At 47.4% G+C, this 71,799-nt stretch overlaps 1 protein-coding gene across 1 annotated transcript; it reads right to left on the bottom strand.

Annotated features, from left to right (window-relative positions):
- Positions 1 to 32,726: 32,726 nt before the first annotated feature.
- On the bottom strand, positions 32,727 to 39,351 carry LOC131571590 (serine/threonine-protein kinase PAK 1-like; the record flags this gene model as incomplete). The annotated part of the gene is made up of 5 exons (XM_058824370.1): positions 32,727 to 32,852; positions 37,069 to 37,265; positions 37,666 to 37,765; positions 38,465 to 38,582; positions 39,245 to 39,351. Coding segments are annotated over 5 exons (648 nt in total), but the record flags the coding sequence as incomplete, so codon positions are not given.
- Positions 39,352 to 71,799: the final 32,448 nt, after the last annotated feature.

The raw sequence follows: 71,799 nt of genomic DNA, 5'->3' as shown, positions 1-71,799 counted from the left end.
CGTCAGAGCTGTCCGAAAGCTCCCGATCTCCGCCCCGCAGGTCACAGGAGAAGGATCCAGAGGCGCCTTCCGGTTCCGATCCGGACTGCTCTGCTACGAACTGTCTTCGGCAGAAGCTGAGAGATGTAATTCTCAGTGACTGCTGTTTTTTTTTTCCCAGACTCTTCTGGCCATTTTTTTTTTTTTTCTTTCTTCTTTTCCTTTTTTCTTCAGGCTTCTCTCTGCAGGAGCTGTCAGTGCTCTCCTGGGAACTCGTCCTAGATCGGAGCTGCCCTCTCGGCTCTTCAGCTCTTCAGCTCTTCAGCTCTTCAGGGCTGATCCCCCCCCAAAAGGGTTGATGGGGAGTGCCCACGCAGCAAACGCCACTTGTAGATTTCAGTTTTTCTTTTTGCTGATTTATGTCCGGAGATAGCTCAGGGATGGCCTTGAAGAGCCCGGCGCTTCAAAGGACGAGGAGAGACTTCTGATCTTGTCTCGGTCTCGGTGTTTATTAATTGTTTATCTAAAAGATCTTGTTTCACCATACACCCAGTGAAACCTTCCCAGTCCTCATACAGGCGTCGTCTCCTGTGTCGGATCAAAGTCCAGCCACCAGACACTTCTGGCAACATTCCAGGACTCCCGAGCCCCCCAAGGGTGGTCTCGGCCACTCTGCACCTCCATCCTGAGGTGCTGAGATCCCACACATAAGGACCTACACACTCCATATTCTTCAAGATTGTGGTTTATTGAGCAACAGGAAAGCAATCTCAGGATTGCTGCTGATCATGGCAATGGCCACCAAGTGTTGATGTGGGGCAGCAACAGAGAGGACAATAAAGACAGATCATAGTAATGACATCTATCTCTCTATCTTTCTTCCTGTCTATCTATCTATCTATCTATGTAACATTTCCATAATTGAATCTTCCTGGCTCTGGTCCCAGGCAGTTGGAGGTGCAAAGCTCACCTAAAGCAGCATCCCTCTCAGGAGAGGATTAGAGACATGTTCCCTCGACCGATTCTGAGCAGGCAGAGTTGTTTTCATCCTCCAGCCTCTTGTGCCCTGAAGTCCCCAGTTAATTCTTTAAATTTCTGCCTCTCCTAGAGAGGTGGAACAATTCCATGTTTAGGTGGTGTTTGGTGACTCTGCTCATACGTGCCATGCATTACATGACGCATGGTTTCCTTCACTGGCATCCCCAGGGCTGTGTAAGTGCATTCGTTCATGGGGCCTTAGGGGAGTCTCTGTTACTGCTGGTCAGAATTCTCAGTTGACAGAAGAGGGAGAAGAAACACCTTGGTCCTCCTGCATATACTGAGGTGGCCATAGAGGCTCTGTGACCTCCATCAGAGATCTTTGCACGCATCCTCATCTCCTGAATGACCAGGTTTTCTAACAAGAGTGTGGATGTCAGAAAGGCAGGAATGCTGGTGCAGGCCTGAAGAGAACTCCAGAAGTTTCACTCACAAGGAGTGAGCTCACCCAGGAAGCCACCTGCAAAGCCAGGATGGAGCTGTGGGACAGGGCAGGGTGTCAGTCACTACTGAAAGACAAACAGGACATGGCACAAGCAGAGGGAGGCCCTCACCACACCCTTGAGAAATGCCACACCTTCCCTGTCAGCTGCCTGAGAGGCTCTTGCAGCTTCAGTCCCAGATGGCCCCTGATTGTAGGGCCAGGGTCACTTTGGAATCTGTGCCTCCCCTCAAACAGAGAATGACCCAGCAGAGCAGCAGCACAGTGCTTTGGGAACGTGTGAGCCCAGCAGTCTTGGAGTCTTGGCCCACAAAGGTCATATGGGAAGCTGAAACCCATCTTCTCTTGCTTTCTGTGCAGGTGCTTCTAGAGAGAGAGCAGGAGCAGACTGCTTCATCAGAGATGCCATGCCAGACTCAGGGAGAGCTGTTCCCAGCCCGAGAGCAGGAAGAGCAGCTTGGGCAGCAGGTGGAGAAAGGAGAAAGGCCAGGTAAGCCTGACTGGCCAGGGGAAAGAGGGCAGGGCAGGAAGAATGGCATAAACCACAGCTCTTGGGACTGAGGAGGCCAGGAATCCCACAGGCACTGGAAGCACAGAGCCTTGGAATCTGCAGAGATCAGCCCTGGGACAGGAGGTTTGCAATGGAGGCAGAGGTGGGGAGGGAAGCAGAAAGAAGGAGCTGAATCAATGTGATTCTGAGGCTGCAAGAAGAAAAAAGCTGAGCCTGGTGGCAGCTCCCAGTCACTTGCTCTGCATTTGTGTGCACAGAACATCAAGGCAGAGCCACAAGCAGAGCTGCTTGAAGCTCAGAGTGCCATCATGGCACTGAAGAGGAGGAACAAGGAAGACATGGGAAGAATTCAAGAGGAGAATCTCCATCAGCAGAGGGGCGATCAACACAACCAGGTGAGTGAAAGAATGGCAGTCACTCCACTCAAAAGGCGTCCTCTTCCTCCTTGGTTACAGAACATCAAGGAATACCTTCAGGCACAGCTGCAGAAAACTGATGCCAGGATCAAGGCTCTGGAGAAGAGGCTTGAGGAAGACATGAAAATCGTCAGAGAGAAAGCTATCTGCCTCCCTCAGGCTCTAGAAAACCAAGTGAATGAAAGAGGGATGCAGTCACTGCAGTCACCAAACTGGTGGTTTCGGCCCTCCTTGCCTTTCAGTGCAGAGCAGCAGGGAGTGGGGCCATGCCTCTGAGTGCCATCCTGCTGTGGTGTGTATCACAGTCACTCTGAGGGACATTTCCTGGTGTGCTGAATCTCAACTGCTGCCCTGGACAGTGCAACTTGTCCTTTGGCCTTTGGGCCAGCAGTCATCCAAATTGATTTCTGCTGGCCTGTTCCTGCTCCCCTTGTTTCTGGAGGTGTTTCTACAGTGGAACGTGGTGATCCAGATGGAAGACTGAAAGAAGCTGTCTGTATCCCCTGTCAATCTGTTCTTTCCCTTTCCTCACAGTCGATGACTCTGGGCTGACAGGGACAAGCTGTAGTGTCTGACTGCTTTGTTCTGTTTGACTTGAGCTGAAAATGCTGACATCTCACCGGGCAGCCTGCACAGACTTCCAGAGAATGTCTGGCAATGAAGGACCCCAAGGTTGGCATGAGGCACAGGAACAGTGCCCACCACAACTGCTGCAGGTTGAGCACACCTACGCGGGCTCTGGCACTAAAGCTGCTGCCGCAGCAGCATCACCTCAAGGAACGCATACTGTCAAACCTGAGAACTCGAGCTCGGGCAGTTTGTTCATCTCCAATGCTGCCAGCAGCATGGCTGCTCCAAAACAGGAGACTGAGGAGAAGTACCTGGAGATGCTGGGTATGTCTGGGCTGTTTCTTGTCTGAGGGACAGTGTGTTGTGTGCAGGTGTCAGCAGAGCTGTACCAAATGTTCCTCCTGAGTTTGGGCCATTTAGGACTCCCCAGAGGAAGTGCTGTACTCTGAAGGAGCAAGAGAGAGCTCTGGGTGAAATGGACTGGCTAGAGAGCTTTGTCCTTTTGGGAGGGAAATTTTTATTGGGCTTGTTTTGGTTTGGTTTGGTTTTTTTGTTGTTTTGTGGGGTAGTTTTGGTGGAGTTTGTTTTTCTCCATCCTGAAGGAGCCCTTCTGCCTCACATGTCTTGCTGATGTCATTTTTATGACTGTTACTGTTACCATAATGAAAATGCTATCTTTTTGTCAATAAGAACTCCTTTGAAAAGAAGTACATCAGGTTACAGGACCAACAGAGAGCACTAGGTGTTTTCCATGTGCCCCCAAAGAAAAAAAAACTGCTGAAAGGTAGGGAAGATGTCCTTCTCTCCTGGAAATGAATCTCCCCGTGCTTTGTTTCCTGTCAAGAGAACTCTTCAAAGGACTGTACAAAATCAGTCTCTGTGCCTACCATCTGCACTACAAGGCTACCTGTCCTGTTACGAAGATGAAAGAAGAAGCTGTCTTTAGGAGCTGAGGCACTAAACTCCAGCACTCCAGGGACAGGCCCGGTGCCATGCACTTGAGAGGAAAAAGCATCATCTGCCTTCTGGCAGAGCCCTCCTGCATCCTGCAGGTTTTAGGTATTTAGAGCAGAGATCTCCTGTGTGGGCTGGCTTTCACTGCAAGATCTAAATGGCTTCTCCTTTCTCTGCTTCTCTTTTGTTTCTAGAAGTTTTGCAGATGTTTGCAGAGCACTTATCCATGCCACAGGAGGAGAGGTAAATGTCAACAGCCCCTGCAGACTCTGCTGCTCTTGAGGGGCTTTCCCCTCTGGTGTGAGCTGTGGCTGGAGCTTTGGCTAGAGCCGTGCTGAAAAGGCACAAGAAGCACAGACCTGTGCCAGCCTGCAAAATACATTTGGCACTTTGTCCTCCTCAGCTGCCGGAAGGAAGGCACGCAGGGCAGCGCTTCCTTTCAGACAAGGACGCGCTCACTCGCTCTCCATTGCTAAAACAAAGGTGGTGCCTTAGAGCACCTCCCTGCTCTTTGGGGCTACAGCTTCAGAGTCCTGAATTCTCGATTCTGGCTGCCAGCAAATCCATCGGAAAGTTACTGGTAGTTCCTTAGCCACCTGCAGTGCTGCACTTGGGAACTGCACATAGGGAGAGATCTGCAAGGTGCCCTAAAAGCCCTAAGCCCAGCCCATAGCCCAAGATGGATCCACAGAATATTAAGGCATGGATTACTTCTTCTGATTCCTAGAAAGAGTAGCAGAGAGTGTGGTCAGAGGTTTGTGGGTGATAGCTGAGACACCACTGTTACCAAGTGGACAAGGCAAAATTTCAGTGGCTCACGTGTCCTGTAACTGGCCCCCAAGGCAGCAGAGAAACGGGCTGTTGGAATATCAGTTCTTAATTACTGCAGTGCCTAATCACAAGGCAGTTTGGCACAGCTCAGCTGTGCCATTGCAAAAATCATTTGCTCCATGCGCACTGTTGTGCGTTGCCACCAACTGCTCAAGGCGTCTTTGAAAGGCAGGGACCTATGTGAGTCATTGGAGTTTCCTGAAAGGAAGAAACCCCAGGGACAGAAAGCACCTTTTCTACAGCACTGGCAGGGCAAAAATCCCAGCAAGATGAAGACACCACAATCAACAGATGCCTGGGACTCTGGGCCACATTTGCCTGGGATGGCCAGGTCCTGCACATGACAATTGGGGAACAGATGGTCCCACTGTGCTACTTTCTGGGTCTTTCTAGCAACCAGAGGAATCCTCATCAAGCCTGTGAACACTGAGCTTGGAAAGTCATGGATCATTGTTCTTGTTGTTTTCTTTTTTTTTTATTTTTCCTGTGGACAGCATCCATTTGTAACAACAGCCAAGCCAGCATCCATCCTGGCACCACTCATTAACTCAGTCCAGAAGAAGTAAGAGACAAGAACATATCATGTCAAGATGTCATCTCCATAGCCAATTTGAGTAGAATTGTAGAGTAGGATTCTAGAGTAGGATTGTTGAAGAGTTTTGTCGGATAGGGTTATAGAGTAGGATGAATTAAATAAAGTAATTAAATAAAATTTCTGAAACATCAACTCATTTGGAAGATGATTTGGAAAACACCCCTACTGACCCCTTCAGAAAACTCAACATTTCCTCCTGAATTAGCAGTTGTTTTTTACTGGTGCTAAGACATGCTTATGGCTTCATTTGTATGGTTCAGAAGTGGGGAAGGCTCTTCTTCATTCATCCTCCCCAAAGCACACTACCTTTAGAATACCATCCACTGGCTGGTTTTGGCACAGCTGTGGTATTTCTAGTTGAGGCAGAAAAGGCAGTGGCATTTGCAGGAAAAACCAAAGGAGGAATGGGCAGCCCAAACATCCTGTGTGGATTCAGGCCTGCAGCTGTGACTCAAGAGCATTTGGGTTCTTGCCACTTGGATTTGGATCCCTAAATGAAATCTCCTCGGCGTGAGGAAAGACAGGAACCCAACATGACAGGTCATAGGCCAATTTCTAGCTGTCACTGCCTGCAGGAAAAGGCTCCATCCTGCAGGACTCCAGCACTCAGCATCCTCAGCCAAACACAGCAAGTGCTGGCAACTCAGAAACTTGCACCTCTGCCTTGCACTAAAGACAGCACCTCTCACAATGGGCACTTACAGGTACAAAGTATTGTGGTGTGACCCCTCCATGCAGCTGGTGGACTCACCATTTCTGCAAGCCTTTGAAAAAAGACTGGATGTGGCTCTGGGTGCCGTACTTTAGTTGAGGTGTTAAGGCATGGGTTGGACTCGATCATCTTAAAAGCATCTGTCTTCCAAGCCACTGATTCTGTGATTCTGTCACTGAGGGAGCTTTTCCTGCAGCCCTGGAAAGGGCTGTGGGGGCCCTTGGCTGAGGATGGGGTGATCAGGGCTCATGGAAAAGAAGCAAAGGGCTCAAGGCGAAGGCCGAGAGGGCAGAGCTGCCCCACCGCGGCCCAGAGAGAGAGCCTCATGTCCTCCTCCTCAACCTGCGACCTCGGCGCTGTCCTTTTCGGCACCGGCGGCTCCTCTCGCTGCGGGGCTCCAGGCCGTGCTGGGGGCCGGGCCCCTCGTCCTCGGGAAGCGCCGGAGCCTCGGAGGCGAGCGGCTGCTGCTGTGGCCGGCAGGGGAGAGCTGTGGCTGCGGCCCCGAGCACGGCAAGCTGCTGCTACGGCCGGCTCCTGCCGCGGCTCCTGCCTCTGCTCCGGCCTCTGCTCCTGCCCTGTGCGCACAGACACGGCCGAGGGCTGCACGGCAGCTCCGTGCCGCTCCGCAGCGGGCCCGGCCGGGCTGCTGCTCTCTGCGGCCTCTGCCCGCCGCTGCCGGCCCCGCCGCGCTCCCGCTTGCCTCTGCCACGGCCCACACGGGAGGCAGCACACTGCGGCCGGCTCGGAAAAGCCCTGCCCGCAAAGCGCCCGCCACCGCCTCGGCCTCAGGGCACAGGCTGTCGGCGTCCTCGCAGCTGCGAGCCGGCCCGGGCCGCCTGCCGGCCTCGGACACAGCTCCCACCCTTGTCTCCATGGCCGCAGCTGCTCGGCACAGCGGGCTGAGCACAGCCAGCGCCAGCAGCAGCTCCTCACGGGCCCAGGCTCCTGGAGCTCCAAGCCCGCCCAACCCCGAATTCCAGCCCTGAGGGGCTTGGCGTCGCAATGCATCCCCTGGGGACAGCAGAGTCGGCCGCTGAGCTCAGCCCGTGGCGACTCCACCAAGTGACCCATGGAAAATTCACCAAATCCTCATCAGAGACAAGAAAAAACTCCCATGGTGCCTGACAGCCTGAAGCAACTGCCAATTACAGGTAATGCCATCCACGTGGGAAAAGAGCTTTTTTCATTAAAGCAGAGAAAAGTTACCTAAATGGAGGCCAGGAGCCAACAACAAAGTTATTTGGACTCATGCTTCTTCTGTTTGTTAAAAAGACCAAGAAATGGCAATCTTGCTCTTCTGACACAGCCCTCTGTTCATGATGTGGGACAGTGAGTGCTGATGTGCAGGAGCTGATGGAAGGGACAGGGATGAGAATGCAGCAGGCACAGTGCCAACCTGACAGAGGGATGATCTCTGGCACTGGAACTGAAGGAGAGCAGTTTGCAGGCAGGAGAGAAAATGGCTCTTTGTTTCACATCTTCTTTCAGTGCTGCTAAAAATGTAGCCTGGAGGAAGCTGGGAACACCAGAGCATGGAGCCCTTTCCAGGCAGGGCTGCATCTGCTGAAGGGGCAGAGGGAGCCCAGCAGGGATCAGACACAAAGCAGCAGGGGACTGAGGAGCCCCTGTGGTGGCAGTGAGCAGCCTCCGGTTCTGCTCACTGCTGGTGGCATTTTCTATTGAACCACCTCCAAAGACTTCTGCTTTGCTCTGTATTTTTAAGTGTTTTATCCCTTGGAGGGTTTTTTTTTTTGGGGGGGGGGTTTTTTGTTTGCTTGTTTGTTTGCTTTGATTTTTTTTTTTTTTTTTTTGCTCGTCTCCTGTACCTTTATTTCTGCAAATTTTCCTAGCCTGTCAGCAGCAGCCCCTGTTCAGAACTGGCTCTAAAATATCAGCAAAGCAACTGGCAACAACACTAGGTGGAATCATGTGGTTCAGGAATACTTATGCCAGAACCCTGCCAGTGCCTTGTGATTTGTCAGGACCTCCTTTTCTGTGCAAAAACTAGGGATTAGCGGAGGTTTTTTCTCAAGGGCTCCTGAGAAGCACATGTTGTGCTGCGATTCTCATGAGTGTACCCGGTAACTTCATTGCAGCACAACAGAAAGTATGCTCAGGGTAGCAGAGCAGCTGGGAGCTGGTCACTCCCTGCAAAGGGCTGGTGTAGGATGTGGGAACACCACGTTCCAGGATGGGGCAGAAGGGTAATTGTTCTTAAGGCACTGCAGGTGAGGTTTGGGCTCACTCAGAGGGCAGCCAGGGCTAGTGAGCACTGGAAGATCCAGCTGCAGTCCCCATCCATGTCCCTTTCAGTGCTGGCTTTAGAGTGTCTGCAGCCTGGATCCAGAGTGCCCTGGGAGGCTCCTGTGGCTGCCTTTGCACCCAGGCTGAGGATGCCCAGGAGCTCCTGAGGCCGGCAGTGGGGACCAGGGCTGGGGCTTGTGGCCTGGCAGGTGTGGCTCTGGGGGCTGTGACATGCCAGAGCGTGGATCACTGTCACTGTCCCCCGGAGCCCTGGCTAGCTCTGTGATGTTCCAGGGACAGCGGGAAGAATGAAGAACGGGTTAGGTTGGGATTTTGCCTGAGCCAGAACCTCCAGGCCAGCTGCCCAGCAGTAGAGAGCCCTGGAGGACCGAGTGAAGGAGGCAGAAACAGCTCTTCTACAGTGTAAAGTGCAGCTAATTTATCAGGAGAGGCGGAGGAATGGTTAACAGAAAAAATTCCCCAGACAGGAAAAAAAATAAAACAATCCCCAGCGCCCTTCTGCACAGGCTTTTAACATCTTTCAAAACGGGGGGTGGACACCATATAGTAACCAATAAGCGACTCTCGGGGTGTGGATTCAAGGGCTACAACAAATCAGAACAAGGGGAGGAGAGAGGGTTGGGATAGGGATTGGATCTTGGGGTGAGGGACAGGGAACTTTCTGGAACAAAGGGTAGGCTTTGGGCTGATGGATGGGCCCAAGGGGCCAAGTTGTCTTGACAGACAGGGAAAAATCCGGTGAGGAGGGAGGGGATTCCTTGAGGGACACTTGGGTAGGAGGGCATAACACAGGGGAGAAACTAACTGCAAGAAGTCGGGGAACACTTGAACATACCGCAAGCTAACAGAACATTTGACTCGGAAACTAACGTGCTGCAACACAGAAATTCAGGGTTTCAGCAGCCGAGAGGTGGCACGGTTAGAACCCTCAGGAGCTGGTGAAAACCATCTCTGTCCTTCAGGTTCCTGCTGTGTGGGAAGTTGCTGCGAGTTGTGGTGGCTGCACTCCCCCTTTGCTGGCAGGATGATCTGTACCAGGGGAGAGCAGAAAGCTGCCGTGGTGAGCAGAACATGCTCAGAGCATTCCAGTTCAGAGAATGGCACTGCCCCTGAAGGGCAAAAAGCTTGAAAGCATAGAATTCTGTGCAGAACCATTGCAAAAAATTTCTCCTCTAGAACATGCCCATTTTTGTATACTGTAGATGAATACCCTGGGTTTTAGAGAATACATGGGTTTTTTTCTAAGGTTTTTTGGGGGAACTCTCAAGTTTATTTCTATTTGCATTTTACATCCAGCATGTATACAGATTTTTTTTTTCTTTTGTAAATAATTAGGGAAAAAATAACTAAGCATTTTCTAATCTTTTGGGATATTGTCATTAATATCCTTAGAAAGCAAAACTTGTTGAATATGTGTGAAAACATAGAGAGAGGGAAGATAGCATAAAAGTCTTTTAGAACAGGGCGTGTAATAAGGACTGCAGAACTGAGAAATTCCTCCAAGGGCAGAATTAGCAAGATATATCACCAAGAATACCTGCCAAGATACTTCCTTAAATCGAGGGAAATGTGACCTGCAGCCATATGAAGTACAGGCAAAGCAAATGAAAACGTTTGGAAAAGAAGGAATTTTGCCAGCGAGATCAGTCTGTCTGGATAACTGAGGGTTGCCCATCAACATTGCAGGGCATTCCTCAATATTTGCAGTGTCTTTTCTCCCAGTTTCTGTGAAGTGAATAAGCTGCAGTTGTTTAACCATTAATTTAAGCTCATTGAGGAATTACCAAGCACCATGTATGTTTTTTTGTAGCTCAGCAGGACTTGAGTTTCCCAAGTCTTCTACAAAACAGAAGAGAACCACACAGCTCCTTGTGCTAATGTTAATGAAGGGTTTCATGAAAGCAGGTGAATGAGAGCATTGCATTATAGAACTTCCACATTCAAGAAAACAGGAGTCCACTTAGAATAAAACCTATAAGGCTAGCATGACATCAGAACAGGATGAAATGAAATTACTAGACAGGAAGTGATGCATTAGAAATGAAGTGTATCATTTCTGATACATCTGCATGCATTTGCAAGCTAAAACAGAAAAAGAAGGGCAGAGATAACAAGGAACAAAGATTTTAAAATTGCACTGTGCAGAAGAGACACACGAACCACCAGTGTGAACACAGCTGGGAGATTCATCTTGGAGATGGATTAGAGTGGAACCCATTCACTGAACGTTTCTGGTGCACATGAGTGCAAAGACTGAGGAACAAAAGAAGAAAAGTTTAGTTTCTGAAAGCTATTTAGATTCCTGGTAGCATTGTCTAGAGACCTAAAAATCTAAAGCCTCAAAAAATCTGAACCTAAAACATCCCCACATGGATTGATCAGGTATGATGGGCACATCTCTGCTCTTTTCAGAGTCAATGAAATTGACAATGAGTGTCTGGAAATTAGGAATGCCTGCCCAAATTTTATCTCAGTTACTTTAAGAGCACCTTAATAAGGCATTTCAGGAACTGAACTCTGAAGTTCTTCACCCTGCTCTATTTACTTTACATTTGAAAAGAGGCTGGTAGAAGGAGGGATCTGGCTTTAATTTCTCCCCAAATCACCTGTTGCACTCTCAGGTTACAAGTAGATGTAAAATTCAGCTAATCACTCTCTCTATCCATGAATATTCCACTAGTGAACTGACATATAGAAACATCCTTTTTCCCTTGGTACCTTCCTAAATGGTGCCCTGATGAACAGGAGACTTGCATAAATCTCACATAAAATCACCAAAATTGCTGAAATTAACACTCAATTCCACAATAAAAGCTTCTGGGAAAAGGCTTGACAGGATCACTGAAGAAAGTCAAACTTGGGAGAGAAACGTGCATTTTAGCGCTGATCAAGGGGAAAGAAAGAGAAATGCTGTAAAAATTCCAAGTGGAAGGTGAGGAGAAAGACAGGCAGCACAGGAAGCACAAGGCCCCGTCAGATGACCTGTGGAAGGTAACTTTGTGCCCCAGCTCTGTTAGAGGACGTTCCCTGTCATTGGTGCAAGCAGCTGGAGACATAAATACTTGTGGAGAGATTTATTAATAATTGGTTAGCTGAGAAAGGCCACGCTGAAATAATGCCGCTGGTTAAACTGAGAGAGAAAAGCCAGCAGTCAGCAAGCTAAAAGGAAAGGTCAGCAGTGACCTTGCTGCAACATGAGGAGAGGGAGTAGAGATATTCCTGAATATATCCTGAGAATATGTGAAAAGTATCAAAAGTAGAACCATAGGAATGCAGAAGTAGGCGTAGGCGCTGATATGTAACTGACCAATCCTGAGCTCAACTTTTGCAATATGTATGAAGCTCATTATTAACTGTATTTAACCGGCCGTACTGATCAATAAAATTGGGCCTGTGATGATCAAACGGATGTCTGGGTCTCCTTCCGTCGACAAATGGTGGAGAATGCGGGCATAACCGAATCTCTGCCCTTTTTCTCAGATTAAAAGAAAAAGGGATTACGCCACGGTCAAGGAAGTTGGGTTTGGGTCCCGGCAGCAGGGACGGTGCCGGAATTTGAAGCACCCTTTAAGGTTCACAACTGTGACTTAAGCCAATACGTGTCCGCCGGAGCCTGGAGAGCTGCAACAGCGCGCGCTGATTAATAGGTATGAATAGGCAAGCGGCATATGATTTATTCGCCCCATATTTAGAGTGGCGAGGGATAAAAGGGATAGATTTAAAAAAGGAGTTACCAGGGTTATTAGCCTATGGCCATGCTAAGGGTATCTTTTCTAATCCTCATACAGTTCATGAGCTAGCAGAGTGGAAGAAGTTTGGGGAAATATTGTGGGATACAGTGCTAGACGATGATAAGTCAGCAAAGAAATTCGGGAAGTCATGGCGGGTGGTGTATAACACGTTACTGCAGCAGGTCTCTGAGAGAAAGGCAGCAGAAAGGGCAACAGAAGCTCATAAGAGGAATATAGGGTATGGTCGTGAGGATGATCCCCTGGCACCTTCTGTAACTAAGATACTTATGCCTAAGGGTCCCCAGGAAAGTGGTGTGGAGGATTTTCCTATAGGCGCAGTGGAACCGTCTGCACCTTTCCTGTCAGAGGGGGAGGGCGAGTCGGATGGTGGGGGTAAGAGCAAACCAGCTTTGCCTCCGCCACCAGCTTCAGGCGGGTCGGACGGTGGGGGTGGGAGCAAGCCAGCTTCGCCTCCGCCGCCAGCTTTGCCTCCGCCGCTTCCCCTCAATGAGCCGGCTCCGGTTTCACTGTCGGCTCCAGCGGGGGGGCTGATTGCCCCCCGCAGCCCGGCTCAGCTTGAGCCGGCTCCGGTTTCACTTTCAGCTCCAGTGGGGGGGGGGTGCTTCCCCCGCGCGAGCCAGCCTCTGCTTCACTGCCTTCCCCGTGCGAAAACTCGGTGTCTGCACCGAAGCGCCAGCAGCATAGCACCCTTAAAGAGCCAGATCCCATCCCAGGGGCACACCGTGATCCATGGGGGGAGATGGCTAAACAGAGGAGGGAAGCTTGGGCTGCTTTGGCGAAAGAAGTAATGCAAATGGGGGATGGTGAGGCGGTGGAAATAGCTTCTAGTCTTGCATGCCCAGTTACATACACACCACACTATGATGCACAGGGGAACCTTACGCATAATATAGCAGAATATACTCCCTTAGATTGGAAGCTGTTAACTCAGCTGCGTTCTACGGTTAGTCAGTTTGGAGTAAAAAGTGAACCTGTTAAGCAAATGCTAGATTATCTTTTTAATACTCAGGTTTTATGTCCTAATGATTTAAGAGGAATAGTTTGGTTGATATTCACTCAGCATCAGCAGTTGTTGTTTAATGCACATGACCCATTACATGGAGTAACAGTAAAGGAGCTGATGGGCTTAGAGGCGTTTTTACGTACAGAGGCACAGATGATATCGGGAGAAGATAAACTTAGGGAGTCTATGTGGTTAGTGAGTGCTGCAATTGACATGGTTAAAGAGCCAGGAGGGTTACCGGCTTATATGGGCATTAAACAAGGTAGAGAAGAATCATTTGGGAATTTTATCGATAGAGCAGCTATTGCTACAGATCGGGCTGGTGTTGCAGGGCGCTATTGAAGTAGTGTGCCTTGCAAAATAGCAATCCAGCAACCCAAAGAGTGTTAGCTGCTTTAGGGGCAAATTGGGCTATTGAGGAAGCATTAGAGTGAATGGCATTAATGCCAACAGCTTCACAGGCATTTATAGCAGAAGCCTTAAAGGAATTAGGATTAGGGTTACAAAAGAAAGCATAGTCTACTCAAAATCAGGCGTTAGCTGCTCTTGCTCCTCTCCGAAGCGGCTCACTGGCAGTCACGTAAGGAGGCTCGAGACCATTCATCAAGTGTTACCGATGCGGCAATGAGGGACAGACACAAGTTGCCACCGTGACATCGGAGACACCAGCTGCTGCCGTAACATCGCTGCTACCTCCTGTCTGCAACCCGCAACAACAGGGAGCCTCGGCTTGGACTTAACAGCAGCAGTAGACGTCACACTAATGACGAATCGGCCTGAGAGGATACCCACTGGAGTAAAGGGCCCTCTTATATTAAATGGACAAACATGTGGAGCATTATTGCTGGGACGTTCCTCTACAACTATATTGGGATTATTTGTTTTGCCTGGTGTTATCAATGCAGACTTTACAGGGGAAATACAAATCATGGTTTACACCCTTTATCCTCCGATTAAAATTACAAAGGGACAATGCATTGCACAATTGGTACCACTGTCACAAATGACATCAGGAATACAATCATTTACTGGACAAACACGGGATGAAAAAGGTTTTGGCTCTACTGGTGTTACACTTTTAACTGTGGATTTACAAAATAGACCAAAGCAAAAGGTTGAAATTACTTATGGGCATCAAAGCATAACCCTTTATGGATTATTGGATACAGGAGCAGATACCAGCATCATTTTTCCAGAAGCATGGCCACAACATTGGCCTCTATTTTCTCCATCAAACATGCTCACAGGAGTGGAAGGATTTACGTTGGCAAGCAGATTGCTGTCTTTGTCTGTGTGTATTGAGAATCAACAAATATCTGCTGTGTTTTCAATTGTTCAACTGCCTCCTACAGTTTCTTGTTTAATTGGAAGGGACATTTTAACACAATTGGGAGTGGTGTTAACTAATCAGCACCCTTTGGGGTAATTGCCATTGCTTGGACTTTCCCCATTCCACTCACCTGGAAAACGGATACACCGGTGATGGTTAAGCAATGGTCACTAAAAGGGGAGAGTCTTATGCATGCCCATGAATTGGTACAGGAACAATATACAAAAGGGACACCTACGTTTATCCACAAGCCCTTGCATATTCGCTTGTTATTGCTGCAGAGAAAATTCAGGCTACAAAGCCCTGGAAATATTTGGGATGGACTCTGATGGATCAAATAGTAATACCACAAAAATTGGAATTACAATTGGACATTAAAACTCTACATGATGCACAGAAGTTGCAGGGAGACTTACAGTGGCTGAAGCCTATTGTGGGAATACCAAATCATTTACTAGAAGCCCTACGGCCTTTGTTAAGAGGCGTGGACCCTACTACTCCTGTACACCTGACAAAGGAGCATCAGCTTGCCTTGCAGCAAATTAGTAACTGTGTACAGCAAGGGTATGTGTCTCGTCGACAACTCGACCACCCCATTGACCTTACTATCTGGAATAGCCCTTGCCACTTGCTTGGTGCTCTCTCTCAGTTGCAAAAGAAAACGGGGGAGATACGGGTGTTGGAATGGTTATCACCACCACTACAGTATAAGAAAACAATATCTTCAAAAATTGAACAATTGGCTGCATTAATCAAAAAGGGGCGTCTCAGAATTCTTGAAGTGGATGGTAGAGAACCTGCTACTATTAGATTGCCTATGGAAAAAGAAACCTTGGACTGGTACTTGATTAATTCAAAGAATTTACAAGAAGCATTATTGATGTCACCTGCTAAAGTAGAGACTAGTAAATTAGTGCCTAGAGTTTTGCAATGGATGACAGAATGGAACTGGATCACTCGACCTTTGAGAGAAGAACGCCCCATAGAAGGAGCTATTACAGCTTTTACAGATGCAGGAAAGAAATCAAGGCGTGCTGCTGTTACCTGGCAAGAAAAGGGACAATGGAAGCATCAACTCCTCACAGCAGACCCTGCAGATAGCTTACAAACTTTGGAATTGCTAGCAGTAGTATGGGCGGTGTCCAACTTACAGGAGCCTTTAAATGTGGTCACAGACTCTATGTATGTTGCAGGAGTAGTCAAACGAATAGAGGAAGCAGCAATTAAGGAAGTGAATAATAAACGATTGTATGAGTTACTGATACAGTTAAGGAAGGCTTTACGAGAAAGAAATGCAGCATATTCTGTGATTCATATTAGGAGCCATAAGTGGTCTGAAGGTTTAGGAGAAGGGAATGAACGTGCAGATAAATTGGTTACCCTACCCATTGATAATTCTTGTCCTATTGACAAGCACACATTGGCCAGAGAAGCACATGGTAGATATCATCAAAATGCAAGAGGTTTAGCAAAACACTTTGAGCTGAGTTTATCAGAAGCCAAGGCCATTGTCAGAGCATGTCCAACATGTAGTTATCATAATGGTGGGATAGGTCTAGGCATCGGGGTAAATCCTCGAGGTTTAGAAATAAATGAGAAATGGCAAATGGATGTTACACACATAGCCAGATTTGGTAAAGTCAAGCATGTGCACATCACCATAGATACATACAGCCATTACATATGGGCTACGGCTCAGGCAGGAGAGAAAGCTACACATGTTATCAGACACCTGTTAAGTTGTTTTGCTGTTATGGGAGTTCCAAAGAGTATTAAAACCGATAATGGTCCAGCTTATGTAAGTGCTAGGGTTCAGAAATTTTTGAATCAGTGGTCTGTTAAGCATGTGACAGGTATTCCACACTCTCCTACTGGACAGGCAATAGTGGAAAGAGCAAACGGTACCCTTAAGCAGTATATTGAAAAACATCAAGATTTGGCAGATCCACAGGCATGTTTGGCTAAGGTTTTGTATGTGATTAACCATTTATGCATTTTTGGGGAAGATGATACCCCCCCTGCAATGAAACATCATCCGAGGTCAGGTCAGGAAAATACTAAGGAAACAGAGGTCTGGGTTAAGTATAAGAACCCAAGTACAGGACTATGGGAAAAACCTGCAAAAGTATTATATTGGGGTCGGGGGTATCTTTGTGTTTCCTCACCTACAGGGCCTTTGTGGGTGCCTGCTAAGTGGACTAAACCTGTTTTTGATGCAGCCTCTGGTGGATTGCCTCACGGAGGAGGACAGGGAGCGACTGGGGAAGAAACTGCTTCTAGTCCTACAACCACTACTGTTACAATTGAAGGGGTACTCGGAAGCGTTGGACAGAGCACTGACACGTCACTATCGGACAGCCCAGGAGCTGATTGGTTTTATTGACTCATTATCAACTTTTCATTTAACGAATCCAGCGAAACTACATTGCCTTGACTGTTACAATCCACATTGTGCTGCCTGGATAGCTCTACGTTGTGGGGGTTGTGAAAGAACTTTTTGGATAGAACAATCACTATTGTGGGATTTGTGGTGTCATACTTGTGAACATGAGCACACGTGGGGTAAAAGCTGGCAAGATGAATTAAGGAGACAAACAGGGCAAAATGCATATATAGCTTTAAATCTTTATGAGTCTCCTGAACAGAAAATTCTTGCTTATTATGGATGGGAAGTACAATGTATTGTAAATAGAATTAAGGTTCAAAGTAAATCACGTATAGTTTCTATAAGGTGTAGGAAATTAGTGCCTTTAACACAGCATTCAATTGTAGGACCCTTCAAAGGGGATCCTGATAGAGCATTAGATTGCTGCATTGACAAATTGCAAAAATTGAGTTTGCAAGTGGCAGGACCAGTGAGATCAGGAGCAGCAAGATTAAAGACAGATAAGAAAAAGAAGGCAAAAGGGGAAGGGTCCCATTTGAATAAGGGTATCAGTGATTGCTAATTAATTTTCTATGATTAGAACACTTTTACAGTTGTGGGACCCTCGGGAAGATATAGTTGTTGAGGAGGATAACAAACAAGAACTACGATTACGAAATAAGATACACCTTGTGTTAAAGAGAGACCTTGAGCTGTTAGCCTCATATAGTAAAAAGGCAGAAGAGGCTTTGCGATCACCACCATTGAATTGGTTGCTTTGGATTGAAGAACCACAATTTCATACTGGTCCTTACTTATATTCACTTCCTTGTTATGTTTGCAAAAGGGATAATGATAAATGCTATGCATGGGTAGCTTTGCATTGTGTAGATTGTAATCAGGTTTATTGGTATTCACAGAGGTCAGTAGATTATTTATGGTGTAACCCTTGTTCTGGAAGGTAGATTCGAAATTATTTCTGGGTTAGAGCTCTTGAACAAAGTACTGGCCTGCCAGGACGGACAGGATTACAGCTCTTTGAGAGTGCAGAACAAGTGATTATAGCATATCTTAGGTGGAAGTTACAGGAAAACCTTAGAATATTTGAAATTACTAAAGCCTCACGCATCATAGCAGCTCGCTGTAAAGCTGATTTGCCTTCAAACTTACCTCATACTATACCTGTGAGCAAGGATGCTGATTTAGAATTAGATCAGTATATTCAAAAATTAACTCAGCCTTACAATAGACAATCTAACAAACCAGGGAAAAGACAGCGAAGAAAGGAAAAACAAAGCAAGCAGAAGGAAGGAAAAGAGAAGCAAAGCAAGCAAAAAGAAAAATGAGGTTTGTTCTTGTTATACTGCTCAATGCTGTAGCAAGTGAAGCAGTAGGAATAACACACTTTAGTCAACCAAGGGAAAATTTATGGGTGACACTTGCTAATCAAACTAACCAATCATCACTTTGTCTTAGTCTTGGAGGAGTCACTAACCCATTTCGAACATGCCTGGTGGGACTTCCGGTGTGGTCTCCTGGAGAATTTTGCAGTTTGATAAACAACCAAACCTTATGTATGTCTAACATGTCAAACATCACATTGCCGGTGCAACAAGGGTATACTGCAGGTCAGAGTGATGGCTATCGTCAATGCTTACTAATCCAATCACTTAACACCTCTTTGCATTCTCCTCCTGAGGAATTGGATCTTTTTGGAAGTACAAATGCCAGCGTATCTAACACTACAGCTGGTGGATGGTTTAGCTTCAGACTTTTGGGTGCTCAGAATTTAAACCAACCTAAAGAAACATGGGCCACCCAAGATTCATCCCTGAATGTGAGTGAATTCTCTCCACAGCATTACAGTCAATGTAACAGCACAAATATCACAGCACCAATGAAATTACCCACAGGAATATTTTTGACTTGTGGAGACAGGGCGTGGAATGGTATACCAGCTAAACCACAGGGTGGACCCTGTTATTTGGGAAAATTGTCACTGTTTCACCCTAATGTGTCCTTGCTAATGCAGTTGAGTCAAAATTCAAACAGGAAAAAACGTAGCATACATGACTTAGACTGCAGCAAGATAGGAGATCCACGGTTTTGGGGCACATTCAAACAGGTGGTGGTTTCAACTATCTTGCCAGGAGGATCTGCCAATAAAGCTATGAATTTAGCAAAACAATTAGGATGCTGGGCAAGGGATGAGCTGAACAAGACATCACAAATTCTAGACATGTTAACTGCAGATGTGCAAAGTGTTAACCATGCTGTTTTGCAGAATAGAGCTGCTGTAGATTTTTTGCTCTTAGCACAAGGGCATGGATGTGAAGAGTTTGAGGGAATGTGTTGCATGAATCTGTCTGATCATTCGGTGTCCATTCACACAAAGATAAAAGAATTGCAACAGGGACTTCACAAACTTAAGGAAGAAGACGGTTTAGGAATTGACGAATGGCTTAAAGGCTTAGGACTTGGACCGTGGCTGAGGAACCTTGTGATCTATGCTATAGGCCTACTGGGTGTAATCTTACTGTTTTTGCTTATTTTGCCTTGTATCTTTAACTGTATTCAAAACATGGTTAGCCGTACAATAGCAAAAACATGGCAAACTAATCTCCTTGCGCAAGAAGAAAACGGGGGAAATGTGGAGAGATTTATTAATAATTGGTTAGCTGAGAAAGGCCACGCTGAAATAATGCCGCTGGTTAAACTGAGAGAGAAAAGCCAGCAGTCAGCAAGCTAAAAGGAAAGGTCAGCAGTGACCTTGCTGCAACATGAGGAGAGGGAGTAGAGATATTCCTGAATATATCCTGAGAATATGTGAAAAGTATCAAAAGTAGAACCATAGGAATGCAGAAGTAGGTAGGTGCTGATATGTAACTGACCAATCCTGAGCTCAACTTTTGCAATATGTATGAAGCTCATTATTAACTGTATTTAACCGGCCGTACTGATCAATAAAATTGGGCCTGTGATGATCAAACGGATGTCTGGGTCTCCTTCCGTCGACAAATACTGATTGATTTGGGAGCCACAGTCTTGGTAAATGCAGAGGTGGTTCAGTAAGGTGACATGAGGGAGTTCCCTCAGAGCAACTGGGATGCCTGAAAGAAGTGAACAGCTCACCACAGCCCGGCCCGCTCGGCTGCTTTTTCTTCTGACCCTCCTGGGGAGGCTCTGACATTTCCTCTTCCCTGATGGAAGTGCAGCTGCTGCCAAGGGAAAGGTCCCCATACTCACTCAGTGTTCCCTTTGCTTGCCGGATGCCCCATCTGCTGTCGCTGTCCAGGAGAGCTGCTCTGCACGGGAGGAGGAGCCCGAGGGAGAGGCTTTGAAGATGGGGCAGCTGGGATCCCTCTGCTTGGAGCTCTGTTTAAAGATACACGGACTTGCATGTGAACAGGGATTATTATATGGACTTGTACATAAGTAGCCAGCTATTTGTTCAGGCCTATTTCTGTACATATGGTATCAGATTTATGAATGTACTGTGTATCTATGTACGTATAGGTACCTGTATAGATACAGGTTTTCAGTCACATCTTTGTGTGTATATGTATCCAGTTTGTTATGTGTATTGTAATATCTGTGTTTAGATTTCCGTATGTATACGGTTGTGTAGGTATCTATTTCTATTGATGTATTGATGTAGTTTTGGTCTTTTTAAATAGCTATATTGGCATTTCTTTTGGTATATATGTATTTTTATATTTTTTTAGATGTGCATTGATGTATTTCTATATATATAATATTTACATATATATCCAGATATATTGCTGTATATTTGTATTGATGCAGTTGTACAGATATTTAGGTTGGTACTGCTGTTTGTCTATTTATAGATAGGTTTGTTTTATGTATCTGCTTCTTGAATGTAATAGGTAACATTTAATCTGTATTCACATCTGTATATTGTAGTGGTTATTTATGTATTCAGTTCTATTTAAATGTGTCTGGAGTGGTATAGTGGTGGAATTCTATTTGTAGAGTACTTGGTATTACAGGCAAATAGTGATATTTTCGTATTTGTATATGGGCTGTATGTTTGCCATAACATGCAATAAATTAAGTTGTTAATTTTCCCTTGATCTCTGTGTATAATGAGTGATTTAGAGGTTTGCAATAAATTAATTTTTGTTATCAGAAGTTGTTATTTGTATGTTTTTAAATAGTGTGTTGTAACAAATACATAAATTACTTTTTTAAAATTTAACAAAGATCTGTATAGTTCTGTTTTGTCAGCGCTGGTGTAAGAAATGGTCAGCGCTGGTAAGAAATGCCATTTGTCAAGTGAGATGAATGTGTTGTAATTTGTGCTACCCAAAGCCATGGGAAGATGTAAATGCTGGAGGATTTTGGCCATGCAAATCTCCAGCCATGCCCGGCACGTGCCCCACCTGCACTCAGGCTGGGCAAGGGAAGCGCAGATTTGGGCTGGCAGCAGAGCCCCACGTGTGCTCAGAATTCGCTGCAAAGGCCTGCTGGCTGAGAAAAAGATCAGGGATACATTTCATAGATTCTATTTATTACAGTACATATATTAAAATATATATTATGTGGTGTATTGTAGAAATCCTTTAAATCAGAGGGTTTTGGGAAAGCTGCTCCTCAGTGAGGAGGATTTCTAGGCTAGAGGAATATAAAAATAAAAAGAAGGCCATGGACAGTGCCATTGCCAGAGGCCCAGGCTGTTAAACGGAGGAATGGATCGTCCCCTTTGCCGCCTGTAGCTGATACCCCTGTCAGTAATAAGTAGCAACTCCGGGGGCAACGAGATGGGAAACCATCTCTCTAAACCAGAATGGGATGTCGTTTAATAGCTTGAGGCAATTTTACAGGGTCAAGGACATTCGGACATGACAAACGTGAACTAAAAGATAATTAATCTGGGTAAAAGTGAATACTCAAAATACAGACTTGAAGTCTGATTTTACCTTTGATTTCTGGGACCAGATAAAGTGGAAAATTCACAATCTAGTCTCTCTCAAAAAGGAAGAGTCTTTGGTCAAACTTATGCCTGTCTCCAGAGCTTTAATGGAGAGCTTTGTTCAGAATGATTGTAACAGAGACTTTCTCAAACATCAGAACAGAACACCTGGCTCTGAGTCTTTAATTCTGAGTGGTGCTGGACCTTCATCCTTCTCTGGGGGGATCTCAGATTTTGTTCACGGTGTCCTGGCATGTCCAGGGTTTCTCCAGGCAGTGTGGACAGCACCCCGAAGCCCGGAAAAGGGGAATCAGATCAGCTTCCAGCTTTGGTCATGTTCTCTGCTTTTTCCAGGATTCCCTGAGTCACTGACGCTGCAACCAGGAATCATTGCCCCAACTCCTCCGGGAAATCATCCAACCCCAGAATTCCCAGAGAGTGTTTGGGATTTTTCTTGCATTCCAAGAGATTGAGTGGTCATGGGACATGTTGTAGGGAGGCTGGGAATCAAATTGGTCCAGGAGATTAATGTTTGGAGAGGCTTTGCAAAAGAGGAGCTGCTGTTTCTGTGCTCTGCTGCTCTTCTGAAAAAGATGTGGCCGGATCTTATTCTGAAGTTGTGCAGGTGGGGTCAGCCAAGGGGGGGCTCTGGACCCGCTCTGCCTGGCCGAGGGGCTGCAGGGTCGCTCCTGTCACTGCTTGCCCTTCCCAGGAAGTCACCCCCTCGGATCGGGCTCAGGCTGGCAGTTGGCTTTGGAGCTCTGAGGACTCTTTTCATACAGATTCCTCTGCCAAAACTTTCCGGGATTTTCACCACTTTTGGCTCCCAAGCCTCCGGTTACAGCGGGTGGGGGGGCTTTGGATTTGGCTCTGCCTGCAGGGGAGCGGGCAGGGGAGAGGACAGAGGTGGCAGGGGGCAGCCAGGGCTTGAGCAGGGCAGGGATGGCTCTGCCCAGAGAGGTGGATGGGGTGGAGGTGGGAGAGCTCAGGAAAGTTGCTGTGGAGGCAGAGACAGTTCATTCAGAAGCCTTGAAGCCTGTCTCATTGGCTGCTGGGCTCATGGGGGAAGGCATGCTGAGATTGCTCTTGGACCTGAGAGTTTTCCAGCTGTATGCCTGCGGGCAGGGATACAGTGTGGAACCTCTCACAGTCCATTGGAAAGCATCACAAAGTCGGGGTCTACAGCTGGAGAGCAGCCCGATTTGTATGAATCTAAAAAGATCCAATTTAGTGAACCCAGATGTGAGTTAGCAGGCTCTGGCTTTCTTCCTGTCACCAAGAACTTGGAGCTCTCCTCCCCAGCCCTTCCTAGCAGGGTTCCCAGGAAAGTTGCTGCGGCAACACTACTGCCAAGTGACGCCGCCCGGGGGCTATTTACAGACTTCAAACAAGACAGGGCTGCTATGGAAAGTGCCTAGAGCTGTTTATTTTTCAGCATCAGTCTAATTACATGATTATGATAATGGGAAGATGCTAGCAGCTCACAATCCAGGCAGCAGGCCAAAAATCAGAAGGTTACAACTTACTATATAATCTTCTTAACAAATCACACAAAGCAAAACATATTGACACTAGTTCTATCCAATGACCATAAGCACACGTAGCTTTGGTTAAAACAATGCTTGCTTATTTCGAATACAGTACCTGTTTGTAAGCCTTAAAACACAATGCACAGAGCTCCACTATTAAACGTCAACCTTCCTAATATCTTGCTAGATAAACTTTGTGCAGCTTAGAGAGCTATTCAGACAAGCATTAATACACAGGCTTATTGTTCTATTTGCCCTTGCTTTTTCTACAGTTTAAATAATTTTTTCTGCTGACCTATCTCATGACTGTTGCTTTAGCTCTACTCACAATTCTGCTGTATCTGAGGCCTGCCTTTTGCAGCTTTCCCAAAACCCTCTAATTTTATGGATTCCCTCAATTCCCCCTCTCTCTTCACCCAAAAAGAAACCTTACCAATTGTGTCATTTATTACTTGCGTTTTGTGGCCTTACTATAATATTTTTGTTTCTTATCTGCCTAAAGCATGTTTTTGTTGGCACTAAGCATTAAATTGCTGTATTACAACACAGCAATTTAATGCTGTGAAGGTCCAGTCAGTGGAAAGGGCATAAATTATGCCTGACAATAGTTACAAGTCATTGTTCAAAAATCTCTTGTCGATTCCAGGGTCTTAACTCAAAACCTTCCTCCATTTCTATACCTTCATCCACCATCTCCGTGACATTTTGAGCACTGTCTGTGCATACATTTCCTACCTCTCTCTCTTGTGCGATAAAAACTTCTTGGACAGTTTTGTTCATCTCTCGTTGCACACACTGAAGGATGCAAGGTATTACTATTAATATCACTACCAAAACACCCAATACACTGAGACCGATTTTGCAAAGTTCCCTTAGCCAAGGTGCAAAGCTCCATTCTTAGGACAAATTATCCGACCAGGACCCACCATCTTCTTTAATTTCAGTTTTTGTGTGCTTTTGAGGATGGATTCAGAGTGATCAGACAGGTTCATGCAACACAATCCTTCAAATTCCTCACAACCTTGTCCTTGTGCCAGTTAAAAAAAATCAATTGCTGCTCTATTTGGAAGGGTAGAATGTCTAACATTATTAACATCGGTCAACATGTCACTGATTGCTGTGGATGTGCCATTAGTTTGTTTACTCAGCCAATATCCAAACCTATCTAATTGTTTCAATGCCATTGCTGAAGCCAGCTAGGGTAAAAACAAACCTTGGAACTTGGAGCTTTTTGGCAGGGTTCATGGAACAGCTGATTGCTGTGACAACACTACCTGTTCTTCTGGATCAGATACAGGAGTGATGAAAAGGAAAAAAAACACGGTCTAAATCGACAGTAGACCTTCCATTGCAACTACCTAAGTGGTCTTAGATATTATTCAAATATTATTCAAAATTTAGAAAAAATTTGGATTCAAATAAACACTTCCTTGCCTTACCTGTAAGATATGCTCATAACGATGTGAATGCACAATACATAATTCCTTCTCACCATGAGATCAAAAAACTTATAGGAAGAATCTAAAAAAAACTATTATAACTTTACCTGATCAGCCTCCAAGTGTAACAGAGATGCTAACAGCTTGCAGTAAGCTCATGTCTTCAAAATATCTTGCTAATGTGCAAATCAGTGCTTTTGGAAAGCTGATTGCAGATTCTTAAGAAAAGTTAGGAATCCAATGGGAGATAATTTGGGAAAGGCTTTGGGAGAAAATTTGGGACAAAATATGGAAATGCTTGAAAAGGCCCTTGAAGCACAAAGAAACATTTTCTAAAAATCTGTTGGTACTGTACAGTTGGACTCTGATAAAAACGCTTGTGGCTTTGCTTGTGGTAAAGCAGGACACATGAAAAGAGATTGTCCTACAACAACAATCAAACCTAAACCACATTCTATTTGCCCTCAGTGTAGGAAAGGGAAGCATCTTGCTAAGTACTGTCATTCTCAATTGGACATCGATGGCAAAGCTTTGTCGTTAAACTGGAATAAGAGCACGGATTATCACCGCACCTGGACACAAGCAGCGACCTCCTTACAGTCAAGTACCCAGTCAAATGGCATTGGTACCTCAGTCATTTATCCCTCAGTCAACCATCCCTCAAATGGTCCCAGGTCAATACCCTCACATATCAGGTTTGAATTGGCCCCTTCAAAAATTGATACACCTTTTAAATAATTTCTGGTATGAAAGTATTTCTACTGGAATTATCAGGTTTTTTCAGCAAAGACAAGAGCTTTTGATTCTAGGCAGAGCTAGCACCAAAATTTTCAGACTTGCAGTCCTTCCAGCGGTTGTTTCAATAGATTTTAACAATAAACCAATATATTTAAATCTTGCATGTAACGTTCCTATAGCGACTCCACCAAAAACACCTATAGGTATTGCATTTCTTCTACCCATGAGTACAGCCAAGCAAAACAACTTTCCAGAGAATTCAATGCTGTCTGTGCCATTTGGAAGCTAAGGTCCTGAGGTCTTTTGGATGCAATTTTTGGACCGCAAGCAAGCAAAATTGACTTGCTGCCGGACTCACTGTAGTAAAGCAATTTACATTACAGGCATGCCGGATACTGGGGCAGATGTCACTGTAATCTCTCACATGTTTTGTCCCAGAGATTGGGATTTAGTAGCTTGTGCAGGTTCCCTAACAGGGACTGGAGACGCTACCGTGTGTTTGCAAAGTGCATCCATGATTAACATTACAGGTCCTGAAGGAAAGACAGCAATAGTGCGTCCTTTCCTTGTTCAGAAGCTTCTCACTGTCTGGGGGAGAGACGTCCTGTCCCAATGTGGAACAGAACTGGAGGTGGGCCTGCGATGTAAACCACGTCAAAACCTGCCACTTGAAAGCTGAACTGGAAAACTGATCCTCCTATATGGATTGATCAATGGCCTTTAACAGAGAAAATATTAAATAGCCTTAAATGATTGGTAAAGGAGCAATTACAAGAAAGTCACATCACACCCACAAAGAGTCCCTGAAATTCACCAGTATTCGTCATCCACAGGAAGACATTGGACTCCTGGAGGTTGTTTCATGACATGAAGATCAATGTAGTGACTGAAGACATGAGACGTCTTCAACCTGGACTTCCTTCTTTATCAATGATCCCAAAACACTGGCCTCTCATTGTCATTCATTTAAAGGATTGTTTTTTCCACATCCCACTTCATCCCAATGATGCTCCAAGATTTGCCTTTTCAGTTCTAGTCATCAATCAAAGAGAACCCATGCAGAGATAGCACTGGAAAACATTGCCTCTATAAATGAAGAATTCGCCTATAATTTGACAATATTTTTTCACACAAGTTTTGTCTCCAGTTCAACAGAAGTATCCAAGATCCATGATTTCACACTACAGGGATGATTTGCTCATCGCAGCTCCAACAAAGCCAGAGATGGAGCAAGCTTGTTGTAGTGTTGTTACTGAAATCCAAAATGTTGGACTTAAAATTTCCATAGCCAAAATTCAAGAAGTTCCACCTTGGAAGTATCTGGGATGGAAGATGACTGAAAAAACAATTACACTGCAGAAGATACAGCTCCGGACCAGTGTCAACACCCTGCAAGACTTACAACAGCTTCTAGAAGAAATCAATTGGGTCAGACCTGTTTTGGGAATCAGCAATGATGAATTGGGTCCACTTTTTAATTTGTTGAGAGGAAGCTGCGCCATCGACTCTCCTGAACTCTAATATCTGAAGCTCGTGCAGCGCATGACAAGGTCATGGAGGCTCTCCAAAGACAACAAGCTCATTGCTGTATTCCAGAAAAGCCATTCTTTTCTGCAATTTTAGGAGGAAAGATGCAACTTTGTTCTGTCATTTTTCAATCAGACCCTTCTGAGAGAGATCCTTTGTTGATAATAGAATGGGGTTTTCTTCCCTCAAGGTTTCCAAAGACTATGTTTACAGTCTTAGAGAGGATAACACAAATTCTGATTAAGGCCAGAACAAGGTTATTAAGTTTAGCAGGTGAAGAATTTGCAGTTCTCTATTTACCACTGAAAAAAACTATCTTGATTGGGCAATGCAATATTCTGCAAATTCTGATGATTTGCAACGAGAATTATTTAATTTTGCAGATATTGCTTCTCTTCATTACCCGGCTCACAAATTATTGCAGCAAAATTGAGTTTTAGAGAGAAACCTTCGTTAAGTAAAGAACCTTTAAACACAATAACTCTCTTCACTGATGGAATCTGGCAGAAGTCACAAATCAGTCATTACTTGGTTGAACCAAACCAAGTTCCCAACTAAAACTTGGGAATCAGATATTCAAATAGTAGAGGGATCTCCTCAGATTGTTGAGCTTGCTACTGTGGTTCAGGTTTCTCAGTTCTTCCCACAACCTTTTAATTTATCCACACATTCTGCATTTGTTGCTAATGTGGTTAAAAGAATAGAAGGATCAGTTCTAAAGAATCCTAGTAACGACACTTGATATCATTGGCTTTCATGGCTTTTTACAACTTTACAATAACCAGCTAATCCACAGTTTGCTTCTCACATCAGGGCTCATTCTTCGCTTCCTAGATTTTTAGTGGAACGAAACGCGAGAGCGGAAAAACTGACAGTGCTTATTTCCAACACTTTGCCAAACATTTTGGAACAAGCAAAACTGAGTCACGCCTTTGTTCACCAAAACGCAAAAGCACTTGTGCCAATGTTTTGCTACGATGTCAGTTTTGATTGCTTCTTCTAGTGCAGAGTTTTAGTCAATTTGTAGTGTAGATTTGTCTGTGGAACAACCAAAACCAAATGTCTGGGTAACCTTAGCCAAGGCAGCAGGCTCGAATACCATGTGTTTGTCTAATTCGGAACAGAAAAGCCTTTCTCAACCTGACTAGTCAGTGTGCCAGTAAAGAATTTGCCCTTGGTCAAAAAGCAATTCAATAGTAAGCCTGGTGAAATTGACAATGGCAGGAGCTCTGTATAGGATTGTAACATTTGGGAAAAAGAACTTCCCAAAGCAGAACCTGCACCCCAAGAATTAGAAATCCTTGGTCCTTTAACAATGGATTTTTGCCTTACATTTACAGCTAATGATTAGTGAGAAAGTGATCCTCCAAAGCACAATGTTACTCTCCATTGTTTTGCATACAGAAACTCAAGGTTTTGGTGTAATTATTAAGAATGTTGAGAGTTGCTTTCTAAAGCTGACCAATATCCACAACAGTTACCAAAAGGATGTTGGTTCACCTGTGTAGATAGGCCCTGGCAGGGCATCCCATGAAGGTGGCCCATGTAACAATGGGATGCTCACTGTAATTGCGCCTACTGCCAAAGCGGTCATTAAGAAGAAACAAAGGGGAACAAGATCTGCTCGTCATTATTGTGAAAACTGTAGAAGTGATTTCACGCCTTGGAAGGCTGCAAAAAGGGTTTCTGCAGGTTTGTTTTTACCCCGGCTGCCTTCAGCAATGGCATTGAAACAATTAGATCGGGTTGCATATTGGCTGAGTAAACAAACTAATGGCACATCCACTGCAAACAGTGACATGTTGACCGATGTTAATAGTGTTAGACATGCTGCCCTTCCAAACAGAGCAGCAATTGATTTTCTTTTACTGGCACAAGGACATGGTTGTGAGGAATTTGAAGGATTGTGTTGTATGAACCTGTCTGATCACTCTGTATTTATCCTCAAAAGCATAGAAAAGCTGAAAGATTTGACAGCTCCAATTAAAGAAGATGGTGGCTCCTGGTTAGATGATTTGTTCCAAGGATGGAGGTTTGCACCTTGGCTAAGGGGACCTTGTAGAATAGGTCTCCATATGTTGGGTGTTTTGGCAGTGATACTGGTAGTAATACCTTGCATACGTCGGTGTGTGTGACAAATGATGGACAAAACAATCTAAGAAGTTTTTATCACACAAGAGAGAGAGGCAGGAAATGGATTCACACAGAATTCCCAAAATCTCACACAGATGGTGGATGAAGGTATGGACATGGAGGAAGGTTTTGAATTAAGACCTTAGAACAGGCGAGACTGTTTTGGAACAATCACTTGTAAGTGCTATCAGACATGACTTTTGTCCTTTGAACTGACTGGACTTTCACAGCATTAAAATTGCTGTCTTGGAATATAGCAAGGCTGAATGCGAGCAAGAAGGATGCTTTATGCAAGTAACAAGCAGGTATACTACAGTAAAGCTATGAAATGCAAGGTAGTTAATAAACGACACGGTTACAAAGGCTTCTATTTAGCCAAACCGTGAGGGGGAATTGTGGGAATATGTGAAATCAGAGGGTTCTGGGACAGCTGCAAAAGGCAGACCTCAGAGAAAGCAGAACTTTGGTTAGAGCTAAGCGGTAGATTTGTCAGCAGAAAATTTATATACGTAGTAGAAAAGTAAGGACAAATAGAACAATGGTTTGTGTCTATTACTGTAGAATGCAGGACATTCATATGTCTGAGATGTAACACAAAACAGAACTCCCTTTGGTCATCAGCAAACAGCTTCGTTTATTGCCTTCAGCACCCACAGTCCATTTAGCCCAGTCAAAACTCCCAGGCCGAGACATCTCATTGGTCTATCTCTGTGCCCCCAGACTCTGAACCAATGCAATGTCTGTATCTTAGGAGAGCTCCCATTGCCTGGGAACTTCTGTCAGTCAGTCCAGAGGCTGCTCCGTGGAGCTGAATTGGGCTCTTCATTCTAATTGGATTGATACTGACCCACCAGTGTATTAACGCTTGGCTGGAATGACTCCCTAAGCTACAGAAAAGTATCTCTAGCAAGATATTAGGAACTTCTAAGCTTAATAATTGTTATATTTGCCCAATTATCCCATCAAAAAAACCAAAAAACCAAACAATATTTAGGTAGCAGTAATTTTAATTGAATAGTTTAGAAAATATATAAATAAGGGATAATTTGGTTCAAATAATAGCACATAAGGAAAAGATACCGCGAGGTACGGAGGGCAGAGTTCTTGACCCTTGCCACTTCACGTACAAGCTTGCCAAGTGAAAATCACCCCTTGTATGCCATATGTCAATACCATCTCCTCCTATTTTCGGTTCGTCACTTTTCTGTCTCCGCCTTCCTCACCACCTTTACCACGCATGCGCCACCACTCGGTTTGGTGGTCGCACAAGTCTTTGGGGGTCGTCACTGATGAAGGCCCTGTAGTCTTCTTTGTTGTCCTTTAATTCACCTTTGGGTTACACATGCGCATCAAGCCAGCACGTAGCCAGTACAGCCAATGTAAGCCAAGACTAACGTATCACTCCATCTACATATCAAGGCAATAAATCCCTTATAATTAGGATTTGTTGGGACCGAACCAGGTTCTTGCTCATTTTTAGCAACTGTATCTTCAGCTTCTTTCCTGTGGTCCTTGAGAACAGCTGCTGGGAAGGGGGGTGGAGCCCCTCCTCTCCCTCTCTTCTTTGGCATTACAACTTTTTAACTATTTATTATTCTCAAATATTAATTACTGTATCAGTATCAATTACTCTTTCAAATTTTATCAGCATGAATGATACCTATTTATCACAATAATGGAGCTCTGTGCATTGTGTTTTAAGGCTCAAAAGCAGGTACAGTGTTTGAAATAAGCAAGCAGTGTTTTAACAAAAGCTACGTGTGCTTATAGTGGTTGCACAGAACTACTGTCAATATGCTCTTGCTTTGTGTGAGTGGTCAAAAAACTTTTCAAGTAAGTTGATTGCCTGCTGCCAGGGATGTGAGCTGCTGGCATCTTCCCACTGTAACAACCATGTAACGAGACTGATGCTGGAAAACAAACAGCTCCAGGAGCGTTCCTCAGCAGTCCCGTCCCTTTCGTGATTCGTACAGAGACCCGCGGCCAGCAATACTCAGCTGAGGACCAGAAGAGACCGGAATAGCCCGGGCACTCCAGCTTTAGTGCAAGGCATCCGGCAGCCTTGAGGGTACAAAGCGAGCACAGGTCGCAGCTCCTCGTGTCCGGAGCGAGCCCGGAGCAGCTCTCACAGGCCGCAGCCCCTCCCAGGCCCAGCTCCGGGCGCAGCCGGGGCCGCTCCGACTGTGCGGGGCCGCTGCCGGGGCGCTGTCGCGGCTCCTCCCGCGGGGCGGAGCTGACGCGGCCCCGGCGGCACCGGCCCGGCCCCGCTGCGCTCCGAGCGCGGCCCCGGAGCGGCCCGGCCGAGGCGGCGAGGGACGGGCGGCGAGGGGCCGGGGGCATGGGGCGCTCCGGGAACGGGCGGACATCCCGGCAGAGGGGAGAGAGACCTGGCAGAGGGAGGAGTGAGCGGGAGAGGGGAGAGATGCTGGGAGGAAGGAGAAAATCACAGGAGAGGGGGTCGAGCCCGGGAGTAGGGGAGATCACGGGACAGGGGGGATGAGGTCCCTGGGAAAGAGTGGGTAGCCTTCCAAGACAGTAGAGAGCCCTGGGAGAGGGGGGAGGTCCTGGAAGAGGGAGGAGTAATCGGGAGAAGGGGAGATCCAGGGAGACAAATAAAACCACTGGCTACAGCCCGGGAAGGGAGGGAGCTTGGGACAAGGGGTAGCTTAGGACTGGGGAAAACCCGAGAGAGGAGGGAGAACCCAGGAGACAGAGGACAACTTGTGAAGGGGGGGAGGTCCGGAGTAGAGTGGACAGGGCCTGGGAAAGACGTAGGAGAAGAAAGCCCAGGGCGGGGGTCCAGGAGCGGAGGCTCCTGCAGGCGGACTGGGAACCCAGAGAGCCCGGAATCACGGAGTCCTGCAGCCAGGCCGAGAACGGGCGCGGGTCAGTGCGGTTCAGGAGAGCGCGGCTGCGGGGCTGGCTCCGGAGGCGGAGGCGAGTGGAAAGCGCTGCTCGGCAGCCCCGGCGGCGCTGAGAGCACAGCCCTGCCAGGGGAGGCAGCGCCACGGGCGCCGCTCGGCTTCCCAGCCAGGCCACGGCACCGCTCGGCTTCGCCGCCGGATCCGCGGCAGCTCGGAGCATCGCTCCCTGCCCGGGCCCGAGGCTCACCTGCGCCAGGTGCACCAGAGCATCGCCTCTGCCTGGACAACCCACAGCGAGCAGTGCCCGGCAGGGACTGCAGATCCCCTTTGGTGGCAGAGAAAAAAGAGCAAGGAATCTTCCATGGGAGAACATAGGCAATAGGATGAGGTGTCAGTGTCCAGTGTGTTCAGATGCACTCACAAGGATACTATTGCTCTTGGCTCAGAACATGGAAAAGAAGTGGGCAGACACAAATCAGAAGCTGGTTGCAATATCCAGGGATCAGTTATCAGAAGAAAATGCTACGCAACTGCTGGAATGCTTAATGGATGACTAATTACCCCTTGCCAAGTAATCTGGACTTTTTAGGGGCAGCATACTTATCTCTCAAAAATTACTCTAGAGATATTCTTAAGAAAATTTTGAAGAAAGGCTCATACACCCACATTTCAACGCAGTTGCTGTGGGTTTGATAAATGAAATCTGCTTTAATGTCTTGATTTTCCTAAAGATTTGTGGGGGTTGTTTTTAACACAGGCATGCATGCATGCTAAATTTGAGAATCTAAGGTAAGGTCTTTTTATAGGGGATATGGAAGAGACAGGTCTTCAGCCAGCAATATGTCAGTGAGAGACAGCTGAGCGATGATTACTGAGAAGAAGAACAGCCCTGCAATAGAGGTGTGAGCTGCATTGAACAGCGCTTGCTGTGGGCCAGAGAGCACAAAGCAGGCTGGCCTGGTGGGCCTGAATATTCCTGCCAAACACTCTGCATCTCACCCCTTTGCTCGGGCTCAGTGCAGAACTGCAGGATTGCGGGCGCTTCCTCCCAGAGCTGCGTGAGGCGCTGGCTCCTGCAGATGTGCCCTGCCAAGCTGTCCCGGCCTCACGCTGGCCTCGCTTCCCCTGGCACAAGAGCTGGGCCTGAAGGAGGCTGCCCTGTGCTCCAGCCTGCCGAGCAGCCCGGCTCCCTGCCCCAGTGCCCAGAGTGCTGCACACACTGCTGACCTTTGCCAGGAGTTGCAGGGCAGCCGGCAGAAGAGGAGGAATCTTCAGGCAGCCCAGCAACCCTCGGCTGCCCTTGATCTTTCTCTGCTCCTGGGCACACTCCAGACGGCCAATGCCTCCAGGCTGGGCTGTGCCCAGCACGGCTGCGCTTCCCCTCGGCAGCAGCCAGCTGCCACCTGGGCTCTGAGAGCGGAGGATTCGCCCACTGCCGGGAACAGGCACCCAGGGCCCGGCTGCTGCCTCTTGCAGCTCCAAGGGCCTCCTTCCAGCCTGCCTCTGCCGGGGCTCAGCCTGCTCCGGCCTGTGCCGGGGCTCTGCTGGGGCTCCACCCCAGCCAAGGCTGGGCCCGCTCTCACCTCACAGGCGCTGACAGCTCTGCACCACAGGAGACCTTCCCGAGCACCCTCTCTGATCTTTCTGCTTTCTCAGTTGAGCAAGGCTCTCCTGCAGCCAAAGAGATTATTGCATTTCGGGATACAAATCCAAGTGGCAGGAGCCCCAATGTTCTCCAGTCACAGCTGAAGGCCTGCATCTGCACAGGGTGTTGGGCTGCCTCATTCTTCTTTTGGTTTTGACTTCAAATGCCATTGCCCTTTCTGCCTCAAATAGAAATACCAAAGCTGGCCAAAAACAGACCAGTGGGCCAGATTCCAAAGGCAGTGTGGTCTGGAGAGGATGAATGAAGAACATCCTTCTTCCCCACTTTCACACCATGTCAAAGACATTGTGTCACTTTCCACCTTTAAGAAACAACAGACAATTCAGAAGAAATTCTTGAGCGTATTCGCAGAGTGAGAAGGAAGGGAATCTTCAAGGTGACTTGTGGTTTCAGAAACTGTATTCATTTCCAATCCTACTCTGCACTCCTATCAGACAATCCTACTCTAACCCTAACCCTAATCTTAATCCTAATCCTAATGCTAATCCTAATCCTAATCCTAATCCTAATCCTAATCCTAACCTACAATCCTACTCTAAAGTGGTTGACGAATAAATGGTCCTGATGTGATTGTCACATTCTTGTCTCCCTCCTCTTCTTCACTGAAACAATCAGCGGCACCAGGCTGGACGCAGGCTCAGCAAATGTTACAAATGGATGCTGCCCAAAGGGAAAAAAAAACATATCAACAAATCAACAACATGACTTTACAAGCTCAGTGCTTCATAGGATTCCTCTGTCTTATAGAAGGATGCAGGAACAGGACCAATGGGACCATCTAGACCTCCATCTTTATGCGCCAGACTTAGCCATCACAGGCAAATGTGGCCCAGAATCCAACTCATCCATTTATCCAGGTGTCTTCATCTTGCTAGGATTTTTGCCCTGCCAGTGCTCTAGAAATGGTGCTTTCTGTCCTTGGAGTTTCTTCTTTTCAGGTATCTCTAAAGCCTCACACTGGTCCCTCTCTTTGAAAGACAGGCACTGTGCTGATTCCCACAGGGAGACAGAGCAGTGGCTACCTTTCCATGCCCTGCCCCTCGTGTGCTGGATGGCACCTTCCTTCCCAGCAGGGCCAGCCCAGTGGCACTGGGCCCTGCAGTTCCCTCTCTGCCACACAACCTGGCACTAACCCTGGCACAGTTCCTGTCTGCTTGAGCATGGCAGGCAGCAGATGGGGCTGGTACAAGTCCCTCCCAGCTCTCCCTGTTTGCGTAGCAGAAACCTCTAAGGGTGGGCTGGGGAGCACAAACCAGGGCCCCCAGGAGGCTCACAGTGAGCACCCCAGGACCCCTCCTGCCAACAGCCAAATCTCTGACCCCTAGGCTGGGACTGGCTTCCTTGGGTTCCTGCACCACCATTTCATGTCTCTGTACCCTGCATTGCTCTACTTCAATTCTTTTGCCATTAGATAAAACTGAGCACCCCACCAAATGACAAAAGAGGGCGACCAAAACAGCCAGAGGAGCTCTCTGACTCAGGAAATGCAGAGAGAGGTGGAGTTACTCAGTTTTGTGAAGAACAGGCCCCAGGGAGACTTTATTGCCACTTTCCAAGACTTCAGAGTGGCTTTGAAGAAAGTGAGGGACATATTTTTTAACAGGGCCAGTTACAATAGGATGTGGGTGAATATTTTTAAACACAAACAGGATCTAATCATAACTTGTTTACTCAGAGCATGGTGTGACTCTGGCACTGGTTGCCCGCAAGAGCTTTTAGGAGCCCCATCCCTGCAACCATTCCGGCTCCAGTGGGAAAGGGCTCTGAGAAACCTGATCTCTTTGAAGATGTCCCTGCTCATTGCAGGATACTTTCACCAGAGGACCTTTACAGGGCCCTGGCAGCCCAGCCCAGTCTAGGATTCCTCATCATTTTCATTTGAAGAGCACCAAGAATGGAGGTGAGGAGGAAGGGGGCTCATCTGATGCCTTGGACTTGAGTGGAGGAGGAGCCCATGCCTCAGAACCTGTTTCACCTGCAGCCCCTTCCCATTTTACCTGCAGGAGCTCCCTGGCAGACCAGCGCTGCTCCTCGTCTGTCTGCAGGCAGCAGCTCAGGAAGTCACGCAGGCAAGGCGAGAATCGGTTGGGCTGCTGCAGCCGTGGGGTCCCTACTGTGGCTATCAGTTGTGTAGCCTGGAGAAAAAGGAGACACCAGGCTCCACTTGCTGCTTTCACATCTCTAAGTGCTCTCCCACCTCCCTTTGTTTAACCTCTGTTCTTCAGTGGCAGTTTCTGCCCTGGCAGAGACCCAGAGATCATTTTCCTTTACCAACCAGAAAACCCAAACCCGATGCAGCCACAGCTTTTCCACCATCCCACAGATCTTGCCTTGGCAGCTGATTTCATTGACTGTGCTAGTTAATAGGAACTACATCAGTAAACGCACATTTGCTTCCATAAGGATTCAGCTTGAGAGGCTTTTTGGAAGAGGGACTGTGCTATACAAACTAATTTCAAGGGTTACTACATGAAAGGCATGTCTGCAGTGCTTGTTGGTCCTTTAAGCCCACGTGCCCAAGAACAAAACTCATCATACCTTTTGTGCTTTTTTTGAAAACAATGGTAATTGGAAGGAAAGAAAGGGAATCCATCAATTAATCCCCAGGTAAGGAAATAAACATTTGCAATCTCATCTTTAACAGAGACACATTTAGATGCCTGCACAAATGTATTGGGATGAAAATTGCTGCTTGGGCACAAACGAGCCACCTGCAGCTCTGTCTCAGCAGTCTGAAAATTGCAGCTTCCCATTTTGCAGCAAAAGAAAAACTGTCATGGTCAGAAGAAGGAGAGGTGCCATCCCTATGGCCACCCTCTGCTCATTTGGCTACTCAAGTCAATGCATTAATGATAGGCCCATGCCAGAAAGGGCCTGGAAAGAAATTGGAGGTTTTGGCAGGCTCTCCGCATCACCAGGCTCTGGCTTGGTGACACAGAGAATGTGCCTTTGGCTAGGAGAGAAACACAGTGACTGAGTGTTTCAGCAGCACTGTACAGGAAGCAGAAGAGACTCAGTGGCCTTTACACTCTCATGCCCAGGTTTCAGGCATGTTTCCCAGTGAGAAGAAACTGTACAGGGAGTTAGGTTCATCTCTAAAGACCACAGTTTTAGAAACTTTGTTGGGTTTGTGTTGCCTTCCTTCATTTCTGGAAAGATAACAGCAGTTGTCAGATGCTTCTTTTCTGCTATTAAGGCCATCTCCACAGCCAAAGGACTGGAACCACTTAAAAGCCAAAGGAAAGTGTTGCCTGAGAAGAGAGTTTGTTTGGAGTTTGTTTGCATGTGGTAAGGCTTGAGTTCCCCCACTGCTGAAACCAAAACTACAGCAGATGCTGATGTGTTGCAGGCACATTTTTAGGAGGGGACCTTGGTGGAAGTAGTTCAGGCAGATGGCAATGGGCTTTTGCCCGATGGCACGCAGGACAAGGGACAGGTGAGAAAGACAGTGGGATCAGTGAGTATTTGCTCCTTACCGTGATGGGACTTTGGTTCCAGTAGGGAGGTTCTTGTTCGATCATTTCAATCCCCACGATTCCAAAAGACCATATGTCCACTTTGGGACCATATGGTTGACTTGTCAGCACTTCTGGCGCCAGCCACCAAGGAGTCCCGACTACCGAGCACCGTCTGCTCTGCTCAGGGCTGAGCTGAGCAGAGAGGCCAAAATCACCTGAGGAGAAAGCAAAACTCTGTTTCTATTTGAATTCTGTGCAATTAGGAAAGCAAGCCAAAGAATTGCCCAGTAGAAGTTGGAAAATGTGCTGTTGAATCTCCTGGCATTGGCGACTTTTAAACTCCCCCCATTTTTTACACTGTCGCCAGTAGTGTCTTTTGTTCTTTGGAAGCTTTAGACTTGTAACTCCCTCCCTCTGGAAGGGACACACACAGAGCAAGGCCACTCTTGACTGCTTGTTCCTTGTCCTACCTCTGTGCACGTTGCAACTGTGCCCTCAGCTCACAGCGGGTGTCCCTGCGCTGCCACCAGCACCATTTAGGGGAGCTGGCTGTCACTCCAAGCAGCCCCACACCCACATCCCTGGAATGCTGCTCCTGACCAAGAATACACTGACCCAGCTTGACAGAACCATCGGTTCTGAGAAGGATGTTGTCACTCTTCACATCTCGATGGATCACATGGTTTGAGTGAAGAAAATGCAGTCCTTGCAGGCACTGAGAGAGAAAACAGAAAGAGGAGGGCCAAAATGAGTGATGTGATTTCATCCCACAAGAAAGGCAACAAAGAATCTAAAAGATTCCCTCTGCAGGGGAATGGGCAGTAATGGCAGAACACAGTGCCACTGAGAGGAAGAGCTTGCTGCTCCAGCACTTGAAGAGCAGGACCTTTCTGAGGAAAGGCATGTCAGCTTCTGAAAGAGCAACAGCACCTGCTGTTATAAACTGTGCCCTGCAAACCAGCCAGGATGACTGCTGCTGCAGTGCATGTGCTCAGAAGCAAAGAGCCTTTTGGCTGCACTCCTGTCCTTGTATGCTGAGGCCTGAGAGAAACGAGTCTCTCTCTTTTTTCTTTGCTGATCATTTCAAATCCTGCCACCAGCACCTTTGCTTTCACAGGCAAGGAATGCAGTGAAGACAGACTCCAGGCAAACATTTAGAGAGGCAAGGTGGAGAACAGCAAATACAAATACATGAGCCAGAGCGAGAATACAACAGCAGGAGAGAAGAGTACTGGCACTGAGTACAGGGAGTGCAGGAGCACTGGCAGGCCTTTCACTTGAGATGCTTTTTCTTGCCCATAGCACACCAGCAACACAGAACCAAAGCTTGGCACAGGAAATCACTGCAGGTCTGAGCCCCTGTTTCCCAGACAATCCTGCCCAAGCCCTTGGAAACACAGATGGGATTGCTGACCTCCCGACTGATGGCTGCTGCCTCATCTTCATACAGAGCGGTCGTGCTGAGGATATCGTTCAGGGTGCCTCCCTCCATGTACTCCAGCACCAGCCAGAGTTCCTCACCCACAAGGTAGCTGAAAGAAGGAAAGAAGGCCGTGGAGATGAGCATGCATGGCTACGTTGATTTTTGCCTCCAGGTTTCTTACTTCCAAATGCCTTTGTGACAAGGACAGAATCATAGCAATAGATATTCCCTCTTGGCTGTGCATTGTTTGCAATCTGTGCAGTCTCAAGGAGATAAGCACAGCTGTGAAAAAGGAGATGTCTTAGATGGCTAGTGAGTGAAAAATGCAGTTTAGAAACAGCCCAGATAAAAAACCTGTCAGGCATGGTGTTTCTGGAAATAAGCACCTAGTCTTCCTGGCATGCCCAGCAATGGCAAAGAGTGGCAACAATCCAAGGGAAATCCATTTTAGGACAGTTCATCAGCACTTCAGAAACTTGAAAAAATCAATCCCAAAACTATGTGGAGGCAGTAAACTTTGAGGCTGATGACTAAGGAAGATACAGCTGATCCAGATTTTGAATAATTTTGGAATAATTTTCAAACTAGGTGTGCCAGGGAAGACTCATGCAGAAGGGATGCACTCTCTTCTCATCCATTGGAGATGAGTAGAGAGATATGAATAAATAAAAATTAACAGCTTTACTATCTGCCACTGACCAAAGTGGGTTTTTAACCTCTTATGTTTGCTGTATGTAAATGCACACATGGGATAAGACCAGAACCACTCACCTGTCTAAAAAATTCACAACATTGGGACTCCTGTACCTCTTCATGATTTGGATTTCATTAATGCTTCGTTCCATCCTTCTCGGTCCTTGAAGATTTATTTTCTTTATGGCCACCTAAAATGACATTGAAAATCAGTAACTTGAGCAGTTGGTGGCAGGAGACAACAACGCACATGAAGCGAGTGATTTTGCAATGATACAGCTGAGCTGTGCCAAACTGCCTTGTGATTAGGCACTGCAGTAATTAGGAACTGACATTCCAACAGCCCATTTCTCTGCTCCCTTGGGAGCCAGTTACAGAACATGTGGGGCCGCTGACATTTTGCCTTGTCCACTTGGTAACAGTTGTGTCTCAACTATCACCCACAAACCTCTGACCACACTCTCTGCTGCTCTTTCTAGGATTCAGAAGAAGTAATCCATGCCTTAAGACTCTGTGGATCCATCTTGGGCAATGGGCAGGGCTTAGGGCTTTTAGGGCACTTGCAGATCTCTCCCTATGTGCAATTGCCAAGTGCAGCACTGCAGGTGGCTAAGGAACTACCAGTAACTTTCCGATGGATTTGCTGGCAGCCAGAATCAAGAATTCAGGACTCTGAAGCTGTAGCCCCAAAGAGCAGGGAGGTGCTCTAAGGCACCACCTTTGTTTTAGCAATGGAGAGCGAGTGAGCGCGTCCTTGTCTGAAAGGAAGCGCTGCCCTGCGTGCCTTCCTTCCGGCAGCTGAGGAGGACAAAGTGCCAAATGTATTTTGCAGGCTGGCACCAGTCTGTGCTTCTTGTTCCTTTTCAGCACGGCTCTAGCCAAGCTCCAGCCACAGCTCACACCAGAGGAGAGCTGTGGGGAAAGCCCCTCAAGAGCAGCAGAGTCTGCAGGGGCTGTTGACATTTACCTCTCCTCCTGTGGCAGTGTCGAGTGCTTTAAAAACATCTCCAAAACTCCTAGAAACAAAAGAGAAGCAGAGAAAGGAGAAGCCATTTAGATCTTGCAGTGAAAGCCAGCCCACACAGGAGATCTCTGCTGTAAATGCCTAAAAGCTGCAGGACTCTGGAAGCATGGAGATGTTCTGGACAATGCCTTCTGAGCACAATTAGAAATTCTGATCAGCATTGACAATCTAAGCCCAGTGCCTGAACACATTTGCAGCTTGTCTGACTTCACGCTTGATACCTATTCCACCAGCAAAACACCTGATGCATAGTTTTGTAAAATTAGCATTGCTTGGACTCACCCACTGCCAATACTTTCCAGTTCAATGTATTTGATGATAGGATTTTCCGTCTTCACCATTCTGCCTGAGGGAAACAAAATGCAAGATGTTCACTTTAAAGCAGAGATCCCACCTTCTCAGAGATACAAATGGCAGCCCCACTGTCTGGGGCTCTGAGCCCTCCCTTTGTTAGCCAGCTCTGAGGTGGCTAACAACAACAGGAACAGGAACTGGAACAACAAGAAAAGAACAGCACGTCCACAGCACAAGTCTGGCTGGCACAGAGACTGATTTCTTGCATCCTTTGAAGTGAGAGACCTCTTGGCAGCAGACACACAGGGAAGCACAGGGAGATGGATTCAGACTACACTGAGACCAGAAGAGAATACATACCAAAGCAAGTAAGTTTGTCCTCTAGAAACATTGAGGAGAGCTGGAACTAAGAGTGCCTTTGTTTGGTTGGGAATAAACACTGCGAGATTTAGAAAAGGTTTCCCACTTGCTAAGATTAAATGCACCTGCACATCCCGAATCAATTCCTCTGAACAGATGTCAAGTTCAGAACAGGAGGAATATTGCCAAGTGTTCCCATCTTTTCCACCTTGCAGCAGTTTGCCAATAGAATGCCTTCCCAGTTGTAAACCAGAGCAGCTCATGCCAGAACCAATCGTGACGGGGCTTTCAGCATCAGGACCCTCACCCTTTATGAGCAGGCTGAGCTCAAAGACGCCCTTGCCCGTGCCCCGCGTGAAGAACCACGCCGCTTCTCTTCACCCTGACAGCGCGGATCAGTCGCTCCCATTGCACTCGCCCTCTCGGCACCGCACACCTCCCCATCTACCCAACTCCGCACGGCGGGCACGGGCACAGAGGGACAGCAGTGCTCCTCAGGCACCCCTGTGACACAGAGAGCTGCCCAGAGGAGATGCTGACCCTCTTGTGAGTCCAGGCCGTGCGAGGCAGAAGCCGGCCCAGAGAAGGGGCTGCTGCCTCAGGCAGCTCCGCGCTGCAGCAGCCGGGCAGCAGCGGGACCCTCCCAGCTAAGGAAGGCTCCAGCCTCTGCAGTCCCTGCAGCCCTCAGGGCCAGGGCAGCGACCACAACCAGGCTGGCAAAGGCCAAGCATGAGCACTGACAGGCACTGATGGGAAGAAGCCAGAGTGAGCCTGAGCCCGGTACAAGCTTTTGCCCCCATTCAGGACACAACAGGATGGGCTTTGAGATCAGCCCCATCGAGGTGTGGATCAGTGCCCTTTTTGTCCCAACAGGTGATGGTAGACACAGAATCCCCTGGGCTCTCTTCTCAACTCTACCAGGTCTTATCTGAGAGCACAGCACTGGCAGCTGTAACAGGCAAGAAGCAGATTCATTGGGTTGTGCTGCAGAATCACAAAGGGCTTGATTTGTTCTCCTAGAGACTGATCTCAGCAGGGCTTCTACCAGTGGCTAGAAGTCAAGCAGTCACAGCCTTCTGCTGATGCAGGAACAATTCCTGCTTCTGCCTTTGGCAGAGAGGGAAGCCCAGGCAAACTCCAGCCAGTCTAAGCTGCCCTCTGAGGCAGCAGGAACACCCAGAGCTCTCTCTTGCTGCCTTGGAGCAATGCCAGCACTTCTGTGACCCTGAAGTGAGGAGAGCCCTTTGGTACAGCTGTGCTGACATGTGCACACAATACACTGTCCCTCAGATAAGAAAGACAGCAGACGTACTGTGTTGCTCCAGGGAGTCACCCGCCATCTCCTGTTGCAGAGCAGCAGCTGGGTCAGCATGGGAGGTGAACCAAGTGCTCAGGCTCCACGTCTTTGGCTGGGGAGCAAAGGCTCCTTGGGGCGGCATTGCTGCAGCAGCTTCAGTGTCAGAGTTGGTGTAGATCTGAGAGAAGAAATGAGTTGATGTCAGGAAGGTGTGGCAGAGATTGCCCTGAAATGCAAGAGAGATTGCCATTTGAAATGCAAGCCCTTAGGAAGCTGCTGTCTGCCACATGCAGAGCTCTTCAACTGGATTGCTTTGGATGTCCACTTGTGAAACCAAATGGTCAAAACCAAAGACTGATTTTACTCATGTTCATAGCCACTTTCTTGTTCTAAAGGATGACTGCAGCAACGACCGCTCCACTTCCTCTCAAAGACTCCTTTCCCCCTCCTAGGTCTGCAGATACATTTGCAGCTCCTCATTCTAATGTTCTACCTCCTGCCATGAAATTCTCTTTTACTGCACCTTCCTCGGGACGTGCTTATCCTGCAGCATCTCTGGATGGTACAGTTCCTGGGCCTCATGCCAGCCTCGGGGCTCTTGGTTGCCCATCACTTGCTGGAACTCGCTGCAGGCTGCCAGGTAGGATTGCGAACCTTCCACCTCAAGTCAAACAGAACAAAGCAGTCAGAGACTACAGCTTGTCCCCATCAGCCAGGAGTCATCGACTGGGAAGAAGTAAAGGACAGGAGCAGATTCACAAGGGTTACAGACAGCTTGTAGCCTGTATTCCAAATCTATGTGAGTGACCGTGTTCACCTGCAAAAACACCTCAAGAAACAAGGTCACCTGGAAGAAGCCAGCAGGAGTTCATTGGGATGACTGCTGGCTAAATGGCCAAGGGAGTAATGCCACTGTCTAGAGCATCAGCTGCGATTCAGCAGAGCAGGAAGTGTCCTTGAGAGCAGCTCTGACAGAGGCCTCATCAGGATGGCACTCAGAGGCAACACCCCACCCCCCTGCTGCTCTGCACTGCAAAGGCAAGGAGGGCAGAAACCACCCCTTGGGTGACTGCAGTGCCTGTTGCTATTTCTCTCGCTTTTCTAAATCCTTTTACTCCTGAAGGAGGCGATTAATTTTCTCTTTGATGATTTCAATTTTTTCGTCTGGCCTCTTCTTCCTTGCCTTGATCCTAGCCTCAGTTTCCTGTAGTTGTGCCGGCACCTGTTTGTCCATGTTCTGTAAACAACAACGGAAAGGACTCTCTTTCATGAGTGGAGCGGCTGCCATTCTTTCATTCACCTGTTTTTGTTGACTGTCCCTCTGCATAGGGAGATTCTTCTCTTCTTGGATGTCTTCATTCCACCTCTTCACTGCCATGTCACTCTGAGATTCGGGCAGCTCTGCTTGTGGTTCTACCTTGATGTTCTGTGCACACAAAAGCAGAGCAAGTGACTGGAAGCTGTCATCAGGCTCACCTTTTCCCTCTTTTTGCCTCAAAATCACATGGATTCAGCCATTTCTTTCTGCTTCCCTACCCACATCTGCTTCCACTGTAACCCTCCTGTCCCAGGGCTGATCTCTGCAGATTCCAAGGCTCTGTGCTTCCAGTGCCTGTGGGATTCCTGGCCTCCTCAGTCCCAAGAGCTGTGGTTTATGCCCTTCTTCCTGCCCTTCCCTCTGTGCCCTGGCCAGTCAGGCTTACCTGGCCTTTCTCCTGTGGCTCTTCCACCTGCTGCCCAAGCTGCTCTTCCTGCTCTCGGGCTGGGAACAGCTGTCCCTGAGTCTGGCATGGCATCTCTGATGAAGCAGTCTGCTCCTGCTCTCTCTCAAGAAGCACCTGCACAGAAAGCGAGAGAAGATGGGTTTCAGCTTCCCATATGACCTTTGTGGGCCAAGACTCCAAGACTGCTGGGCTCACACGTTCCCAAAGCACTGTGCTGCTGCTCTGCTGGGTCATTCTCTGTTTGAGGGGAGGCACAGATTCCAAAGTGACCCTGGCTCTACAATTAGGGGCCAACTGGGACTGAAGCTGCAAGAGCCTCTCAGGCAGCTGACAGGGAAGGTGTGGCATTTTCAAGGGTCTGGGGAGGGCCTCCCTCTGCTTCTACCATGTCCTGTTTGTCTCTCCTGAAGGGATGCATTTAGGTGAGCATTGCATCTTCCACTGCTTTGGAGCAGAGCCAGGAAGATTCAAATAGATAGATAGATAGACAGATCTCACTTTTATAATCTCTCTTTACTGTACTGTGGGATTTACATTCTTTGAATGGAGAGAGATATAATTCTCTCTCCTAGGCTTTTTTTTAAGGAAGTGTAGTGAGAAACTTAGAGAAGAAGAGAAAACAATTATTATCTCTACTTGCTGTTCTTGTTGTTTAGTCCATGAAGAATGTGTTATAGCGATTGTTTACTGTAAGTGATTTGTTATTGCATTTTAGTGACAGTTGTTTGGATTGATTAGCTAATTAGATAAAAGACTGTGTGGAGACAGTCACTAGTTTTGCTTTAGTATCTTTTTAGTATAGTATTTCCATAGTATAGTTTTAACATAGTACTAGTGTAATATAACATAGCTTAATAAAGAATTTGTTTAAACTTCTAAACCACAGAGTCAAAGCACATTTTTCGCCACGTGGGGGTCACCCGGGATCAATAATGTTCTTTCTGTCGCTACACACATCATCACTTGGTAGCAGTGCCCCAATCAGAAGCCATCCTGAACTTGCTCTCCTGTTGCTTCGGTAACCCACACTCTTGGGGTCTCTGGAGCATGTGGGTCCTTATGGAATGCAATCAGACCCAGAGCGCTGCACAGGGAACAGCACTCTTTGTGCATCTGTGCTCGGGCAAGTTCTTCTCTTGCACTTGACCACACTGATGGTGCTAAAGTGGCTGGAATCAGAAATGCAGCCCAGCCCCTCCCACCTTCTCTAATCTCTGAGGGCCAGCTGGAATGCAAGCGCATTGATTTCCTGATCAAGTCCCAAACACAAAACACACTGATTCCCTGGGCTGCCGAAAAACACGGGAGCCGTTTACTTGAAAATGATAAGCAAGCCCTACTGGCTGGTCGGGCACCAGAACAGCTTGTTCTGCACAAACATCCCTGCCCCAAACTATGTGTTCCTGTGCATAAATACTGCATTATCCAGAACTGCCTCTTTGAAAACTAAAATTCTAGCAGAATTTCTGCCAGTGCTGTAAAAGGGCAGGAAAGATTGAGACAAAGCTCCCTTGCTCCCTGGAGAAGGAGAAATTGCACAAGGGTTTTCTTTCTATCAAACCAACAAATAAACAAAATAAGAAAGTGTTACTCACACCAGTGTCTAAAGCACTTGGATGCAGTGAGGGGATGTCTGGAAGGGAAACAGCCCTTGTGCTGAGCTTTGGATCTATGGATCTAAGGCAGTAATCTATGGAAGTCCGCCTGAAGGTGCCTCATGAGCCCCCCCACTGTCCAGGCTAAAGCTCCCTCGGCACCTTCTCCCTGGCCTTGTGCTGCACCCCCTTGCCCAGCTCCCCTGTCCTTCTGTGCACACGCTGCAGCCCCTCCATCACTTTCTGCTCCCCAGGGCCCACAAGTGCACACAGCACCCCAGCTGTGGCCGCAGCGCTGCCCAGCACAGGGCCACGCTCACTGCCCTGCTCCTGCTGCCCCACTGCTGCTGGCACAGCCACCAAGCCCTTGGCCTTCTTGGCCCCCTGGCCACACGCTGCCGCATCTTCAGCTGCTCAAGGCCGCCAGCCTGCCATCCTTCTTGCCCACGCAGCTCGCTAGCCACAAAGGTGCCTATTTCACTTCAGATACAGCAGGCACCATTGCAAGATGGCCTTCCTGTTCTACCACCTCATGTTCCAAGTAGATATCAGCCACTGCCCCTTCTCACCAGCGAGGGCTCCTTGCTGAGCTCCATGTGGCCTCTGAGCTCTGGGTGCAGCCTGTCTCCGCACTCGCTCAGCAGGTGCCTGGACACAACCGACAGGGCACTGGCACTGTGCTTGTTCAAGTGCAGACCCTGCAGGGCCATGACAGCCTCTGGCCTGCCCTCAGCCACTGCCCTGACAGAGTCTGCTGCACGCTCTGGGGAGGCTGAAGTGACATCAGCCTCTGCCTGCAGCTCAGCCGTGCCCTCAGTTGTTGCGGCGCTGGTGTTTCTGCGCCCAAGGCCCAGGAACCTCCGCAGTATCTGCAACAGAAGGAAGGGCAGGAAGAGAGGGACATTCCGTGGCCTGCTCCAAGAGCGGCGCTGGGCCGAACAGTGCCAGCAGGCCCAGCCCAGGTCGGGATGGCCGCAGGTACCTGCACTGGTCTGTGGAAGCAGCCGTGAGTGGGGTCCTGCTCCAGTGTCCCATCCTTGCCCGCATCTGGCAAAGAGCGAGTGCAGCCAGAGCTGAGGGGCTGCGGGAAAGGCCAGAGAACACGGCACAGCCCTGCACGGCCCAGGCAGGGACAGCCCCTGGGTGCCCAGGGGACGGAGCACGGCCAGCAGGGGCAGCCCCAGCCCCTCTTACGTCCTGTCTGTGGGGACATCCATAGGGGCAGGGATGGGATGGGGCCAGGCCGGCCGCAGGCACCAGTCCTGCGGCCCAGCTCTGCCACTCACCGTCCTGCACTGGCTGCAACTTCTCCGGCTCTGCAGGCTGCTGCGCTGGGGAGGCTGCAGACCCTTTCTTTTTCTTCCCCCGAAGCAGGCTGAAGAGCATGAGCACTCGGCCTGCCATCCTGCTTTTTGGCCTCTAGGACACCTTTGAGACAGATGCCTGGGAAATGCTCGGAGGTAGCAAGTCCCGCAGTCTGGCTGCAAGGCCAGCTGCAGGAAAAACGCCTTGGAATCGCTGTGGGTCAGTGACGAAAGAGCCGGCTGTGTGGGGCTCCTCACAGCACAGCTCTGGCACGTCCTGTCCTGTCTAGTGCACCGAGCACTGTGGCGTTGCTTCGTCACCGCCAGCAGCCACTTCACCACGTGTCACAAAGGGCCCTGTTCCATTCCGTTCCATGGTAACCATGCTGCGCCGTGTCAGCAAGGGCCCTTGGACACGCTGCCAAGTGGGCTGCACCAACCCTGCCCCAAATGCCTCTGATTGGAACAAATCCATTGCCCCAAGTGTCTAAGACATCCTGGGACACACCAAGCCCAGCCAAGTGCTCAGGGGAGGACTCTCCACAGTGCCAGGCCAGCACAGCCCAGCTCCCTGGTGGCTCTGGAGCAGAGCAGCTTCCAGCAAGCACGGTGCAAACACATCTTGCCAAGAGTTAAAACTCACCAGATAGGGGAGGTGGCATGAATGTGTGCATCAGGCCTTTGAATTCACAGCTCCCCAAGAGAGCTTTGGGGCACTCAGCTGGACAAACAGGATCCGGCTCAGACCTGTGCTTAAAGGTGGGCAACAAACCCTGCCACAGGTGCTTGGCTTGTTCTCTGCATGCTTAGGTAGATGCCAAAGCTGCTCTTCACATCCTTCCCCTGCCTCTCAGCCAAGTGCAAGGACTGAAGGAAACACAGGAAGTCAAATGGAGACACTTGCACCTGTCTCTTTGGGGGCTCCTGGGGAAGCAGTTTCCTTGGCAATTAAGCCCCTCTCTTCCAAGGGCACTTCCCCAAATGTGTACATTTTCTGGGCAACACGAATCCACCCGTAAGTGCGGGGTGCGGAGGTTCATGGGCATCACACCATAACCAATATGATCCAGTGAAGCAAAATTTATTATTCCTAAAAAGACTATCTATAATAAATCTCTACTGTCCACACGTCTCTAGCTAATACATGATTGGTTAATCCTAGCTGTTCACACATCTAAAATAGAATGCTGCTTGGATTATCTAAGTTTTCACGCATCTTGCTGGGTTTGTATGGCCCACCCATGGCTCACTTTCTCAAGCTTGCTGACAAACTTGCTGAGTCCTGATGACTCTTTTTCTTTCATCTTCTTCAAGGATATATCGACCCCACTGAACGTGTTCAGTGTCCATTATTACAAGCAGGCTGGATTCTGCATCGGCTGAATACGGCCGTTGTCTTGCAAAAACTCCTCCACCTGCAAAATATCTTCAACAGTTCCCCGCTTTTGTTTTTGCAGAAGCCAGACTGATTTAAAAGCACGGTCAATTTCCTTTTGCACACACCATAGTAAGCAAGGCACTATTAGTAGAACTGAAAAAAGAATGAAATACAAAGCCTATAATACGTAAAATTATTTATTCATTACATAGCCAAGAATACCTAATACCAAAGCATACTAAGTCCTTGAGCCAGCCTCTTATTCCCCAGGATTTTAGCCACTCATCAAAAGAATTCTAAACAACTGTCATCTTTTATCATGTTCTCCTTAAGCAATGACACTTGCTTGTCCATAGATTCAGAGTGCTCAGAGAGATTCATGCAACACATCCCTTCAAAATCTTCACACCCATCTCTCTGTGCTAGCAACAAAAACACTATTGCAGCCCTATCCTGTAATACAGCATGGTGTATGCTACCTACATCAGTGGTAAGCTCATTCAGTATGGCAGATGTAATGTTAATTTGTTTGTTTGTCCAACAAGCCAATCGTTTGAATTGTGTAAGGGCCTGTGATGAAGCTACTCCTGGTGTAAAAAGTGATGCCAGTAGAACCAAAGGCATATTCTACAATTCTACATTATCCTTACAGTCTGAACCTAATAGATGCACAGTACGTTTTGAACATTGGAATTTGTGCCTGATGTCAAGCATCTGTTGAATGCTAGGGGCAAACAGTGTCAGTTTCCCAAAATAGCACAGTCCTCCTCATGCTTTCTCAGGAGTCTCAGGCTAAGCTTTATCTCCACAAATGAGAAAAACTCCAGGAGGTGACATCCTTGCAGATTTTGGTTTTAGGGATACAACCATGTCCAATTGGCTCAGTATGCCATGGTATTGTAATACCAGGAAGAAACAGGAGATATCCAAGTGCCGTCATCGCCGAGGTTTTCTGATTTCTCCATAATCAGCTCTTTAACCTGGTGGTAATCATAGAACAAACAGTAATTTCCTGGCACTGATCCCAAAATATCCAATTCCTGTGGTCACTGACTTGTAGTATTTAAACCTTGAACGATTGTAAATGCCTGAATTCCTAACGGATTTCTAGAGATGCTTTGTTTTTCACACCAAATTTCTGTGATCATCCCATTTTGATTAGTGCACCAATTTGAACAGGCCTTACTTAAGTTGCCATAAATTTGAGCTCTGGTCCAATTTCCCAATTCTTCCATTGAGTCTGAAGGAATGCCAATTAAACAGGTGCCAAATGGATCCGAAGGTGGAGCTAGTGATAGGCAGAGAGATTCTTGCCTTGTTCTTTTAACCTATGTAACCCTCACGTTAGCTCGCTGCTCTATTTTGTATACCCCCTGCGTTTCCTTAATCACTCCACTAAGCAACATGGTTAATATTTTCCAGACTGGTGCCATTGTCGCCCTTGTGGTCCATCACACCTGCGCTTTGCCCAAACTGCTTTAGATGTGTTTGTGGTATTGCTATTCTTACTCTACATTCTGTAGCTATTATCTTGCTCTCTAGCACAATTTGATTTACTACAGCAATTAAAGCAAGTCTAAACTGCAATTGCAGTAACAATCTTTGCTTATATATTTCTATCAAAGATACATCTTAGAGAAAACTCTGATATCTTCTTGAGTTATGCCTTAAAAATTTAGCTAATGCCATTCTCGGGGTACTAGTGTTAAGTGTGTAAGAGCAGTTATTGCATATTAGGTTGATAGGCTGAAATTTTTGCTTTTCCCTCGGACCACTGCTCAATTATGTTCTTGACAAACTCGTCGCCAAGTTTTTTAGTTACACTTGATACAATGAACTTTAAGCCATGGCTTACATGCACAACTATGCAGATATCAAGCATTTTCTATCTGATTTATAACTTGTGAGGGAAGTGAAGGTCCACGTGGCTGGAATCCAACGAACGCCTTTATCTGTAAGCAAGCACATAGAACTTCTTCCTCTTCATTTGACTGTAGCTGGTCCTTGCCACACCCCTGTTCCTGGACTTGTGAACATGACCTGAATGCCGTCAGGCAATTCCTCCCTTGGATTATCTGTGAGGGCATGATGCACAAGAATAGGTGCATCTTCCCTATCTCCTGTTGTTCTGAGCTAATTAAGCACAAAATTGGCCTTAGCTGTTTTTTCCTCAGGGGATAACCCTGGAGTTCCCACTTTTTGTTTTTGCAGCATATCCTTGAACATCTGATGGGTACGCTCAATAATTGCCTGTCCAGTAGGATTGTGAGAAATACCAGTGTCACGTCAAATACCCCATAAATTACAGAAAATTGAATCTTAAGGAACACAAAGCAGGACTATTGTCAGTCTTAATTGCTAAGGGGATACCTAATATAGGAAAGCAATTGTACAAATGTTTCTCAACATGACGTCTCACCGGTTAAGAGAGTACCCTATAAAACACAAGCATAGGTATCAATGCAAACATGTACAAATTTTTCCTGACCAAATTCTTCTACATGAGTTACATCCATTTGCCATAACCGCAAGGGCTGAGTACCCCTAGGGCTAACACCATGCCTAAACCAATGCCATCTCGTTGACCGGGCAGGACAGGATCACGCAATACTAGAAGCATCAGTAAAGGGAATAGCAAATTGTTTACCCAACATTTCTGCAGATTGATGAAGAAATGCATGGGAAGTTTTGGTCTGTCAGCCTATGCCACTTCCCTGTACCCTCAGTGCCACCATGGCCCTCGGCTGCCCCACAGCCCTCAGCCCCAGCAGCAGCTCAGGGTCAGCGTCCCTTCGGCGCCACCGCCCCCTCAGCCCCCTCAGCCCCCTCTGTCTCACCGTCCTTCAGCAGCTCCTCAGGGGACAGTGCCTGGGGCCAGCGGCAGCTCCCACCGCTCCAGGGACAGCTGGGGCTGGAAGTGCTGCTCCGCCCGCACCGGCCGCCAGCTTGGACCCAGCACAGGGACAGGGGACACAGGGGGCACAGGGGCAAAAGCAAGAGGTGAAAAAGCAGCCGAGGGGGGAAAGAGGTAAAAATGCAGCCTAGGCTTACACAGCTCAATCTATGCATCTAAACTTCCACATACCTCTAACTAAATAACTCAGCATATTTCTAGATCTATATCTAAGCATCTAAATTTAAGCATCTAAATGTAGGTGTCTAAATGTAGGCATGTAAATGTAACTCTAATAACTGTATAAATGTAGATCTCAAAATCTAGAAATGTAACTAATTCTATCCCATCTAGAACAATAGAGATCAATTTAACTATATAGATGTATATATATGCACATATAAACACACCTCTGTAAATCTATAAATGCAACTATATGGATATAGAAAGAGAATTGTAGAAATCTATAAATCTGTGTGTACACTAAGGGATTCCACCCATCTGATGCTCACAGGCTCTGCCTCTGGTCCTTCTTCCCATGCAGGGCAGCCCTCCTGGCAAGGCAGTTTAGCTGGAAGTCTGGGAAGCAAAGGGAACACTGGGTCAATATTGGCCTCTCTGCATCATTTGTCCTCTTGGAAGTAACTGTCCTTCTATCAAAGTCTGTAAAAGATGAGCCGAAAGGCAAAATCTCACTTGGCAATTTGAAACCTGCTCTTCAAAGAGCCAGACTCCTTCCAAGAGTTTATAACTTCTGAAGTTTTGAAGTATCCCAATACACTGAAAGCCCTCAATGTATTGGGATACTTTCGCAGGGCCAAGGCCCCCATGAGAGCTTGAAACACAGACAGACCCAGCTGCCACAAAGAAGCCCAGCCTGGTTCTTTCTCTGTGCTGACAGAGACACCTCAGTCCTCACTGAAATGGCTGAAGCTGAAGGTGCTGGGAGCTGAGTTATCAACTAGCACCATTCCCTGCCATCTACAACCTGCCCTCTGCAGTGAGCCACAGCTCCTCCAAAACAACCGCCAGCTCTGGGATGAACAGCTCGGTGACAAATGACCGGGTAATTTTGGCTTAGGCATTTATGTATTAGCTTATGGGCATTGTTAGTGATTATAAGTATTTAGAAATAGCATCAGTTAGAACTCTTGTAGCTGCTTGTAATATAATAGAATCTATCAGCACTGTGTTGCTCATAGAAACAGTAGCATAATGAATATAATATCTATGCATCACTTATGGAAACAATTGTGTGATGAATGTATTGTGTTATAGACCCTAGCAAAACATAACTGGAAAAAAGGCTTGTGTGTAACTAAAATCAGTGTAAGGCTGTCCACTGACCAACCTGTCCAAGTGATAAAATAACCCTGACACAAACCAGAGCACCAGAGGACAATTAGAGAATACCATGTGAAATTTAGGGAGAACCTACTAAAGCCTTATCAGAGGGTGTGAAACATCAGGACACACAAGCAGAAAAAATATATGTTGACCTGATGCAAAGGATGTCATGCAGTAAAACTGAGTGCAAAGCAATCAAACTAAGGAGTTCCCAAAACATCAGAAAATTCCCAAAAATGCTTGAAAAATTCATGAAACACATGAATATACTTGCCTCTCAGCAATGTAACACCATAAAGCTAACACTGTCACTTAGCACCAGGTGTTGTTTGGGGTTTAGCCCCGAGCACCACAGTGCTGCAAATATTGTCTTTTTTTATCCTATTAGTATTATACATTTTATAATTCTAAGCAGTGAATTCTGTTTCTCACAGCTGTGAAGGAAAGAGCTCCCTAACAGGACTGCAGGCAGCACCAGCTTTGCTCAAGGATGCAGACCCAAAGTGCTCTCTCTCTCCTTTAGTTCTCACTAACTTTAAGGGGTGATTTCAGATTTTCCTTGAGCTCCTGGATCTGTGACTAATGATTTCCTTGCCTCAGAGCTTCTGCTGCTTGTATTTTTAATGTATCTCACTACAGCTATCGGCAGACTGGCCACTACATGGATTTAATGCTTGGAGACAAAAAGCTCAGACTTCTACACTGACCTTTTGCTGGGCTTTTCCTCTCTTGCTTCAAGAGTCACTCCGGGTTGCCTCCAGAGCACTGACATCCTGCAGCAAACTTATCCACGGACATCAGCACAAAACTGGGACACCTGGCTTGGTGACACAACTGCCACAAGGTCAGGTTTATTCCCTGCTCTCTTGCCCCAGCAGAGGACTCAGTGTCAGAGCCTCTGGAGAAGCGTGGAGGGCAGGGCTCAGGCAGGTTGTGCCCGTGCAGGATTTGAACTCAAGGCACCAGGAAGCACCAAGCCTGCAGACAGGAACTCAACCCTTCTCATCTCCCTCACTGCCAGAGGCAGGCTCAGAGCAGCCATCTCACCCCTCTCGAAACCAGTGGGGGCTCTGTCACTACCAAGCTCCTCGGGCTCCTGGGAATTGTTCCTGCGGCTCTCGGTGCCAGGCAAAGCTCCCTCTGCTGCAGCTCTGCCCACAGGCTCCTCTCCTGAAGACTCAGGGCAACAATAATATTGCCCTTGAAAGAGAAACAGAAAGGAAGAAACCCTTCTCACCACTTACACAAAACACCTGGTCCAACAACTCCATGGCTCACACACTTAATCCCTTCTTCCTAACAACAACTCTGGGACCCAAAGCCCTTCAACAGTCAGAAAAATTGACTTCTCAAACACAGTCCAAAAGCTGTCAGAGCTGACAGTGTTGAACATGGGGGTGACACTGAACACATGGAATGGCTGCTAAGCAGGAGTCCTGCCAGCTCCTGGCAAAGGGATGTGCTCCTTCCTCCACAGCCCTGAGCACAGAAGTCTCATCCAGGCTGCAGCACACATCTCTTCCCACAGAGATGCCCAAGAGCAAGGGGAAAGAGCTCTGCAACATGGACAGCAAGACTGGCCAGTTTGCCCAGCTGAGGATTTCCCAGATGGAAACTGGACTGCAGGCAGCAGCTTACTGAGAGGACAAGAAAGCTGCAGCTGCAGCCCAGCCCCAGCCACGGCTCTGGGAGCGCCCACACGCACGGCAGGGCTCACACAGCAGCAGCAGCAGCCCAGCCCTTGCTTTGCCTTGGCTTTCCCACCCAAAAGAGGCACAGCCCACATCTGCTGCTGCAACAGAGGCACCGCTGGCATGCCCCTCCCTGCATGGGACACGGGGCCTTCAGTGCCACTTCTCCAAACACTCTTCTCTTCTTTCCCATCAAACAAAGCCTCTTTGAACCTACAAAGCTTCCACTTCCTCACCACAAATGCTCCTGCATCAGGGGTTCTTCCCAGGAAAAGGAGCACCCAAACTTGGCCAACACAGGCTCACACCTTTCCATCCTTACTCATGGATGACATTTTCATTCCCTCTTCTTTAAGAAGTCATGCTTTACCAGGCAAATACTTCCTTGTCCATTCACAGCTGAACTCAAGAAGCTTTTCCTTCTCAGCCATGCAACAACATTCACAAGTTCTCAGTCCAGCCCCTTTCTTCCCTGCCCAATGCAGTTGCCCAAGCAGAGGGAGAAAACATCTCCTCCAGTGTCTCAAGCACCATGTCCAGAACCGGCGGTGGCAATTCCTCTTTCCCAGGAGTATTCCACAGCCAGCTGTGGCTGTCCATGCTGCAGAAACTGCGCTGGCAGCTGGAGTGCTGGGGGCTTGAAGTGTCTGGCCTGGCTGCAAGAATCCAAACACATTGGTCAGGCTCCAAAATGTGTCTCTGGGACGCAGAGCTCTAGTGCTGCCTTGGATCAAACATCACAGGAAGCACACAGCAACCTCCGTTCCAGAAATGTATTCAAACTTCCCAGAGGATTGAAGGAGTGAGTTCTTCCTCTTAAAAATATTTATCCAAATTGACATGTACATAGATTAAAGCATGGACCGGAAATCTGATATAGACACACACAGAGACACACACACACACAAACACCCTAGAATCACAGCATTGTGTTTCTTCCCAGCAGCTTTGGGATTTGGCTACATTTGGTTTCTCATCACAAAAGACCACAGAAAATGGATTCACCCAGGAAGAGCCCAGATCTATAGACATGCATGCTAAACTTGTACTGTGAGTTTATTCTATAAACAGCCTTGAGGGTGAGGCCATATTCTTCAGCTGCAGCTGTTGTTGGGCACACAGAGCTCATTTCAATGGCACGGCTTGATTTGCAGGGCAGACAGTCTTAAACATCTGCAATGTCCTATCAGAGTCCCAGTTTGGCTTCATTCAAAGAAAGAGGAGAGTGCACCTAACACTGACCACTTGTTAGGCAATATCTTTCACCGTGCCCTTGTACCCCTACAGAGAGTCTGTCTATAAAATATCCAGAACACCCTCCAAATCTGCAGCGAGGACAGGAAAATGAGGCAGAGAATCTGTCTGTTTTCAAGGTCCCCCTTCCTAGGCGACTTGACACTTTCTACCTGCTTCTCACTTGAGATCTACCCATGATAGAGCACTGCAGGAAAATACTTGAAAGGGTCATTAACCAGGAGCTGCTTGAAAAGCAAGGTTAGAAGCTCTTTCCCTCCCTGATGGGCTGCGGGCTGGCAAGTGCTGCTCTGAAGATGTGCAGCTGCTCCTCTCTGGAGAGGCCAGGGAAGGGTTGTGATGGTCTATGGGTACCAGAGGAACGATGAGCTCAGGTTGGCATTTAAGCTCCATGGGAACAAGCAGAATGAGGAGCTCACAGTGGAGATGAAATTTGCCTGTTCCTGGCTCCTCTGATGAAACGCCAAGAAGTCCAGATGAAGCAAACACCTTCTCCCAAGAAGCTAGGAAAACCTCAGAATTGTGAGCACCTGCACTTCACCTAGAATGGCGTGGAGGCAGCTCTAAATGCTCGGGTGAGGCAGCACTGAGGTCGTGGTATGAGAGCACTGTGTAGCAGTGAGGGAAGGAAAAGGGAAGCAAAGGGAAGGCTGGGTCACTACTGGTCTTTGGGTGTGCTTCCCTTGGCAGCAACTGTGCTTCTGTCAGGGAAAACAAAAGCTCCCTGCATTGTTAAAACTGAAAATCACCGACAAAGACTCTCTAACTAGTCAAAGTTAGAAAGTGCTATGTTCATTACGCTGACGGCCAGCAGAGGGGAGGATCATTCCCGAAATACGCGACCGCTGGCCAGGCTCGGCTCGGCTCGGCACGGCACAGCACAGCAGGTTCCAGCAGGACAGGGAAGGGCAAGGCAGGCAGCGAAGGGCAGGGCAGGGCACTGGGAGCAGTGACAGGCTCTGTCCACATGCTGCATCTCATGCCTGGATAACCATCGGGGACAGAGAGGAAGGACATTGCTCTGGCTTGGCTGCAGAAAGGATGAAAAGTGGGACTTAGAAAACATTAATTTGGACTCCTTTTTGCAGACTAGCTGGTTTCATCTCAGCATGTCCTCCTGTGTTTGGCAGAGTTGGCGCATTTCTCATGATTTGGAGTCAGCTACAGCAGCAGGAAGGGGCAGCAATTTTGTCAGCATGGATATCAAAGCCAAAGTGCTGCCCCATGGATGGATGTTGCTTTCTTCAAAGCATTTCTGGCCTAGAGTTGTAGCAAACTCACACTGGTGTCTTCCCAAACAGCATTGCCCTTTTCTTTCCTCATGAATCACCTTTTCCTTTTCTTCCCCCCATCTGGGGAGAGCTCCAATGCAAATGCCTCCTGCAGCCAACTCCTGTCACTGTAGACTGACAAAGGAGATCTTGCAATGGAGAGAGATTCCCTAGAGCTGCTGTGGGGAGCTGAAGGGGGAAGCTTTGTCCCTTAGTCTTGTTGGGGAGCTGCTTGTGCTCTGGGGGACAGACACTGATAGTGGAGCCCTGGAAAATGTAAAAGATTGAATCTGAAAATTTTAGGCTTTGTGTTTTCCCAGATCAACCTGCATAAGCAGTATGAAAAATTATATAATTGTTAGATGTGATGATTGTTTAGTAATTAAATATAATTATTATATAGTCATGAGAAGAATCATGAACAATTATATTGGAAATTTAGGGAGGGCTATGCTTGGCTGAAGTCTATGTATACAATAGAACAATAGAAGTGTAATAATTAACATGGAAGTTATGTAACAATAGAACATAAAAGCATGATCATCTCAAATATATGGTTGGAGTCAGATTTGAATTGAATACTCCTGAAACCCAGAGGTCTTAATAAAAGCACCTGCATATAATCGCTTATGGGATTATGTGTTTCTTAAGGCTAACAACACCAATGATGTTTATCCAAGCCTTGCAGTTCATTCCTGAGCTTCTTGACACACCACAGAGACTTTGGGGTTGTCGTATTGGCAAATAAATTTCAGTCTGGGCACTTTGAAATGCTTCAATTATCCTTTTTTTCGCTTTTCTGCAGAAATATTGTCATCATCTATTCCTTCCAGAGGATCTTTTCCTGCTTTTTGGAGAGCTCCTTTTTTTGCCCTCCCAGATCAGGCTAATTCCCAGGGCTCCTTCCCAAAGTGAGGTGTAGCCCATGGCCTCCACTCTTCAGCTGGAACAGAAGGAAGCACAGAGTTTGCTGTTGTGGGAGAGGAGCTTCTCATTCCTGCCTGCTTTCCCTTTGGGACAGGTTGGTGTGTTCTCATTTGATAAAGGCAGGTTTAAACTCTGAAGTAGTTGTGTTTCAATCTGCTCCCTTCTCCAGCTCTTCTGTGGGTATCCTTGGACAAAAGGCCTCTTGGTGGGAGCTCCCTGTGGCAGCTTAAGGAAGGAGGTTGATATTTCAGGGTTGTGACTGCTGAAAGCAGCTGGTTTTCGGAGGTGTCCAGAATTGGGAGCGGCTTCTTTTCTCACTTGCCAGCAGAAAAGGAAGTTGCAACGTGGGAATTTCATTTGTGGAGATGGCTGCCAGGGGTGTTTGCCAAGAGATGGGCTGGCAGAGAGGCAGGTCTCGTGCTAAACTGGCTGTGTGTTTGTTTTGATATTGGGGAGGGTCAGACATGCAGACACAGACACCATCTGAAGGAACAGTGTAATTTTCTGTAATGCAAAAGTGCAAAAAAGAGTCAGGAAAGAATAAGCTAAGCAAAGCACCTCAGCATTATTACAAAAGGGTGCCTCTGGTTATTAAGGAAGATACATCACCAGGTACCCCAATGCTTTCCCCTTCATCCAGAGCTGCACATCAGCTGGGGGAAGCTGTCCCAGCCAAGCCCTGCAGAGCCACGGCCGGGAACCGGGAAATGCTGCGGTGCCTCCACCTTTGCCGGCCACGAGGCTCCCGAGTGCGCTGTGAGAGTAGCCCGGCTCCGACAGTGCTGGACGAGCAATGTGCCAGAGCTTCTGCTGGGGCACAGCTGGTTTCATTCTCCTCTTGGTTTTCTCCCCGAGCCTGCCCAGGGCTCAAGGAAGAACCAAGACCAGGTGTGGCCTTGTCCATTTTCCTCATGCAGAAAGATGCAGACATGCTTCACCAGTGAATGGAGGCAACAATATTTTTGACAGTAATACTTGGTTAAGGAGGAGATACATAGAACATTGGGTTGGAAAGATCATCTAGAGGGCAGCTTTGGCTCAGGTCCTGTTGTGGAGGCTTCAGTCAGGGTCTGTTGTTCAGGCCTTAGTCCTTTGGTATTTTGCAGTGCACATCAATGCTGTGAAGAGCTGGAAACAAACAAGTCTGTCTGTAGCACATTTGAGACAGGGAACAGGATTACCCTGCAAGGCCAGGCTAGGGCCAAGAGCAGAAGGCCAGCACCCTGCTTTTGCCCACAGGCAGCCCTGCAGAGCAAGCAGCCACTCCTGCCCAGGGCTGAGGTGCCCGAAGCTGCCTCCCCGCTGTGCAGCTCTGCAGAGCCCGCGGGGCGCAGGGTCCTGGGCAGCCAGGGCAGCCCGGCTGCCTTGGAGCACAAGGAGGGGCCCAGAGAGAAGCTGCTGCCCTTTGCTTTGGAACTGTTCCTCAGAGTCTTGTCATTAATCCCCAGTGTCTGATGTGTTTTCTTTTCCTCTCCCAAATTTAACAGAGCTTTTTGAGAAAATTGACTGAAGTAGCTTCTGCTGCTGGTGGTGGTGCTTTTGTCTGCAGGTGAGGGCAGGTGATTTGAACCAAGGACGGAGTCCATTGTTAACACCCCAGCTTTGCCAAGTCAAGAAAACCATTCACAATTGGGCAGCCAGTGCTGAGCAATTTTCCTAGTTTTTGGAAAACTCCCACCTTAAGAAATTCAAGAGATTATCCTTCATGAAGATACCAGCAGTACCATGATGCCAATGTTTTCCACCCCGTTTTCTGTGTCTTTGGCACTTTTAAGATGTCCTCAGTGCCCAGCAGGAATGAAATGACCTGTGATCATGTGATTTGAGAGCTCTGTGTTGTTCGTTGCCACATGAGTGTTCATGACTAGCTGGACACACCAGTCGTGGCTCTGTTGAGTCAAATTCATCCCAATTTTGTGCAAACAGCAGCCCTGAGATGCTGAGAAGAGCAAGCGCAGTGGGTGGGTGTGCATGCACACGCCTGGGGGCTGACTGCTGTGTGGGCAGAAGGTTTTACACTGTTGTAATTCTTCACTCTCCCAAGCTGGAGGAAGAAATCAAATCTTTATTAAATTAAAATAATTAAATCTATATGAAATGAAAAAGTATCAAAATTAATGAAACAATACCTATTAATTTATCATGGATGTAATTTAACATCTATACACTATTGCCAGCCGGGGGTCCCTGTACAAAGCACGAACGGGACGGGACTGCTGAAGAACGCGCCTCGAGCTGTTTGTTTTCCAGCATCAGTCTCATTACTTGGGTCTGACTATGGGAAGATGCCAGCGGCTCACATCTGTGGCAGCAGGCAGAGAACTTAATGGCACAGCTTACTTGAAAAATTTTTTGACCAATCACACAAAGCAGAAGCATACTGACAGTAGTTCTATCCAACCACTATAAGCACACGTACCTTTTGTTAAAACAGTGCTTGCTTCTTTTGAATACTATACTTGCTTGTAAGCCTTAAAACACAATGCACTGAGCTCCATTATTAAGCTGAGAAGTTTCTAATATCTTGCTAGAGATACTTTTTTGAAGGCTAACGAGTTATTCTAGCCAAGCACTAACACACAGGCCATTTTGCTATTTCTCCTTACTTTTCTACTTCTATAACTCTTGTGCTGACAAATCCTATGGCTGCTGCTTAGCTCCAACTGCAGTTCTGCTTTCTCTGAGCGCTGCCTTTTGTAGCTTTCCCAAAACCCCCTGATTTGAAGGATTCCCACAATTCCCCCTCTCAGTACAACTAAAAAGAAACCTTTGTATCCGTGTCGTTTATTAACTACCTTGCATTTCATAGCTTTACTGCAGCATACCTGCTTATTACTTGCTTAAAGCATCCTTTTTGCTCGCATTAAGCATTGCTACACTCCAACACAGCAATTTTAATGCTGTGAAAGTCCAGTCAGTTCAAAGGGCAAAAGTCATGTCTGATAGCAATTACAAGTCATTGTTACAAAAAAGTCTAGCCAGTTCCAAGGTCTTAATTCAAAAAGTTCCTCCATGTCCATACTTTCATCCACCATCTGAGTGAGATTTCAAGAACTCTCTGTGAATCCATTTCCTACCTCTCTCTCTTGTGTGATAAAAACTTCTTTGATCATTTTGTCCATCATTTGTCACACACACCAATGTATGCAAGGTATTACTACTAGTACCACTACCAAAACACCCAATCCATAGAGACCTATTCTACAAAGTTCCCCTTAGCCAAGGTGCAAAGCTCCATCCTTGGAACAAATCATCTAACCATGACTCACTGTCTTCTTTAGTTGGAGCTCTCAAATCTTTCAGCTTTTGTATGTTTTTCTGCATGGATTCAGAGTGATCAGACAGGTTCATGCAACACAATCCTTCAAATTCCTCACAACCATGTCCATGTGCCAGTAAAAGAAAATCAATTGCTGCTCTGTTCTGTAAGGTTGCATGTCTGACAACACTAACATCAGTCATCACGTCACTAATTGCAACGCAAGTAGCACTGTCTTCTTTCTCCAGCCAACACCCCAATTGCTATAATGGTCTCAATGCCTCACCCGAGGCAAGCGGATGCAGAAATAAATTTGATGTAACTCATTTAGCAGGGCCCTAGGTCTGAAATTGCTATTACACTTTTCTTTATAATGATGGGCAAATCTTTTTTCTCTGTGTTTTCTCTTGATGGCTTTTTTAATGATAGGTGCTATCCCAGTGAGTTGTCTGATGCTAGATGGGCCACCCTTAATTTTTGAGGAATTCCCTGTCAGGCTTCATCTCCACCAATGAGCCAATATTCTGTTACTAATTGTCGTGGGGATTCATCTAGGTCATCTGCTTGTCAGCAGTTTCACCCTTAGGGGACACTGGGGTAGTACAATTGCACCACAAACTTGAGTATCTGTCCACAGGATGATAGGGAGTAACAATTAACTGTGGGTCTCCCTGGTACTGAAAGGCAGCACAATATTCCATTAGAAATGAACCAAGAATTCCAATTCTTGAGGTTCAGAAGGTGCTCTAAGCAGATCAGGGGCCCAATGATGCCAGCTGGTTATGGGATTGGTCTCATTGGCAGCCTCACACCAATATTTGTCACGATTGGCTATTGGCCATTCCTTGGCTGGCACTGGCACACCGACCAAACAGGTCACCAAGGGTTTGTCTGGGCTCAGATTGGTCAAACATATGGTGTCTGAGCCTGCTGACTTGGCTAAAGCAAGGTAAACATTCATTTTTGGTTGATCTACAGGCATATATGCACTGCAAAAGCAAGCAAGCAAAACCAACAAGCGCCAGTATATCATTTGATCAAACTCCATGTTTCTGTTTAGCTGCTTTTTGGCAAAAGTTTCCCCATCTCTTTCAGCTCTCAAGCAAATCTTTTAGCACTTGTTCAGGGCACTAAACTGTCCCTCGGACCTTCAGTTTTTAAAAATTTGGGTATCTTAGAATTCTTTTGAACAAAACGGACACCATGCTTTTGCTGAAAGATCTCGATGATACAAACCATTTTCACAGTCTAAAGATCAACAATCAAACTCTAGATTTGTAGGTTTCACAGGTTGAACAGGGAATGTCTGGCATGAACTGTAGTTTCTCCGTGTGGCTCACGTCTGCGTGCTCATTTCCCTGCTGGTGGAATTGTCGGTGTGCTCTTGTGTATGGGACGGTTTCACGTCCTTCGCGGGGACCCACTTAGGTCTGGCACCTGTGCAAATAAATACAAGCATACCCTTTGCCCCAAGTGATTAGTGCAAATGGTCCTTCAATTTGTCCTAACTCAAGGTTTCTGATCAAAACAGGAGCATTTTCTTTCAGTTTTGCCTGTGTGCTGTTTGAAAAGTGCCTAAAAATGGGAGGATTAGGTCCTACAAATGATCTATTCAAAATATAAAGACATCTAAAGCTTTGCTCTACCTTATCAGAGGTGTTGCTTGGGCCACTCCCCCTTTTTTGACCATTTAAGGGTTTTAGAGTGTGGTGTGTCCTTTCAACAATTGCCTGACCTGTGTGGGAATAGGGAATTCCAAAAGTGTGACAAACACTCCAGTCCATCAGAAATGTCGCCAATTTTTGAGCTCTGCATGTGGGGCCATTTGTGGGTTTTTGCCTCGTGGGGGATCAGTTTGGCGAGCTCTGGACCCCAGTGACACTGACAAGGACAAAGCAAAAGACGAGAGGCGCTCTTTCTTCTCAGGACCAAATCGCACAGCTTTAATGGAGAAAAACTCCAAGAGAGAAAGGGAGCATCCAGGAGAGGAACGAGGATGTCCAGGAGAGGAAAGAGAGTGTCCACCTTGTGGCAGGAGATTTGTAACCCTGGAGGAAGGGGGGCAGTAGAAAGGAACTACCATAGTTCAACATACGTAAATCACCACACTGTAGTTTTCTGCATAAATTGCTGCACTTGTTGCAAACAAAATTCTAAAATCTCCCCAAACACAACCATTCAGTCCCAAATGATCACAATGAGGGAGAAAAACCACTCAACCCCCCTGTATACCCAGGCACCAGGTGTCACAGGGAGTACCAACCCCTGCAATTACAAAGTCCACACACACAAGCTCACTGGGAAAAGAAGTATCTCTTTATGAGGGGACAGAGTGCTTGCTTTTCTCAACACAACACACACCATAAATCACAACAGCATCCACCCACATCATCTCCCTCAAACATTCACACACTGAAAACACAACCACAATTACGACACACAGGAAAAATTGCAGCAGTAAAACAGGATTTGCTCAATTCAAACCCAGAATTTCTAGCAGGTCCTTATTGACACAGCAAATCCTTTCTGCCGGCAGCCAGACCCAAACCCAAACTGTACAGGCGTACGTTGTGCGCAGGACATCTCTGTGTGACTTAGGAACAGTCCTTCCCCTGCGTTCTCCTCACGGGTTACTTTATACAGAGTTAAACACTCCCTTTCTCCACAGTCCCAGCAGTCTTGTCTGTCCCCCACGAGTAACAGCCCAGACCAGAGGTGCCTCCAGGAAAGGAATGTCCTGGCAGTGCCCAGAGACGTCCACAGCGCGGTTGTTCCTGCTGGAGCAGAGAAGCGTTCCTGCCACGGTCACCAAATGACGTGGGGAATAGAACTCACCACAGTTGAAGTTAGAAGGTGGTGTGTTTATTACAGCGCCAGGCACGGGAGGAGTTGTCTCCTAAAGACATGTGTGAAGAATCACTGGCTCTCTACTCATCTAAAATGAGTACACATTCATATAATTCCCAAAAAACCTAACACGTATTCATTAGGTAACACTGCGTGCCCCCCTCTGTACTAAAATGTATTATAATTGAGTCCAAAGTTCCTTCACATTTCTGCAGTCTTTCACTTCAAATAGGTTGGTGGGTTTTAAAGAGGGGAATGGTGTCCTTCTGATGAAGGCCAAGACGTCTTCCTCAAGTTGACCTCTTTGCTTATGACCTGTTGGCAGGCTTTTGCACTTCTTGCCTATAGCTGAAGTTTCAAGGCCCAGGTGCAGGCTCTGGTCCTCTTCTTTGTCACAAAGAAATCCGCATCCCATCCTGCTTCTTTAAACATAGTAAAGACAAGCAAGTGATATATTACGTTAGCCTTAACTACCTTACCTGCAAAATATTAACTATCCCTTATTATTTCTACTCTTCTTGCTATACTCTTTCCCCCTAACTAAATCTTGCTAAAATTTTAACTCTTCCAGTTCTTTCAAATCCTTGATTCATTGGCCTCATCTCACACGCCAGTCATGTGTGAGCCAATGCCGTAACTGGGAAATTCCACTCCTGAGCAGGAGATATAGGGCCTGGTTCTGAGCTGGAAGGGTGAGAAGAATGAAATGCACATGGTTTTGATCCAGGGGATGTCCTGAAAGTGCACTGCCTACCTGCCACTGCTGCGGAGCACCATGCTGCATCTCCTTTTCCTGCTCAGCAGATTTTTGGGAATCCAGGGGTTGCTGTGTATTATTTGCTATTGCAACTAATAGAATGACTTTGCTTTGCAAGCCCCGTTTTATCCTGGGTTATTTATGCATGGGGCTCCTCCTGGACTTGTGACAAAGGCCAGCAGGAACCTGCAGGACACTCCTATACTCATGTCAGTAAATTCTGAGAAGTGCTTTAAATATCAGTAAGTCAAAAGGTATCAATCAGTAAATCAAATAATTTGGGGTAATGTCTAGCCTGTGAATTTCAGCAAAGTATTGAAAATGTCTTAGATCCATGGATACACATTAGTAAGTGAGATTGCTGGGTGTGCACGTATCAGGGAAGTGATTCCCCACACACCCAGTGCTGAGATCAAGTATTGCCTCTCTTCTAACCCTGAGCTGGCAGCAGGGATCAGGCCCTGCTTGGTAACGTTCATTATGAAGACTTCTGTTGAGCAGGTAAGAATGGTCCAAATGAAATCTTTTCCAGCTGTTTCCCTTTGGTTCACCTGTTTGAGGGTTAAGATTCTGTGCTGCAGGTGTCCTGGGTGTGTGCAGAGCAGAGCAGCCCCAGAAAGCCCTTGGCTTGCCCACCAGTTGTCATGCCTTGTTGCCAAGTGTGCCCAGCTCTGGCAGGAGAAAGAGCTCGCAGTGCAGTGGGCACCGTGCCCTGCCCAGCCGGGGCTCTCTGGCACAGAGCAGCAGCAGCGCCAGCACCGTTCAGCCCGCTCCTGCCTTGGCTTCCCCTGGCACACAGAAGCCTCTGGAAATCAGCACCGCCAGCAGCGTTCCCAGCTTGGAGCAGCTGCTGCTGGTGGGCAGATGCTGCCAGTTCGACTGCTTCCTAAGGGCAAGAAAGGCACAGATGTACATGCACCAGAGCCCTGGGCATGTCCAAGAAAGGGGCAAATATGTGGGGAGATTTGTTAGGAAGCATTTCAGCTGTGATGCCAACAGTGCCTTCTCTCCTGGTTCTGTGTGTTCTAGACGAGCAATGCAATGGTTGGCTCTGTCAATTAAGAAGTAGATGTTATGTGGATGTTCAAATGTGTAGTGATGATATTGTAATATATCCTCCCATTATCCTCTTTCCCCTCCCCTTTGTAATCGCCTTGGTAGTCAGGGCATTTGGGGAGGGTTGGCTTGTGACCAGCAGGCAGGGGGAAACAACACCTGACCTCCAGTCAAGGTGCAAGAAAGTAATCTCCACCAATGGACAGCAGAGAAAGAGCTGACTGACAAAACTTCTGGAGGAGCTAAGGGTATAAAAGGCAGAGCATCCTTTTTGTAGATGAGCACATGGCTGCTAGTCACAGAGACTCCCAATGCTGTAAGTTTTCTTATTCAGTTCTTTGTTAAGCTTTGATAAACCTTTAAATTTTGAAAGTTAGAGTAATTTCTTAAATGTGCAATGCTTGGGCCATTTTATTGGTCTGGTTTCCTTTGCTTGTGTCCCATCTGAGTGCTCAGTTGGGGCACAGGCTGTAGGTGCTTGGGGCACTCCTGGAGTTCATCTTGGATGCCCTGAACAACAGGGTTTGGCCCATGAGGGGAATTTGTGCTGCTTTGTGACAGAGGAGAACTTCCCAGGCTCTTTTGTGTTTGATGTAGGGAAGGTTGGGTATTGCTTGACATAAACTCACAGACCAACACAGAGCAGTTCCTTTGTGATGTCAGGGCATGGTTGCCACACTGTCGTAGTGACATCAGAAGGTTGCCTTGGTGCACGGAAGGCCTGAGTGTCAGAGCAGCCCTAGGCCTGCTCAGATCAGGAGAACCCTCCTGGTTGCCGCCTTTGTCAATAGGCAGGTGCCCACTGACAAGAGCCTTTTCTTTCCTAGTGTTGTGGCAAACTCTCACAACACTGGAACAATGTTTCACCATCTGGCCACGGCAGCTTTCGCTGCCTATGGGGTTTCCTATTCCATCTATTATGTGACACACTTCACCCGTAAGTAGAGGTTACCCTTCTGCTTAGGTTAGGGTGTAACCTAACCTGGCTTTTGTATGTCCTTCTGCTCTTTCTTAGTGACTGATTTTCTGATTTTAAAACAGAAAGAGCACTAGGATGCCACTGCTTTGGTAAAGCTCCTGTCATGACATTCAGCTAAAAAGGGGGTGTCTGTAGCCACAGGGGCAGCATTTGCAAGGGAACCTGCAGGGGTTCTGTTCCCTCCACAGGAGAGTCTATGGCAGCAGAGTCTGTAATTTCCTCAATTTGCTGGGACAAGCAAGACACCTTTGAAAATGTAGACTGGCAGACCGTCTTGGAAGGCCTTCTTAAAACTCTGCAACAAATATTCCCAGAATTCAGGGAAAGCTTCTTTCTTTCAACAGTTTCTCTTGAAAGGATCTGACTGTCTAACTTGACCCTATACAAAGTGCGAAAATTGTGATCTTCCCTTTGCAATGAAATGCAAACTCCAAAGCAGTGAGTGTCTGCTATTGAACCCTGGAGCTGCTGCTCTGCTGTTTCACAAAGAAGTGCCAGAGCTCAGGGGGATTTTGGGGAAGCTTTTCTGGGCAAGAATTTCCAGCAAGTTAACAAGAATTGGTGAATGCAACTGATTTTTTTAAAAAACTTACCTCAAAGAGACGATATTAGAAGCTGTTAATGTGTTTAGCAGAACAGAAGCATTGAGTGTTAAAGAAAAATCTGCATTTTCTTGGTCATGTTTATAGTCATTTACTGGCAAAACAGGCCAAAGTGTAGGCAAAACGAAGAATATTGACCTGATCTCTTTCTGGCTGTGTGAATGAAATGTGTCTCCTGGAGGGATGTTATGAAATGGGAAATCATCTCTGTTTGGGTTGACTTCTTCTGTGGGATTCAGCAGCCCAGGCAGTTTTCTCACAGCATCTGATTCATTTTCCCTGCCCACTAAAGGTCACCTGAGGCGTGTATTCAGCGGAACTGATCCTGAGGTGAGTGAGAAAAGAACATTTCATGCTCCTGGTGTTTAAGCATTGTAGAGGAAGCTGTGAGCTTGGCCAGTGACAGTAGAATATAGAGGGCGAGCTAGGAAAGCTGACAGAAAATCCGTTTTCATGCCCGCAGGAAAAAAATCAAAGGCAGAAATGATAATTTATTAATTTCCATGCCAGAGCTTTGAAGAACTACCAATCCAGTTTTGCAGAGAGAACGTTGTTCCTACAGCAATATAGGGTGGAATATTTCCCTAAGGGCATGGTTGCCATGTTGTCTTAACTTGCATTTAACTAAGAGCAAATTCCTGTATAGCTGAATTATACCATTGAAGTTAAGTCAGAGTACCATAGAATTCTATTCCTAACAAATCTTATAATATCTACATATAAGATGTGGTTGCAGAAGAGGAAGAAGCTCTTGAAATGGTGGATGCTGCAACTGAAGCTGCAACCTTTGTGGCTGAGGAGCTGCGTGGCCCAAAAGGACACAGGGCTGGCGGCCTTGAGCAGCTGAAGATGCGGCAGCATGTGGCCAGGGAGTCAAGAAGGCCAAGGGCATGGTGGCTGTGCCAGCAGCAGTGGGGCAGCAGGAGCAGGGCAGTGAGCGTGGCCCTGTGCTGGGCAGTACTGCGGCCACAGCTGGAGTGCTGTGTGCACTTGTGGGCCCTGGGGAGCAGAAAGTCATGGAGGGGCTGCAGCGTGTGCGCAGAAGGACAGGGGAGCTGGGCAAGGGGGTGCAGCACAAGGCCAGGGAGGAGGTGCTGAGGGAGCTTTAGCCTCGACAGTGGGAGGCTCCTGAGGGGTCTTCAACATCTCTGCAATGCATTGAAATATTTATCTACTTTTGGACTGGACTTCCCCTCCCTTTTTTGTTGTTATTTTTTGCTTTACTTGGAGGAGAAGACCCAATTCATTTTCTCTTTTTCCCAACGCAGGTTCTTTTAGGAATTATTTCCTGCCCTTACACAGCACTGGGAATGGTTCTGCTTGAAGTTTTTATTCCAAGGTGTCACTTCTGGGGAACGCAGTATTTTTGCATGAGAACACATCATTCTGTGCAGGGACTTTGGTGCAGAAGGAGCTGTTGTGTTTCTAGGCCAGCCACTTTGGCCTTACAGATCACCTTAAAATTAGCAGTGCCCATGCCCTTCTGCAGCCCAGGCAATCAGTGTGTGTTGTGTTTGGGAATTAAGCAGGAGATCAATGCTTTGCATTCCAGCTGCTCCTCAGCAATCACAGGAGCTGGGAGGGGCTGGGCTGCAGTTTGGATTCCAGGCACTTTAGCACCATCAGTGTGGTCGTGTCCAAGACAAGACCTTGGCCGAGCACAGAGGCACAAAGAGTGCAGTTCCCAGTGCAGTGCCCTGGGTCTGATTGCATTCCATAAGGACCTACGCACTCCACATTCTTCATGAGTGTGGTTTATTGAGCAACAGGAAAGCAATCTCAGGATTGCTGCTGATCATGGCAATGGCCACCAAGTGTTGATGTGAGCAGCAACAGAGAGGACAATAAAGACAGATCATAGTAGTGACATCTATCTCTCTTTCTTCCTGTCTATCTATCTATCTATCTATCTATCTATCTATCTATCTATCTATGTAACATTTACATAATTGAATCTTCCTGGCTCTGGTCCCAGGCAGTTGGAGGTGCAAAGCTCACCTAAAGCAGCATCCCTCTCAGGAGAGCATTAGAGACATGTTCCCTCGACCAGTTCTGAGCAGGCAGAGTTGTTTTCATCCTCCAGCCTCTTGTGCCCTGAAGTCCCCAGTTAATTCTTTAAATTTCTGCCTCTCCTAGAGAGGTGGAACAATTCCATGTTTAGGTGGTGTTTGGTGACTCTGCTCATACGTGCCATGCATTACATGACACATGGTTTCCTTCACTGGCATCCCCAGGGCTGTGTAAGTGCATTTGTTCATGGGGCCTTAGGGGAGTCTCTGTTACTGCTGGTCAGAATTCTCAGTTGACAAAAGAGGGAGAAGAAACACCTTGGTCCTCCTGCATATACTGAGGTGGCCATAGAGGCTCTGTGACCTCCATCAGAGATCTTTACACGCATCCTCATCTCCTGAATGACCAGGTTTTCTAACAAGAGTGTGGATGTCAGAAAGGCAGGAATGCTGGTACAGGCCTGAAGAGAACTCCAGAAGTTTCACTCACAAGGAGTGAGCTCACCCAGGAAGCCACCTGCAAAGCCAGGATGGAGCTGTGGGACAGTGCAGGGTGTCAGTCACTACTGAAAGACAAACAGGACATGGCACAAGCAGAGGGAGGCCCTCACCACACCCTTGAGAAATGCCACACCTTCCCTGTCCGCTGCCTGAGAGGCTCTCGGAGCTTCTGTCCCAGATGGCCCCTGATTGTAGGGCCAGGGTCACTTTGGAATCTGTGCCTCCCCTCAAACAGAGAATGACCCAGCAGAGCAGCAGCACAGTGCTTTGGGAATGTGTGAGCCCAGCAGTCTTTGAGTCTTGGCCCACAAAGGTCCTATGGGGAGCTGAAACCCATCTTCTCTCGCTTTCTGTGCAGGTGCTTCTTGAGAGAGAGCAGGAGCAGACTGCTTCATCAGAGATGCCATGCCAGATTCAGGGACAGCTGTTCCCAGCCCGAGAGCAGGAAGAGCAGCTTGGGCAGCAGGTGGAGAAAGGAGAAAGGCCAGGTAAGCCAGACTGGCCAGGGGAAAGAGGGCAGGGCAGGAAGAATGGCATAAACCACAGCTCTTGGGACTGAGGAGGCCAGGAATCCCACAGGCACTGGAAGCACAGAGCCTTGGAATCTGCAGAGATCAGCCCTGGGACAGGAGGTTTGAAATGGAGGCAGAGGTGGGGAGGGAAGCAGAAAGAAGGAGCTGAATCAATGTGATTCTGAGGCTGCAAGAGGAAAAACGCTGAGCCTGGTGGCAGCTCCCAGTCACTTGCTCTGCATTTGTGTGCACAGAACATCAAGGCAGAGCCACAAGCAGAGCTGCTTGAAGCTCAGAGTGCCATCATGCCACTGAAGAGGAGGAACAAGGAAGACATGGGAAGAATTCAAGAGGAGAATCTCCACCAGCAGAGGGGCGATCAACACAACCAGGTGAGTGAAAGAATGGCAGCCACTCCACTCAAAAGGCGTCCTCTTCCTCCTTGGTTACAGAACATCAAGGAATACCTTCAGGCACAGCTGCAGAAAACTGATGCCAGGATCAAGGCTCTGGAGAAGAGGCTTGAGGAAGACATGAAAATCGTCAGAGAGAAAGCTATCTGCCTCCCTCAGGCTCTAGAAAACCAAGTGAATTAAAGAGGGATGCAGTCACTGCAGTCACCAAACTGGTGGTTTCGGCCCTCCTTGCCTTTCAGTGCAGAGCAGCAGGGAGTGGGGCCATGCCTCTGAGTGCCATCCTGCTCTAGTGTGTATCACAGTCACTCTGAGGAACATTTCCTGGTGTGCTGAATCTCAACTGCTGCCCTGGACAGTGAAACTTGTCCTTTGGCCTTTGGGCCAGCAGTCATCCAAATTGATTTCTGCTGGCCTGTTCCTGCTCTCCTTGTTTCTGGAGGTGTTTCTACAGTGGAACATAGTGATCCAGATGGAAGACTGAAAGAAGCTGTCTGTATCCCCTGTCAATCTGTTCTTTCCCTTTCCTCACAGTCGATGACTCTGGGCTGACAGGGACAAGCTGTAGTGTCTGACTGCTTTGTTCTGTTTGACTTGAGCTGAAAATGCTGACATCTCACCGGGCAGCCTGCACAGACTTCCAGAGAATGTCTGGCAATGAAGGATCCCAAGGTTGGCATGAGGCACAGGAACAGTGCCCACCACAACTGCTGCAGGTTGAGCACACCTACGCGGGCTCTGGCACTAAAGCTGCTGCCGCAGCAGCATCACCTCAAGGAACGCATACTGTCAAACCTGGGAACTCGAGCTCGGGCAGTTTGTTCATCTCCAATGCTGCCAGCAGCATGGCTGCTCCAAAACAGGAGACTGAGGAGAAGTACCTGGAGATGCTGGGTATGTCTGGGCTGTTTCTTGTCTGAGGGACAGTGTGTTGTGTGCAGGTGTCAGCAGAGCTGTACCAAATGTTCCTCCTGAGTTTGGGCCATTTAGGACTCCCCAGAGGAAGTGCTGTACTCTGAAGTAGTGAGAGAGAGCTCTGGGTGAAATGGACTGGCTAGAGAGCTTTGTCTTTTTGGGAGGCAAATTTTTATTGGGCTTCTTTTGTTTTGTTTTGGTTTTTTTTTGTTGTTTTGTGGGGTATTTTTGGTGGAGTTTGTTTTCCTCCATCCTGAAGGAGCTGTTCTGCATCACATGGCTTGCTGATGTCATTTTTATGACTGTTACTGTTACCATAATGAAAATGCTATCTTTTTGTCAATAAGAACTCCTTTGAAAAGAAGTACATCAGGTTACAGGACCAACAGAGAGCACTAGGTGTTTTCCATGTGCCCCCAAAGAA

Source organism: Ammospiza caudacuta, chromosome Z, assembly GCF_027887145.1.
Source record: "Ammospiza caudacuta isolate bAmmCau1 chromosome Z, bAmmCau1.pri, whole genome shotgun sequence".
NCBI lineage: Eukaryota > Metazoa > Chordata > Aves > Passeriformes > Passerellidae > Ammospiza > Ammospiza caudacuta.
The sequence above is the reverse complement of the archived record's forward strand: the minus strand, read 5'-3'. Positions and strand labels throughout refer to the sequence as shown.